Source organism: Cololabis saira, chromosome 4, assembly GCF_033807715.1.
Source record: "Cololabis saira isolate AMF1-May2022 chromosome 4, fColSai1.1, whole genome shotgun sequence".
NCBI lineage: Eukaryota > Metazoa > Chordata > Actinopteri > Beloniformes > Belonidae > Cololabis > Cololabis saira.
Window position 1 is genome coordinate 2,256,299 of NC_084590.1, and position 72,089 is coordinate 2,328,387.

Sequence of the window (72,089 nt, forward strand, 5' to 3'; positions counted from 1 at the left end):
CAGCACAAAACTTTGAAGAGTTCAGTGGTCAAAACACTTGACATCATCAATTGGCACCCCCTTCTCTCCAAGGTGCTTGATGCACATCAATCCAATCAGGTGGCTCACCCAGATCCATCCACATAAATGTTGAGAACTCGTCATCCACTTCTCTAGATACTCCAAACATGCACTGTACAGGCCCTGCACATCAGCACAGAACTGGTCACAGCCCTTACCAAGTCCGTCTCTGCGCTTTCCTGCCAGTTGTCCCTTAACTTTAAGGGACCTGAAGTTGTTGCTCTTGCGTTCAAGAAGAATGGTGTGGATGCTGTTCAATATTTTCTTCACCTCCATAATGGAGTTGTTCTCCTTTTCCATGGCTTGAATGTGGGTGTGGAACACAGACATGAATGTGCCAGAGCTCACTGAAGTCGTTTTCAAAAAACTTCTTAATCACTATGGGAGGCTTTTCCTGAGACACAAATAATGCTTTTAAAGCTGGAAACATCTGTATCATCCTCTCAATGCCTGGGAACAATGACAGCCACCTTGTCTTGCTGTGAGAAAGCATCCTTCTGTACTCAATGTCAACAAAATCACAGCACTCCTTGAGATTCTCAGTGCACACAGTGTAAATGTGGAAGTACTGGTAGATTTTGAACATGATATTCTCAAGGTCAACATCTATTGTGTCTGCCTCATGATGAGCACAATTATTCAATATGTGTGCTGGGCAACCCACACCGATCACAGTCTTGTTCTGCAGCAACCTCTTCAAATTTGCAAACACATTATTTCCCTCTTCATTACGTCGGATTCCTCCAAAATTTGTGTTCCAATTGTCGCCAGTAAATGCAATGCATTTTTCAGACAAATAGTTTTTTTGCCAGTGTTTCAGTGAGGTATTTTGCAATGGTTTCTGCTGTCTCATTGGGTGTGTCTTTAACCTCAATTAATTTTGTTTGCACACCACCCTTCTTCTAGTCAAATACTGGATTATGATTGGGAATATCTTCACTGCTCCGTGGTTACTCCCATCTGTAGAAACACCACAGTACTGGATTTCTTTGAGTGCTTCATGAGCAACTTCAACAGAGTGGGGCACTATAACCAGTACTGGAGTTGAGGGGGGATGAGGGGGATGGCAACCCCCCCTGAAATAAAAACGGTCCAAATCATCCCCCCCTGAAATAAAAACGGTCCAAATCATCCCCCCCCCCCTGAAATAAAAACGGTCCAAATCATCCCCCCTGTAAAACTTCCATCCCTCCTTTCCATCCCTTATGTCATTTCATCAATGAATGTGGTTTTACTGCTATTTCAACATTTAGAGTCATCACCAGAAAAATAACACCAGAAAAATAACTTATTTGACAATTTTCACCTGTTTCAAGTAAATTTTCACTTGAAATAAGTAGGAAAATCTGCCAGTGGGACAAGATTTATCTTCTCATTACAAGCAAAAAAATCTTGTTCCACTGGCAGATTTTTCTACTTATTTCAAGTGAAAATCTACTTGAAACAGGTGAAAATTGTTGTTTTTTCCAGTGATGAGTCTTGTTTTAAATGTAATGAGATTTTTTTTTACCAAAATGAGACATTTTAACTAGAAATAAGACAAATATTCTTGTTAAGATTGTGAGTTTTTGCAGTGATCCATTTTACTTATCCTGTGAAGGACAGAGTCATATTGATAAGTTCAGAAAAGTGTTTTTTATTGTTGTGTTTTGATGTATTTGATGTAAGCCCAGTGGATATTTAAAGCTTACAGAAGGCTGCATTTAACTGCTGCTATGTCATTCCTGCAGTATTTCTGCAGGTGTTTTGGTCACTGCTATTATTTGTAATATATTACATTATTTGTAATCAGCACAAATTATCTGTCCCCATATGATCAAATCCACCATCCCCCCTGATTTCTTTTTACAACTCGGGTACTGGCTATAACGTTGAAGAGCTACTCTCACCTGGCACTGCCTTCTTATGTTTTTCTGTGTGGAACTGAGCTGCAAGGTCCCCGGCACCTTTACTGGACACAGAAACATAAGTGCCAGCTTTGCACACGGTGCACTCAGCCTCCCATATGTCCCGACCGGGTTTGTACATTGGAAATTCTTTTTTACAGTGCATCTGTGAAGCTGCATTTTGGCTTCGGCATCTTGGGAGCGTGTGCCCGGTAAGCGACACCGCCAGTGTCTGCTGCTTTCTTGTTGAGTGTTGGAGATCCACCCACAAGGGGATTACGTCACACACGCTGACCCAAACAAGGATAACTGGGGGGCGCACACACATATACACACACACGCACAAAAGGAAAACCGGACATTATCATCAATTTATAAAACCCCCCCGGACGCCCCGGACAGGACGTAAAAAGTGGACATGTCCGGGGAAAAGAGGACGTTTGGTCAACCTACACAAGATCATAACTCAACTGGTCCCCTTGAGGATTTGTCCCTCTTTATTGCATTCCCAACACTGACATTTACCTTCATACCTTCATGATTGCAAGTCTACACATTCTGGATAGGTGATGTTCAGTGCTTTAGGTCTGACATTTGCTGTGAGAAGGACATTCAGTGAGGTAGTTTGATATAGAACAAATTGATACTTGAATCCATTATAAACAGGCCCTCACTGGACCAAACGCAGCAATAAAAAGGAAATTTGCCGTGCTATTTTAAGCAAATTGATCTCATTCATTCCTCTGTTAACAACTGGACCAAGCAATTAGTAGAAGACGTGCAGCTGTGAATTCCACAGGTGTGCAGGAGGGTCGAGTTAATGACAGAGGGAGGAGTCATTCTGCATCAGGGTTTAAAACAGCTGTGTTTCACAATGCTGTATGCAACAATGATGTCTGTGGAGCTTCTTGTGTTCAGTGTCGTGCTTGCAGTCAGCGGGCTGAGCAACGCTCGCCTCCATGGTAGGAGATTTCCTCCTTACTGGCCGGCCAAGATGAAGACTTCTGACATGTCTGCAGGAAAGCCAGCAGCAGAAACTGAGAAAGCACTGTCCGGTCTGTCAGCACAGCAAGTTCGTGGGTTCCACTCAAGCCTGCACCAGCCTGCAGGTGAGCAGCTCAGGTGGAAGTTTCCAGAAGATCCTGTGGATCCAGTGAAAAGGTCTCCCATCCAGTTTAAAGTGCAGGAGCCAGCGGTGGTTAACAGCGTGGCTGTGAGGTGTGGTGAGAGTAAGATCCAGGTGGCAGTGAGCCAGGACAGGCTGGGTCTTGGAACACTGATAAATCCAGATGAAATCACGCTTGGTGGCTGTCCAGCAACTGACGTGGATGACGGTGCTCGTGTGCTGCTCTTTGAATCGGAGCTGCATGACTGTGGTAGCACGCTGGAGGTATGTGCAGTCATTGTAATGCTTTTCCTGAAGTTAACTTAGTACTGATTCATTTGTGCTTTAATCAGAACTGTGGTCTATAGACCAGCTTATCCAACTTAAGCCTAACTCATTGTAATTTTGTCTCTTAGGTGACGGACGATGGGTTCAGCTATGCATTTGTCCTGATCTACAAGCCTCGCATGTTGGGCAAGAGTCCTATCATAAGGAGCCAGAGTGCAGTCGTCAGTGTTGAATGCCACTACAGGAACTAAAGTGTGTAATGGCCCATGACACCTCTAGGCTGTATTGTAAAAATAAAGTCTGAAACGCCTTAATGTGGTCCCCTTGCTGTATGGAAGTTTTGTGTGCAGTTTTTGGAGCTCACAGGCAGGGCCTACATGTGCAAGATGAGTAACTGGGGAGACAAAGAGGTCTGCAAGTTACTCCTTCTCAGACGCTATGAAGCGGTGTATGTCCGGAAGCAGAAAGTGGTCCCTATTGTGTTCTTTCGCTAAATGAATTGCCTTAACATGCTCAAACTCACCAAATGTTGCACACACTTCAGGTGTTGTGAAAAATTGTGTATTTTATGGGCGATGGGCATCAGTGTACAAAATGGGCTCGATAGCGCCACCTATTTTGTTTTTTTGACAAGCCCCACAATATGCCAAAGGAGGAATTGGAAGAACATCTGGAAAAGCATAATAGCACAGAGGCTGTCCACTTACTTGGAAAGGAACAAGTACAATGATAGATCCGTACAAAAAGCAGGCATTCCTGGTTTCTCTGGTTGCCTGGAGCATACCAGTATGATTTGGCACCAGATCCAAGCCGCTAAGGACAAACGAGACCTCCATGTCATCTTCCTCGACCTGGCTAATGCCTTTGGCTCAGTTCCCCATGAACTCCTCTGGGAATCTTTCAACTTTTTCCATGTACCAGAACCCATCACTACGCTGGTAAAGACCTACTTCCAAGACCTTCAATTGTGTTTCACAACACCTGACTTCACTACAACATGGCAGCGCCTGGAAGTTGGCATAATGGCAGGCTGTACAATCTCACCTCTAGCTTTCACTATGGCCATGGAAGTCATCAGGGCCTCAAAATGGGTGGTGGGTGGCGAGCGAACTAAGAACGGCATCCGTCTGCCACCCATCCGAGCATACATGGATCACATGACTACAACTGCAGCATGCACCAGGCGACTACTTGCTAAGCTGCAGGAGAACATCACGTGGGCCCAGATGAGAATCAAGCCAATTTTATTTATATAGCGTCTAATACAACAAAAGTTGTCTCTAGACGCTTTCCAGAGACCCATACCCAGAACATGACCCCCGAGCAGTTATTACATAAACAGTGGCAGGTAAAACTCCCCTAGTGGGAGAAAAACCTTAAGCCAAACAGTGGCAACGAAAAACTCCCCTTTAGGAGGGAAGAAACCTTGAGCAGGACCAGGCTCATAAGGGGGGACCCTCCTGCCGAAGGCCAGACTGGTGGGTCAGGGACGGCAACAGCACAGCAGGCAGGTGGAAGCAGCAACGGGATGACCAGGGGTGGGGACCGCAGGCCAGCACGCAGCTCCCGAAGCTCCGGCCCAATCAAGTCCCAGGTTGGGGTGCAGGGTCGGGGAAAGGCTGAGAAGGGGCACGGCCAGGGAGAGGAGTCTTGAAGGACGAACCTTCTCCCCCGCCCAAAAGGGGCCGTTACCCTGCCCCTCTCACTCCCACGCTGCAGGTTCCGGTGTCCGGCAGAGGATGCTGCAACATGGACAAAAGAGAAGGAGAAGGGGGGGGGGGGGCAGCACAAGAAACTACAAGAGCGACTCTAACACACTAGAGTTTACACTACCTAGAGATTTACCAACACCAGCTAGAGGTCTACTAAACACTAACTATAGGCTTTACTAAACAGAAATGTTTTAAGTTTAGTTTTAAAGGTGGAGGTGGTGTCAGCCTCCTTAACCCAGATTGGAAGTTGGTTCCATAGTAGTGGTTCCTGATAGCAGAACGCCCGCCCTCCAAATCTACATTTGGATACTCTAGGAACTACGAGTAAACCTGCACTCTGAGAACGGAGAGCTCTGACAGGAACATAAGGCACTATCAGGTCTTGCAAATAATGCGGAGCTAAGCCGTTTTGGGCTTTATATGCAAGTAATAACATTTTTAATTGGATTCTGAACGCCAAATCTCAAAGCGTCTCCATAGTCAAGGGACAGCTTAAGGATGTGATGTTCTGCATTGGAGATGACCCAATACCAACGGTGATTGAGCAACCTGTGAAAAGCCTGGGTCGATGGTACACTGCCAGCCTCAAGGATAGAGATCAAGTGCAGGAGGTACGGCAGGACATCGCCGACGGTCTGGAGAAGATCAACAAGACCCTACTGCCTGGGAAGCTCAAACTTTGGTGCCTACAGTTTGGACTTCTCCCCCGGGTAATGTGGCCACACACCATGTATGAGATCCCAATAACAACTGTGGAAAAGATGGAGCGAACTATAACATCATACGTGAAGAAATGGCTTGGTGTCCCACGTTGTCTAAGTAACATCGGCCTCTACGGCAAAGGGGTCCTTGAACTACCACTCTCAAGTCTAACGGAGGAGTACAAGTGCTCAAAAGTAAGACTGCAGATGACATTGAAGGACTCCAAAGACCCGACAATCAGCAATGCTGCACCTCCAGTGCTAACTGGACGAAAATGGACTCCATCCAATGCTGTGCAGCAAGCTACATTTGCACTGAGACACCAAGACATCGTGGGGCATACCCAGCATGGAAGAGGAGGCTTTGGCCTGGCAACTATAAAACCAACCTGGCAAAAGGCCTCAACATCTGAGAGGAGGAAACTGGTGGTCGAGGAGGTACGCAGGCAGGATGAGACTGCAAGAAGTGCAAAGGCTGTCTCCCTTTCTAAACAGGGGCAATGGATGCGATGGGAAGGCCTGGAGAGGCGAAAGCTCAGCTGGAGCGAACTATGGCAAATGGAAGCAAGTAACATCAGCTTTATTATAAGAGCGGTATATGATGTGCTTCCATCACCAAAAAACCTACATCAGTGGTATGGTGAAGGCCCAACCTGCCCCCTCTGCCCAGCCCCAGCGACTCTCAGACACATCCTGACGGGGTGCAAGACCAGCCTCACACAAGGCCGCTACACCTGGAGGCACAATCAAGTCCTCAAGAGCCTGGCTGCAGCACTTGAGACCAAAAGGAATGCAACCAACGCCTTACCCCCAAGACAAAGCAATCCCATGAAATCCCATGAAATCAGAAGCCAGAAACTGGACACCTAGCCATGGCCCAGGACTGGAAGATGCTTGTTGACATTGGGCAGCAACTAATTTTTCCACCTGAGATTGCACCACTTTTTTTTTTAAAGTTTGATCCCAGCTGAACTCCCACGATTACTAAGTAACACAAGCTTTAATCCTGTGGACTCTTGACTACTGCCCAGTGGTCTGGTCAAACGCCACAGCAGACATGATGAACAAACTTAAGAGTGCAAAATAGATCAGCTCGCTTGGTCCTGGGTTGTGATTTCAGAACAAATGTATTTAAAATGCATAGAAATCTCAGCTGGTTAATGGTAAGAGAAAGATTACTTTATTAATATTTGTAAGAAATGTATCCATATCACAAATCCTACACCAAGTTCTATACAAAAAAGTATGTTACAGTTCAGAAAATTATAGCTACAGCACAAGAAATGCACAAGAGGGAACTTTTCACTGCCAAAGACAAACTATGGTAAAAGAACTGATGTGCAGAGCTGTGTCTTCATGGAACCCACTTCCCAAACTCTTTAAGCAAACTATTAACATAAGAATTCAAATTGTTAGTAAAGTAACATCTCCAATAGATACATATAAAACTTTAATTATTAAATAATGTAGATAGTATATGCACATAGACATGTGTGTGTATATATATATATATATATAGAGAGAGAGAGAGAGAGAGAGAGAGAGAGAGAGAGAGAGAGAGAGAGAGAGAGAGAGAGAGAGAGAGAGAAGAGAGAGAGAGAGAGAGATTGATAGATATATAATATAAATAAATGAAATAATGTAGACAATATATGGGTATGTATGTATATATATATATATATATGTGTATAATATAAATAAATGAATATTTATTAAATATGGTTATTGGTGCAAACAATGATAACTATACATGGTTTCAATTTGTTGTTATAAAATGTAGGAATATGTATTGTTTTTATTTATATCTAAATGTTAAACGGTATGACTTTTAAAAAAAATATATTTTCTGTTGTTTTTTTTATATGCTACTTCTTTAGGTTGGCTTTAAATTTTTTGTTGTAATGTACTGTGTATTATGTGTAGGACCCCAGGAAGAATAGCTGTAGTTTTGCTGTCGCTAATGGGGATCCAAATAAAACTATAAACTATAAACTAAACTCCTCTCTAGGTCTCAGGAGGAGAAGAAAACTGACCTACCAAATCAGAGCTGATGTAGGATTACTTGAAGTTTTGCAGTGTGCATACAATAACAAACTCAAGATATCTGATATGTGTGAAAGAATATGACATGAGTACATGAAATGGTATTGTAAAGAATTATACCATTGAAGAAGCAGCAGATTTGTCAGACGTCTGTCCAAAAACCGTTTACTAAACACTAGACTAATGTTCATAAAGAAAGTTAACATAAAGTTAAAGGTGTCTTGGATGAGGACCAACATTTATGTTGTCTTGTCTTGTATCTTTAATTGAACCTTTATTGAAAAGACACATAATGGAGGAATCTTTAGAAGCTGATAGAAAATATGAACAAGAGGAACACAGCTATTTTCCTCCTCACATCGTCCCCATCTACACTTACCTGGCTCCCTGCTGGCATCTGGTGGCCACAGAAATTATTTTATTGCACCAAAATGTGAACGAACCTGCAACTTTGAACAAACATCTGCACCAAGCAATGATGAACAGACAAATTACAAAAGTGCAAATGACGAGACTGGTTGATGCCCGTTGGCTCAAAAATATATATACCGTCACCAGTATAAGTGGGAATACTGAAAACCAAGTTTTAAACACTCTATGAAGGGAATTTTAAAAGTGTTATAAAAATTACATCTGATAATATATGAAGCATTTTTTAATTCTTGAACAAAATAAGCATACATGCCTTTTCTTCATCAATATTAACCCTAAAGCAAAGAAGCATCAAACTTTATGTATCATTTTTATATTTTTGGCTACTTGTTGAACAAAAACAGCTGATAGAAATAAAGAAAAAGCAACCAGGAAAAAGTTATATCAAAATGTTATTCCCCCTTTTTATATATAAAAACATCTAAATATAAAAGAAGACTCAAATGCGGTGTCATCCTACTATTGCAGCAGGCGCTCTTTTCCATTTTTTGACAGATCTTGATGGTGACTTGAAGTGGTACCGTCACCAGTAGTTATAAAAGCCTCTCCAGTACCAGCAGGTGCAGTTGAGCCCTGCAGCGATGAGCAGGATTGTCACCAGAGTGATCAGCAGGCCGAGACCGATTACAGTAGCAGCAATAGCCCAGATCAGCGTCCTCTTGGACGTGTCGATCAGAGGTGACTTGAGGGCCAACCGGGCCCTGCGGGCCCGCTGGCGGTTCTGAGGGGGATAGCGAGCCAGGTTGACACTCTCCATGTTGAGTGAGCGGACAAGGCAGGCCCTGTGGTGGCTCAGCTGGTCGAAGGTGTGTTTGCCGTGGTAGCAGCCCATCCCACTCTGACCTGCAGGGGGACACACAAGCTCTCATTCAGCTCTGGTCAAACGGGAACATAATAATAATTAAAGCTGCAAGCAGCGATGAACGGGCCCTCGCGTGTGCAATTTTCACCCATAAAGATCAAAGACTCAAAACTAAGTCCTATGACACCCATGACTCTTTATGTCAAACCATTAAAAAAATATGGCAGAAAATAGGATCTATGAAATATGGACCAATCAGAAGAAGGGGGGGCGCGCTTTTTGGCGTCTAGCGTCGCCATGGTAACACTTTTGAAAGAGAAAAGTAATGCACATCGTCGCAGGATGGAGACGCACATTTTGATGTATAACACACCTGGGTGCACGTTACGGTTCGGGCCGTATTAACGGCAGAAGAAATGGCATAAATTGCGCCAAAATCACACGATCAAACTGGACAGGCACAGACTGCAACGGACAATTAGGTCTGCATTGGGACTAATTGGGACTAAGCTCCATCTATCGATGACCTGTACCGGTCCAGGACCAGGAAACGGGCAGGTAACATCTCTGCAGATCCCTCACATCCAGGACCAGGACCTGTAGCGGTCCAGGACCAGGACCAGGACCAGGACCAGGACCAGGACCAGGACCAGGACCAGGACCAGGAGCAGGACCAGACCCCTCACACCCAGACCAGGACCTGTAGCGGTCCAGGACCAGGACCAGGACCAGGACCAGACCCCTCACACCCAGGACTCAGTCGATGTTCCAACTCCTCCCTCTGGACGGCGCTATAGAGCTCTGTACGCTAGAACCTCCAGACACAGAGACAGTTTCTTCCCCCAAGCTGTTTCTCTGATGAACTCCCACAAATAACAGTCTCAGATACCCCTTTTCTACCAAGCTGGTTCCAGGGCTGGTTCTGGGCTAGAGCCAGACTTAGCACCAGTTCTTTGGTTTTACACAGCCTAAGCACCGGCTCCTGCGTCTCAAAACTGGTGCTATACCAGCCCCAGGTCTTTGCTGGGCCAGGTGTAAGAACCGCTTTTCGTTGGGGGCTACGTGCTTACGTCAAGGGCTGGGGGCGGGGCTGGGGGCGGGGCTGGGGGCGGGGTTACTGAACAACCAAAGCAGGAGTAAACACGGAAGAGCGCCGTTTTTAAACAACGGAGCGTTGAAGACGGCGGTTAACTTAACAGACTGTTAAAATCTAACGTTAAAATGGATGTAAAGCAGAAGCAGCAATGGTGAACTTGCTGGATCGCAAACTTTTGCTGTCCAAGAAAGGCTTGAGAAGCCAGCAGCAACACTTGGGGTGTGTCCCAATACTCCCCCTCGCCCTAGGCTCTGCGTTGATGTACGCGGCGACGCGCGCCGTACGCCGTAATTTCTTAACAGGCGTAGCTACAACTGATAGATTTCATCTATTAAACCAACATCTTCCTAAATGATTTATTTCATCCAGCATAATTCTCAACAGAGCTGCAGGTTTCTCCCCCGGGAAGACGGTGCAGGTTGAGCCGGCTGAGGAGCTGCTGTTACCATGGTAACAGCTGCTGCTGTGCCCCGGGGCTGCCAGCTCTCAAGTCAAATTTCTTAACAGGGTTATTTGGATAAACTGAGCCCAGGTTGGGGATCTTAAAGGTTACTTTACCTGAAAAAATATTAAAACTTAATAAAGTGCCATATTAACAGCGCTACAGCTGAAATTAAAACAGCTTTTGGCTCTCAGCTTCCTGATCAGGGTAGGGATGAAAACGAGGGGGAGTGGTGGTGACGTATACAGTAACGTGATGACGTGGCTCTCTGGCCAGCTGCTGGCCAGCACCAGCTTGTGTAAAAGGAAACGGTTCTTACTTAGAACCAACCACGAACCGGCTCTAGCACCAGCACTAGCACCAGCCCTGGAACCAGCTTGGTGTAAAAGTGGTAAGAGTAACCAAACACGTGCAATAATACTATACTAATTTGTTTGGTATAATTGTATATATGTTATTTTATTCAGAGCTGTCATTTTTTTCTCTACCTCAAACTGCTGCACCTTAGATGTTTATTTGTATATATGTCAACAAGTACCACATTTGTTTATTTGTTTATTTACTGCCTAAAGAGCGAAATAACCGGAGTCAAATTCCTTGTTGGACAATGTTCGAACCTGGCCAATAAAGATGATTCTGATTCTGATTCCGATTCTGATTCTGATTCTGATTCTGATTCCGATTCTGATTCTGATTCTGATCTCTTCCTCCAGCTCTTCCTTCAACTCTTCCTCCAGCTCTTCCTCCAGCTCTTCCTCCATCTCTTCCTCCAGCTCTTCCTTCAACTCTTCCTCCAGCTCTTCCTCCATCTCTTCCTTCATCTCTTCCTCCATCTCTTCCTCCATCTCTTCCTCCAGCTCTTCCTCCATCTCTTCCTCCAGCTCTTCCTCCAGCTCTTCCTCCAGCTCTTCCTCCAGCTCTTCCAGGGGAGTCCGAGACGTTCCCAGGCCAGCCGAGAGACATAGTCTCTCCAGCGTGTCCTGGGTCTTCCCCGGGGTCTCCTCCCGGTGGGACATGCCTGGAACACCTCCCTAGGGAGGAGGGACATGCCTGGAACACCTCCCTAGGGAGGAGGGACATGCCTGGAACACCTCCCTAGGGAGGAGGGACATGCCTGGAACTCCTCCCTAGGGAGGCATCCAGGAGGATCCGGTACAGATTCATGGACAATGTCTCCCACCCCCTTCATGAGACTGTCAGAGCCCTGGAGAGCTCCATCAGAGACCGGCTTCGTCACAATTTTTAGAATACCGACAACTTAAGTCCATAATAAGTAAAAAATATAAACTCAACCAACTGGATCTGCAACTTCCCATTAAGGTAACAGAGTTACTTAATCTAAACACCCCAAAAACCTTAACACTAATCACATTTCTTGGTCACAAATATGTTTAAATACTTTCACTATGACCAAGAATCCAATCCAAGAATCCGGTCCCCTCATCCTGGGTGGGGTTGGTGAAAGGATCTTTCTGTGTGGAGTTTGCATGTTCTCCCGTGTTCCCTTGGGTAGCTAATGTGAGCTACCCTCACAAAAACATGCACACAGTCCTGGGCTATACATGCCCCCTCTGGCCAACCGGGGCGCCAGATGGGGTGGGGAGGATCTGGCCGTAATAACGTGATCCTTCCACGCGCTACGTCCGGCCAGAGAAACCCCACCCTGTCTGGTGAAAAGACGCGGCCTGCTCACTCCTCAGGTTAAGGAGGAGACCTGAGCTCAGTGCAGGGCCCTCCCGGGGTTGGTAGAGGATAGTAATGACCAGGGGCCTCATTTAAAATGGACTGCGTAGGAGTCATACTAAAAGTGCACGTACGCTCAAAAGCCAAAAATGCCGGGCGCAAAAAAAAATCCGGATCAATAAAACCATGTGCACGCAGATTTGCACGCAACGTTCCTTTATGAATCACAGACCTGCGCAGCTGAATCCGCCTCTAATCCCGCCCTCTACACGCCCATAAATGCATATGGATGAGCCTACTGAGCATGTGCAGTGGCTTCCTCCAGCCTGTTTGGCGTCAGAATGAATTATAGCAGCCACCGTGACACTGACTTTCACGGAGACAGAGATGTTGTAGATGATGTGGAGGACAGGAAAACCACATTATTTGGTGGTCACAGTAAAAGTTAGAATAACTATATAAATAGTATACAATAAAATAAAGCGAGTGAGTGGCAGCACGCCGTTGCTGCGATAAACGCTGTGAGTTCCCCGGCGCAACAGGGGACACACACACACACACGTCCCCCCGTCTTTTCAAAATCATGTTTTTTTCCCCCTTACAGTTTAAAAACTAACGGTAGGCTCAGCCTTAAATTGAAAATTATCAAGACACTGTATGAAAGCGATACGAAAACGGCCCCGCAGCCCCGCATTCCAGGTGGGCTGGGGTGTGAGCCTGAAACTCCCACTCGCGGGGCTGGGCTTTTCCTGGGTGGGGGGTGGCTGCCTGCGCTGGGGGGGCATTGCTGCCTTGGGCGGTCGTCGTTAGGGCAGGGGGCGCGTGCCCCGGCGTCTGCAGGGACTCTGGCCTGTGGGGAACATGGGTGCATATCAGGGCCAGTACCACTGGCCCTGCCTCCTGGCTTCGTCCTCCTCTCCTCCTCCTGCCCCACTGCATGACTCACACACACATTCACTTAGGTCCGAGGGGTCGGGGGGTCCTGGGACGCGCGGCAGTGGCAGGACGCCACCGGGGAGCGGATAGAGAGCTCCGCGCTGCTGGTGCAGCCTCGCCTTGGGCCTCACTGCTTCAGCTGCCTGACCGGATCACAGTATGGGCGACGGACCGATGCACGGACTGCACAGCATGGAGGATGTTGAGGTGAGTCAAAGGTCTCAGCTGAGATTTACAATCGTATACGGCATCGAATATTATTTTCTAGCTCCATTTATTGTGATTTTTAAGTTATTTTACTTGTACTAGAAAAAGCTAAAACTACCAACCCATTGCCAGAATAAAATGTTCGTATTAAGTTTCGTTTTCGCGTATCATTTAACGCCACATTAAACGGCTGTTATCAATGAAATTATTGAAATTAAGTTTGACGTTAAGTGGCTTGTTACAGTGTGGATCATCTTGTATAAAGCAATCTGTAGCCTTTCTTCTTTGAAGGAGAGTGGTGCTGCTGCTATTGCTAATGAGGCAATTAATGGCAGTGTGAGTGAGGGGGTCGCAGAGAGGCATGGACGCAGATGCACAGAGTGGGATGGGGAGGAACATCTTGTGGATTTTTTGTTGTCACAGCCATTCCACAGTTTGGATGACGCAGCAAAGGGGAAGATCAAGACTGCTGGACGACCAACTCCACAGATCACCATGATCAACAGTCAACAGAAAGATTCCAAGCTGAATAAGGTCTGGTATGAGCGATATTCTTGGCTAACAGGCAGTCCCACGACTAACCGATTGTATTGTTGGCCATGCCTTCTGATGGGGAACCCTAAAGCTCACTTTAACACTGGGTCTGCTCAAGGATTCTGTGAGATTAAGAATTTGGATAGGGCTACAAAAAGGCATGACAAGTGTTTTGATCACATTGGCGCAAATAGTAGGCTGAAGCTTTTTGGTCAGGTGCACATCAACGAGCTGATTGACGAGGGAGCACGTTTGCAGAGAGCAAACTACAATGTAAAAGTCAGAAGAAACAGAGATGCGCTAATCCGTCTCATTGATGCAACATTGTATCTTGGAATGCAAGAGCAATCCTTCAGAGGGCACGACGAGAGGCAGGAGTCGGCTAACAAGGGCAACTACAGGGAGTTGGTGGACTTGATAGCATGCTATGACACCATATTAGCGGAGCATATTGAGAATTCTAGTGTGTTTTCTGGCCTGTCTAAAACAATTCAAAATTATTTGATATCAGCAATTGCATCGACAATTAAGAGTGAGATCAACAGAGAGGTGGATGCAGCTCCCTTTTTTGCATGGCAGATTGATGAGACAACTGATGTGAGCTGTCACTCTCAGTTGTCTGTTATTGTCCGTTACATAGAAGATAATGGCAAAATTCAGGAGCGCTTTTTGGGCTTTTTTGACGTATCCAGTGGACGGGAGGCCCAGTCCATTTTTGAGTTACTGCAGTCAGAGATGTCTGATCTGAACTTTGTGGAGAAGCTCATTGCACAAACTTATGATGGCGCTGCCGTTATGGCATCAGATCTTAACGGCTTACAAGCTAGGGTGCGAGCGGTTGCCCCCAGTGCAGTCTTTGTGCATTGCTATGCACATCGCCTTAATCTCGTCCTCAGCCAAGGATTGAAAAGCATCCCCAAGGCCAAGATTTTATTTGCTACTCTTGGTGGGTTCAGCTCTTATTTTTGCAAATTAACCAAAAGAGTAATGATGCTGGAAGAATCTGGATGTTCCAAAGTGCCAAGAAGTGCACCCACACGTTGAAACTTCACCTCTCGTATTGTCAACACAGTGGCTCTAAACAGAGACAGCCTAATAGACACATTCACTTGCATAATCAATCACCCCTCAATGGATGATGAGTCTATAAGAACAGCAGATGGGCTGAAGACAAAATTAGAAGATTTTGGGGTAAATCCACAAAGAACAGATTGCGCCCGCAAATAGCGCTGTGAATTGCGCTGCATTAGCGCCCGCAATTTGCCCCGCTTTAAGGTCCTATTCACAAGAGATTTTGCTCTAATGATATACCGGAGCAAACACGCCCATAACGTTTTGCGGCTGAGTGCAATTTGCACTTGTCTGAGTGAGCGGAGCTGTTTCCAGTGTTCTCCATATTTCAGCACACACATTGGTCCCTAATGAAAACTGCAGAGAGCACAATAGACTCAACTTTCACGTATTTGTATTTCTAGTATTTCGCATATAGATAGATAGATAGATAGATAGATAGATAGATAGATAGATAGATAGATAGATAGATAGATAGATAGATAGATAGATAGATAGATAGATAGATAGATAGATAGATAGATAGATAGATAGATAGATAGATAGATAGATAGATAGATAGATAGATAGATAGATAGATAGGTAGATAACATAAACATAAAAATCAACCACACTTCCATTCAGACAATAAAAGCACATTCATAATATTAAAATAAACATAGTTTATAGTGTAGTTGCCTTATTAAAATAAACATATAAGGTTTTTAAACAAATATCGTGTAAAGTGCAAACTAAAATATAGTCCAGTTGTGGCAGAGGTGAGTGTGTGAAACTGAGTTCAGGACGAGATAAACAGTCTTATTGCTGCGGGGACGCAAGGATCTCCTGAACCGCTCCGTTCTGCAGCGCAGTGAGCGGAGGCTGCGGACCCGACCGCTGCAGCTGCTGCCCCTCTGTTGCTCCTGGAGGCTGTGGAAAGGGTGTCTCTCCATTATAGCACTCAGTTTGTTCAGTGTGCCCCTCTCCACCACAGATCTTAGCGGGTCCAGACTCCTGCCCAACACTGAGCCCGCTTTTTTGACCAGTTTGTTCAGTCGCCTGGTGTTTTTGATTGCAAGGCTGCCCCCCCAACACAAAGCAGCAAAAACGAGTGCACTGGCCACCATCGTGTGGTAGAACATAGCCATCATCTCCACACACACATCAAAAGACCTCAGTGTCTGTATGACATAAGCTAATGAAATGTCAAATGTTAAGAGGCTGTGCGCATTTACGCACAAGGCACAGCACCAGTAACTTCATTAACACCGGATCGGGATCAGATCAGGATCTAATGGTAATTCATGTTCTTTGTTTTGCTACACACACCTACAGGTCAGCTGTTAAACACACACATTCTAGATTTATATGTTTATATGGTGGAATTGTTTGTAATAAAGCAGCCCCTTATGTATGGATGAATCCTGAACTCCGTCCTGTTACTTTTATTTTTAAATCCGAGATAAGTCCACAACCCCACTTGATCTGACTGTCTACAGTCATGTCTGACTGTAGATTTCACCCTCAATATCATTCAGTATCACACAGGCTTGAATGACATTGAAGAGAGAGAGAAACAGAGAGAGACGGGGAGTGAGGAGTTTGCGCGCAGTTTAATATACACGCTTCTGAAACACGGTATTTGCTCCACTATTTTTGCGTGTGGCAAATAGCCCTGGCCTTTGTGAATTAGGCGCTTTTTGCAATGAGGCTTATTTGCATAGAAAAGGGGCAATTTTGCGCCGAATGTATGAATATTACCTAATTTACATGCATGCAAATGGAACCGGCGCAGACTGCCACTATTTGCTTGGCAGCGCAGTTTGTGGAGCAATTCGCCCTTTGCGGGTGCTTTGTGAATTAGACGCTCTATTTTTGTCTCATTTGCACCGGTTTAGCGGCCGCAAAAGCCGTGCAATCCTTTTGTGGATTTGGCCCTTTGAATTCATGTTTTTGCTTTTTACATGTGAGCAGATTTTCTCCCACACAGATGTTGTGTTTGACGTGCTGCAGACAAAAGCAATGGCTGTTTCATTTTGTAAAAGGAGCGTTGAGAGGCTCATGGACACTATGGAGGAGCTGAAGTCAGAGGAGGCATTTGAGAGGATTTTCAGTAGAGCAGCAGATGTTACAGAGGATCCGGAGCTCATGCACAGAAGAAAACGAAGACAAGGTAATGAGGATCCCAGACAATTTTATAGGAAACTGTTTGACTCCATCCATGCAAGTGTTAAAAGTCAGATTGGTCAGCGGTATCAAAACCTTGAATGTTTAAGATTCATGGAGCTTCTGGATTTTGACAAATTACCGTTATTCAAAATGGACTTTCCCTTTGCTGCATTCACAAGTCTGACAGATAACTATGGCCATTTCTTTGACCTGGCAAAACTGAAGTCAGAGTTGCAGGTGTTTTACAGTGACAAGGAGATCCAAGGTGGCAGCATTAAGCTTTGTGATTTGCAGCCCCGCTCCTTCCCATACGCAGAGTACGCACATTGCGTAAGGCCCCCGACGGCCAGGGGCCCCCAATTGCCTGAGCGAATTTGCGGAGTTTAGGCAAAGAACGTACTATAGGATCCTCCCACTCTCTGAGTACTACAGACAGACCCCTCGCCACAGCTGCTGCTACGGTATTTGCGCAGTGGTGCGTTGTGAATCCAAAAACGTAACTTGACGTTCAATCTCATGCGTGCACGGCGCAGCAGCCAGCAGCTGTTTGTTTACGTTTACGAGCCGGCGACCGAGCCGGCGCTAAAAAGAAAACCTAGTTCAGAGTTACAGTAGTAACAGTAACACCAACACTGCAGACTGCAAAATGAAAAGGATATATCCTTCAGGGTGTGAAAAAAAGAAAAAGAAGCAACGGAATGATGAGCTGCGTCAACAACAGTCAGGTAACCAGCCAACGTGACTTCCATGCAACTTGCAGTGTTGCAGACTAGTAACGTCAATGTCGTGTTTTTGTTTTTAAAGAGGAATTCCACCATTTTTTTATATTTTACTATGTCATCATGTAATTAAGATACGGTAGATATTGGCTTAGAGAATGATGTTGTGTGGTGGTGTGGAACTTTGGAAGTTGAATTGTGGAAATAATAATAAAACAACAGTGACATACCTCCAATCTGTGGGGGGGCACCATGGAGGTGTGAATGAAAATGGGTGGAATTCCCCATTGTTGTGGTGAACTTGCCACAGTGTTGTACATAAGAAAATCATGCACAATCTACAGCATGATTTTTTGTCGTTTTGCTGTAGCTTTGTTAGTTGTATCTGTATGACTATGACCAGAGCCTTGGGGTACCTATCCCAGTGGGCCATATACAGTTTTTATCTTAGCCGGATATTTTTATACTTGGATTAACCTAGCTAATATATAATAATATAATATATATATATATATATATATATATATATATATATATATATATATATATATATATATATATATATATATATATATATATATATATTATATATTATATTATACATTTCAAATTTGCATAAAATTAGCTTGCATTCTGTTACTATGCCAAGTGTGTGTGTGTGTGTGTGTGTGTGTGTGTGTGTGTGTGTGTGTGTGTGTGTGTGTGTGTGTGTGTGTGTGTGTGTGTGTGGGGTGGGCCCGGGGCAGAGGGGGTGGGGGTAGTGGATTTATAACAGTTCAGTTATCTTATTGTTTGTTTGTCGCTCTCTTTTTGTATCTATAATTTCCAGGAGCTATGCTTAAGTTTGTGACTAAAGCCACAAAACAGCCACAGTCTACCTACTCTGAATATGGATTTTAACTGTTTTTAAGGTGAGAGAAACCCTGCAAAAACACTGGCCAAAATCAGTCCAAATCGGCCCAAATCGTGCCCAAATTGGCCCAAATCGCCGATTCCTGCTTAGGGCCCCCTGGGAGCCAGGATCGGCACTGGTGATTCGTTACAGTTAATGAAAGCCAGTGGACTGAGCGATGCAATGCCTGAATTGTACAGACTTATGTCTCTGATTGCCACAATCGGGGTTACATCTGCTGGGGTTGAGAGGAGTTTCTCTTGTCTGAAAAGACTGAAAAGTTACACAAGGAACACAATGGGACAAGAGCGATTGAGGAACTTGGCAATCCTTGCAATTGAGAGGAAAATTCTAAAATCTCTCAGAAAGAATCCTCACTGGTATGAGAAGACCATAGACATCTTTGTCGCACAGACTTCTAGAAGAATGGACTTCACTTTTAAGTAAATTTGTCACCCTGCCTCTCTGTCATGGTCCTGGTGGCAACAGCCACTCTGCCTTGTGACTTTACAAGATCTAAAGAAAAGGTGAGTATTCATAGTTCAATTTAGTTTCAACTAGTTTTAGTTTTTCCAATCACTGCCAAAGCTTGATTTCTGTTGATATTTTACTTACTACACTTTGTCTGACCTTGCAAGATCCAAAGAAGACGAGGCCTCACCGCAGCTATGAAGATAGTCTCCCAAGATGTAAATTGAGTGGAACACATTGCTTTGTTATTAATAATTCTAGATTTTCATGGTTTTTCTTTTTTCTTTTCAAATCAGAGGGTGTTCTGTAAAATTCCCACTGTGACGTACTGGGTGCCTTCACAGGTGTTGAACACTGGCCTGCTTCTTGTTACACCTCACATCCTTGATAAATACTGTAGTAGGCCTGTATGGTTCATCTGGAAACAACAGGATTGAATAAAATGATGTTGTTGTTAAGAAATCTTGTATGCCATTCTTTTACTGCTTAATTTTCGTTGAATATAAGAAAATAGGGTAGTCAACTAATATAAAATAACATGACGCCGTGGGTTGGTTTTCCTCCCGTCCTCCCCAATTTTTTCAGTCACCGGCCGCCACTGGTAGACGCACATTAAAACACTAAGTTATTATTCTCACCAACACCACCAAACGGTAGAGAGCTGAGGGTGTAGTGCATCATGACATCATTGACTGTCACTCCTCCACTCGTGGTTTCCTCAATCATTTTTTTGATTGCCTTACAGAGACAAGAGCAAAAGAAAAGAGTGAGACGGTATACTGGTATGTGCCAACTTTAAAAGCTGCCAAACAGTTTCTACGGCTCACCGTCTTATCCGAGCAGAAGATGTAGAGAGCCAGGGGTTTCTCTCTTTCATTGATGAAGTTAATGGCATCATCCATGTCACTGACAGTCACTATGGGCAGCAACGGGCCGAATATCTCCTCCTGCATCAGCCTTGAGTGGGGGGGCACGTCTTTCAGGACTGTTGGGGCTTTCAAACCAACATCAACATCCATTAAACTGAAATAAAAACCAGGTAAACTCCTTTGATCCGTGTGAACCAGAAACTGAAAACATTCCCTCCTACCAATGTAGCATTGTGAGGCGTCACTTTGCCCTCCAACGACTGGTGTGTAACCCTCCATCAGGCTCATGATTCTGTTGTAGTGCCGCTGGTTGATGATTCTGCCGTAGTCAGGGGAACATTTGGGATCGGCACCATAAAACTCCTGGGATGGATAAAAGAGGTCTTAATAGAGCCTCATACAGTGCAGCTACATCCAAAATGAGCAATCTACCGTCCAGTGTTACCAGCAGGGTTTGTCGGATGCATTCCACCACCCGGCCCTGGATGCAGGGTTCACACAGGATGTAGTCTGGAGCGATGCATGTCTGGCCGCAGTTGACGTACTTTCCCCATGTGACGCGGCTGCACAAAAACAAAGGTCAATGATTGTTTGGCTCACAGCTAGGGCTGTAACAATATATCGTGTCACGAAATTTCACGATACAAAAACGTCACGATACGTGTCGTGGAGGTGACAAACTGCAGCGCGATATTGGGTTATTAATATTAATATATTGTGTTTACTAGTAAATGACCGCACCTCGACCCGCGGACCAAAATCTGACTCCGCTCAGAAGAAACTAGTACCGTTTTGCGGTCCCCATCACGGAACTCTTGGGGGGTTTTGAGCTCCAAACTTTTGAGCAGGTGAAGCTCTGAGCTCTGTCATAAACTAAATAACAGTCATGTTGCATTTTGAGTTTGGGACTTTTCATAGTTTATTTATTTACTTTTATTTATGTATTTAATTTTAGTTGTTAAATTTCTGGAAAAGAAAAAAGTAAAATCATACATGAGAGAAACTATTCAGTTTGTGGCAAAATATGTGTACTTGTATGAAACTGAAGATGCATAATGCAAACCTGACATTTACTTTTAGTTCAGTTCGTGGAAAATGGTTGGCCTGGCTTTCTCTTTAAAACTTAAACAGTTATAAAGCATTACAAACTGTAACAATAGGGCAAACGCACAGCATTGTTTTGTATTTTGTGTCTTTCAAATAAAAGATAATTTTTTCCAAACATATGTTCCTCATTCAAGGTTGTTAAAAAAATACTGCTATAATATCGTATCGTTATCGTGACCTCAATATGGTGTATGGTACCGTATCGGGAGATTAATGTATCATTACACCCTTAGTATTTATCGTCTCTTAATCCGCTGTTCAGGTCTAAAATCTTGTTGGTACTGTTTGTAATTTCCCATCACTACTGGGATTCAGGTGGTGGTGTGCTGGTGTGATTACCGGCAGGCGACTCTGACGTCACAGTCCTTGTCGATGTAGCAGGGGCTCTTCCCCCCCAGCTCCAGGGTGACCGGGGTGAGGTGGCGAGCTGCCGCTCCCATCACCAGTTTACCCACGCTGGGACTTCCCGTGTAGAACACGTGATCAAACCTAAACTTCAGCAGCTCCTGGGTCTCGGAGGCTCCGCCGGTCACCACCGGATACAGATCCTGCAAATACACACAGATATGTTTTTTTTTGTTTTTTTTCTCAGAAACAGCTGGCACGATATTTCAAATGCAAATTAAAAAAAAGAATGATTGGTACTCTAACTTTGATTCATAGTTCTTCGCAGACACTATGAACCAAGCTATTTGTTTTATCCGTGCCCTTCTTCATTTCATTTGTTAATTCAGTAATTACATTTGTTGCAATTATGATTCACTTGGATGACCCATTTTAGTTGCAGGTGATGAAAGGAAGCAAGGGAGGAAGGAATCAGAGAAGGAAGGAGTCGAGACAGGGAATTAAGAAAGGATGCAAATTGTGAAGGAAGGAAGAAAGCGAGGAATAAGGGGATCCAGGAAAGAAAGAATCAAAGAAGGGTGTAAAAAGGAAATAAGGAAGGAAGAAAAAACGCAAAGGAAGGAAATGGTTGTTGATGCCTGTGTTAACAGAGGACTACTTCTTGATAGAGTAAAGTTTTTAATGTAATTTATGAGTGTATTAACATATAAAGGGATGTTGTTGAGAAAAACACAAAATATGGCTTTATACTTTCTCCAAATCAGTAAAAGTCAAAGCAGATTTACAGGACTGTCTCAGAAAATTAGAATATTGTGATTTTCTGTATTGGAGCTTAACCAGCGAGTTTCAGGAGCAGGACCACGCCTCAACCACGCCCCAACCACGCCTCTTCCGGCACCACGCCTCTCCGGCATACCTTCAAATACTAACCTAAACCTCAGTTCCTCTTCGCTCTCGTTCTTTTGCACCAGAGCCGAAAAAACGTCAAACACTAACACTTGTATATCTAAAATTTCTTACCTTTCAGACATGGATCTCGTCTCGCTGTCGCCATCAGACGACGACCTGTTTTCAGGTGATCTCCAGCAAGTTTCGGAGGAGGAAAACTCCTCAGCCGCCGCCGTGCCCGAAACACCGCTCTCCCGAGCTCGACAGCCGCCCAGGAAGCCGGCAAGCCGGCCAAGTTCTGTCTCTTCAGCCGTCCACATTCCACCCGGTTCATCCCTTCTGAACATCCGGCATTACTGCAGCTCACCGTCTTCCAGCCTTTCCAGCCCACCTCCGCCATCGGAGGGAAGAGGACGCGGATCAGGATCCGGATCAGCCCATAGCCGTCGTCGCAGGTCCCCAACTCCTTCTCCCACGAGGTTAACTCAAGCGCCCCGCCATCGACCCGACGACACAGGCTGCTCAACACGCCGGAGGTCCCAGCGTCATCACTCTCCAGCGAGAAACCCCGACGGCCGGCCTTCAGCAAACATCTCGGACTGGACCGTCGCCACCCTCCAGAAAACACTCCGGGATAAAAGAATCCCTTTTCACCGCACGGATAATAAGGCTAAACTTTTCAACCATCTCATGTCAGCCTGCCATGCCAACAGCCCCGCGGACACCAGTTCACTTCCGGATGACGTCATCACACCAACTCCGACGGCGCGCCGTGACGTCAACGCCCCCATTAAAGGGCCTGTCCAACTAAACCCTCCGGTTCAAAAGCAAAAAACTAATAAACGGAAGCAAGGTAAAAAAATAGCCATCGGAACAAGAAATACAGGTCAATCACCTACTTCAGCAGGAGCACACAGCCTCATCATTCCTGGACCTTCCACCTCCCATCCGGATTTCCATCCACACCAGCAGTCTCCTCCCTCCTTCTTCAAGGTCGCTGGCACCGGGATGCCAGCGCCCCCTGCTGCCCACCTCCAGCAACTACAGCAGCTAGATTCGGCCGGGGTTTCTGGCACCGGGATGCCAGCGCCCACCTCAGCCCACCTCCAGCACCTAGCCCACCTCCAGCACCTACAACAGCTAACTTCAGCCGGGGTTACTGGTACCGGGATGCCTGCGCCCCCCGCTGCCTACCTCCAGCACCTAGCCTACCTCCAGCACCTACAACAGCTAACTTCAGCCGGGGATTACTAGCACCGGGATGCCAACGCCCCCCGCTGTCCACCTCCAGCAATTACAGCGGCTAGATCCGGCCGGGGTTTCTGGCACCGGGATGCCAGCGCCCCCCTCAGCCCACCTCCAGCACCTAGCCCACATCCAGAACATACAACAGCTAACTTCGGCCAGGGTTACTAGCACCATGCTAGCACCCCCCGCCATGCCCTTCCAGCAGCCTCAACTGCCAGCGGCAGAAGGGGCTCTCGGCACCGGATTGCCAGGATCTTCTGCCTCCCAGCTCCATCAGTTCCAGCAGGTTCCCTCGGTTGGAGCCACCGGCATCGGGATGTTGGTACCCGGCCTCCCTCCCACTGCATTTCAACCCAGTTTCCTTCCTCAACCCGTTCCGGCCCCACAGGCAGCTACTCATTTCACCCTGTCCACAGCTAATCCCGCCGTCCGTCATCCCAATGCTTTCGCTTCCCGCCCCTCTCCAGTTCCGGCCAACCTGCGCAAACAAATAATAGAGGGTAACTACATTAATCTCGCACTCCTCCTCATGCCCTCCCTCCACCAACCACCCGCAGACAGACATCTTCAAGACCATGAAGGGTGCCTCCACCCGAGAGGAAAGTCATCCACCCGTTCCAAAGAGCTCACACCGACCAAGTTTGCATATGTGTTCTCTCTTTACAGAGACGTCATGTGCTCCACCTTTCCTTCACGTCGCCAGGAACTGGACGACTATTTATCCAGTATCCTCAATCTAGCCCTCCGCTTCGGAGGCAACGGCTTTTACCTTTACCACATCCATTTCGTTTCCGAAGCTCCAGCTCGCCTTCATCAGTTCAACGAAGCCACATACTGGCACTTCGCAACCACCCTAATCCGTGCTTCGTTAAGTTCCTCATCAAAGGGTTCAGTGAAGGTTTCCACCCCGGTATTATCTCACTTCCGTCCTCATCTTTCGAATGCAAAAATCTACTGTCCGCCTTAAACGAGCCGGAGTCAGTCGATCGCTTGCTCGCCAAGGAAGTTAAAGAAGGCTTCATGATCGGCCCGTTCACTCATCTCCCCTTTCCGAACTTTCGAATCAGCCCCCTCGGCATTGTAACCAGGAAATACTCAGGAAAGAAACGTATCATTGTCGATCTCTCAGCGCCTCATGGCAGTTCCATCCCAAGCATCAATAGCCTGATTCCTAGCGAAGACTTCTCCCTTCACTACGCCACCATCAATCATGCCATCGCCCTCATTAAACTCGCCGGGAAAGGGTCGTCGCTCTCAAAAGCGGATATCACCAGCGCTTTCAAGGTTCTCCCTATTCACCCAGACTCCTGGCGATACTTCGGCGTCCGCTGGCGAGGTGCATACTACTTCGCAGTCAGGCTCACCTTCGGCTGCAAGAGCAGCCCCAAACTTTTCGATACCTTATCAGAGGCCCTCTGCTGGATCCTCTCCAACAACCACGGCATTCCTTTCCTCGTCCTTACCCCTCATCATTACCCCTCCCTCATCGCCACCTGCTTCTGGCCTGATCACCCTAACTTCCGTTTTCTCCGAACTCGGGGTTCCATTGTCCGCAGAGAAAATGGATGGCCATCCACTTCCCTCGAATTCCTCGGAATCACTCTCGATACAGTTCTCTTTCAGGCTTCTCTTCCGACCGAGAAGCTCAACCGAATCAGTCTTCTCATTTCCAATTTCCTCTTAGCCCCAGGCTGCACCAAACGCCAACTCCTCTCCCTCCTGGGCCACCTCAATTTTGCCATGCGCATTATTCCCCAAGGGCGGGCCTTCATCTCCCACTTGCTGTCCATTGCTTCTGCTGTTCCATCTCTCTTGTCTCCCATCTCCCTAGACAACTCGAGCCGTGCCGAGCTTCGTTTGTGGCTCAACCTCCTTGCCACCTGGAATGGGATCACTTTCTTTTATGATGACCAACTGGCTCACCCCCACAATATCAATCTTTACACCGATGCTGCCCCTTCAATCGGTTTTGGGGGTTTCTACGATGGCAGATGGTTTGCAGCAGGATGGCCCTTGCAAACGAATACTACACTGCTTCTTCCACTCTCTACGAGATCTATCCCATCACAGTGGCTGCCATTCTCTGGGGCCACGAATGATCCCGCAAGTCCATTCTCATCTACTCAGACAACCTTACAGTAGTCGAAATAATCAATAAAGGACGCTCCAACTCCACATCCATCATGCCGTTCATGCACCGCCTAGTCTCGCACTCAGTCATACATCAATACATCCCCCGTGCAGCACATGTCCCCGGTCACTCCAACACCATTGCTGACTCTCTTTCTTGTTTCTCATTTCAGAAATTCAGAAGCTTAGCCCCCCTTGTAGATCCTTCTCCAACACCGGTTCCTCCTTATTCTGCATTGACTTTCAACGTATAAACCCAGCCCTAAGACCTCTGATCGTCGTATCCCAGAAAGCCATCATCAACAGCTTATAACCCACTACCTTATCATCGTACTGGACCGCCTGGAGAAGTTTCCGTCATTTTCACATTATATACAACATAACCTTCCCATCGTTTGACCTCATCACCCTGTCTAGCTACATCACCTACGCCCATTCCGTGATGGCTATTAAGACACAGACCATCAAAGTCTATCTTAGCGGTATCAATTTTTTCTCCAAGCTCTTAACCGGCAGTCCAAGCCCAGCGTCTAATCATCCTCAGGTTACCGCTCTCCTTAAAGGACTTATACGTCAAGAACCAGCCCAGAATCCACGCCGCCTTCCCCTTACTGCTAATTTGTTAGCAACATGCATCCACACCATCCGCTCCGGATACAGCACCCCCCATGTCGCTCGAACCCTTGAAGCCATGTTCTTACTTGCCTTTTGTGGCTTCCTTAGATGCTCCGAATTCACTGCGCCCACCATCCACTTCAACCAGCGCTGCTACACATGCATCTCCGAGTCTTTTTACTCTGACGACATCATAGTCTTCTACCTGAAGCAAACCAAGACCAATCAATCAGGTTCACCAACACCAGTCTTCTACTTCAAAGACCAATCACCACTGAATACTTTCGAGACCCTGGCCAACTACTTGTCATTCCGGAAATCACAGAGCACGTCTTCGACAGATCCTCTTTTCGTGTCCGAGTCAGGACACATCGTCACCAGATTCTGGTTTCACAATCACTTCCGTCAGATACTCTCCTTATCTGGCATCTCTCCCACGCACTACTCCGGTCACCAGCCGCCACTTCAGCCTCCCGCAACGGTATCCCAGAGCACCTCATACAGCTCATGGGCCGTTGGTCCTCCCGAACCTACCATCGCTACATTCGCTCAGATCTTAGCGACCTCAGATCCGCTCAGTCTCATCTCCTTAAGTAATCGGTTTTGGGGGTCCGTCGTTGCCCGGGCGCTGCGGCGGATTCCCTACCAGCTTCCCCACAACTCATCGACCGAACGATCGGATCATCATTACCATCATCATCGTCATCGCCATCATCATCGCCATCGTCATCGCCATCATCATCGCCATCATCATCGCCATCATCTCTCAATAAATCAATTAAACGTATCTCGTTGATGGCGTGGTCCTTGCTAGTGAATTGGAGCTTAACCAGCGAGTTTCAGGAGCAGGACCACGCCTCAACCACGCCCCAACCACGCCTCAACCACGCCTCTTCCGGCACCACGCCTCTCCGGCATACCTTCAAATACTAACCTAAACCTCAGTTCCTCTTCGCTCTCGTTCTTTGCACCCCTCCCCCCACCCCTTTCTCTCCTCCTTCTTCCCTCTCTTTCTCTACCTCATAGAGTCCTAGGGGTCCGTCGTTGCACGGGCGCTGCGGCGGATTCCCTACCAGCTTCCCCACAACGCATCGACCGAACGATCGGATCATCATTGCCATCGTCATCGCCATCATCATCGCCATCGTCATCGCCAGCATCATCGCCATCATCATCGCCATCATCATCGCCATCATCATCGCCATAATCCGTGTATCATTCGTTCTTTCCATTTTCCATTAATCAAAAACCAAAACATGAAAAAGTGACTGGTTATTTTGTTATTTGTTTTTTATTATAACACACCGTAGGCTCTGCGTTAGTGTAACGCGGAACCATAAATCAGCCTTTAGTGTGCGCTCTGTGTGCTGTTCTGAACACGTCTCTTCTCTTCTTTCGGCCATATGATGGTCCCGTCTGTCACGGGATTACACATTTACTGTCAGTGTTTGCTATATAATATATAATATTTGCAATATACTGTGGACATCTGAATAAAAACTTAACTCCTAAATAGATTGAATCAAAGCGCTCTCCAGCTCTGCGTCTGCTGTATGTCTTTTTCTCCTCAGATCATGCCGAGCACAGAATCTTCTGACGATCATTTCTGAGCATTGCAGGAGACACATCTGCTGCAACGTGCAGGAAATATCTTTGTACGTCAAACCGCTGTGGAACAAGTCCTTAATCAATCTTTAAAAAATAATCCTTAATCTGTTGTTCCAGCGCCGCCATGGTAGCCATGGTTACCCGAACTGCCACGTACCATGGATGTAGGACATTTCCGGGTCACGTAAACCCGACCAATTAAATATTAAAATCAAATTCAGCCCCGTGGCCCGTTTTTCGATTTTCGTATTTTTGATCTGTGCCTAAAATTGAAATATGAAAAACCAGACGTTTTTCCGTTTTTTGTGTTATAATAAAAAACAAATAACAAAATAACCAGTCACTTTTTCATGTTTTGGTTTTTGATTGCCAATGGAAAATGGAAAGAACGAATGATACACGGATTCGCCATCATCTCTCAATAAATCAATTAAACGTATCTCGTTGATGGCGTGGTCCTTGCTAGTGAAATGCAATTACAAAAACTAAAATGTCATACATTCTGGATTCATTACAAATCAACTGAAATATTGCAAGCCTTTTATTATTTTAATATTGCTGATCATGGCTTACAGCTTAAGAAAACTCAAATATCCTATCTCAAAAAATTATAATATTCTGGGAATCTTAATCTTAAACTGTAAGACATAATCAGTAATAGTAAAATAATAAAAGGCTTGCAATATTTCAGTTGATTTGTAATGAATCCAGAATGTATGACATTTTTGTTTTTTTAATTGCATTACAGAAAATAAAGAACTTTATCACAATATTGTAATATTCTGAGACAGTCCTGTAAGAATCTGATTCAGAGATCCAAGGCAACTGAGAAAATGTGAGTCATGTCTAAGAGTGTGGATGATGTTAACCTTTGGGTCAAATGAACACACAGAGAACACTTCATATCTGTACTGGTATAAGGACTTAATGTTAGAGTGGTAATGTCCAACATTAGTTCATAAACTAGAGCAGCTGGAGTGCAGACCTTGTCCAGATAGCGAGGTAGCAGCGCCCGGAGCAGCAGGGACGAGTACTCGCTGAGCTCCGACGGCTTCACCACAGCTGCGTTGCCTGTAGAGAGAACACAGCTTTCCTTGAATGAGATGAGATCATGAGTGATGCAGAGCAGAGGAGTAGGACGATGAGAATGCAGAGGAGAGGCCGGGCCATGTGGGACTGCGGGACGTTTTTCTCACAATGCCAGAGAACAATAACTACAGAGCAGAGTTGTGTCACAGATAGAAAGGTCACGATAGCACAACTCCTCGACAATGGCAGTAAGAAACGTAACTGACAAAAGAGGCCTGGAAATCATCAACATTTACTTTTAAGATCAGGCACCTACAATCATTTTTCCCGGACTACCATAGTGACTTGAAGTTGCTGAAAAGCCACACAACAAAGTGAAACCTGTCATTGGCCACGGTTACATGATGTTTTTTAATTCAGAATGAATTATTCAGAATGAAATAATTCAGAATTAAACTATTCCTTCGAGTTTACATGGAAATAGTAATTCTGAATTTAGGTTTACATGGAAAACACGTTTGATGGTCTTTCTCCAATTCCTCTCCAGGTCTGGGGGTTGGGAAGGTTCTGATTGGATAGGGGGGGGACCGGAAGTTAAACTACCGGAAGAAAAACTAACTTAGCCGCTACAACTTTGAAAAGCCCACAATTTTGATGTTTCCTGTTTCCATCTGTTCTTTTAATGATTTCTATTTATTAAATGAATGGTCTCTGCTCTTGACCAGCGTTTACTGCTGCTGCATCTTGAAACTTTGTTTGGAAAACCAGCCCAGCAGGAATATAAGCATCATGGACACAGACGGGCGAGGGAACGAGCAGAAAGAAAGACCGGAATTAAAGCTTAGTCGACTGCATTTATGACTTGACCCCAAAAAAATTCTGACAAAAGGTTTTTCAGTGGATTATTGTAGTACTAGGTGTACTTAATGACATCCTAAAAGTCTACCAAAATCTGACCACCAGAAAGGTGTATTTTTCAAGATGGCGACCAAGGTGGCCCAGAAATCCCAGGTGAATAGGGTAACATTTTTAACAAACAGATATCATCATGAAACTTCCCCAGTTAATTACTTACATGAAGACAAAAAAAAATTGCATTGGAAGTTTTTTGAAATTGTATGTGTAACTATGCAAATTAGGCGTATCTCATTGAATATGCGCCAATTCGCATAAAATAACCATTGCTCCTTATTCTTTAACAGAGGCAAGCATTTTTGGTGCCAAACCCCATGTTTTTTGATAAAAGCATCTAATTAGAATATTTAAATTATAGTGACATTATTAGCCATGCACATTTAACATTTAATAAAACGGTTATGAAATCGGTTATGAACATATTAAACATATTAAATGTACGATTTCCAGTTTCACTTCTATTTCTAATCCTGTATTCAGGAGCTTTCTTTATACCTGTAGTCTAAAAAATCCATTGACTACTACAGTGTGGTACTGTGAAATTAGTCAAAACAGGGCCGCCACGTGAAGGCTCAGTACCGCTAACCCCTATAGTTGTTTTTTCTTTTTTTTTTTCTTTTTTTTTTGTTGTATTTTAATGTTTTTTTGCATAGTTTTTTTTGTATTTTTATCTTTTTTTTCTCATTGTTTTTATGTTATTAAGTTCGCTGCAGTTGTTTCTTGTTTATCTTGTATGTTTTTTTATTTTTTTAAATTTTTTTCCTTTCACAGTTCGTCGTCACACCCCTCCTCCCATAAAGGTTGATTCTGTAGATTCTCACAGTTTTCAACTTGACATGGTCCACAAGCAGGCATGCATGGTAGTCCATATGCTCTGCAACTGCACCGTTGTGTTCGGCAGGCGGTTTTGCAATTACAGTGGACCATTTGCAGGAGGCTTTCTGGGGCAGCAGTCTTATTGGTCATAACTGGCAGGAAGATATTGCCCTCCAGTTTCCACCCCCAATCCACTGGGTTCATGTCACTCTCCTTTTCCATCCACACCATGATCTGGAAATAAACTCTTTGACAATGGTATTTAGTCGAGGACTCTGTAGGAGGGAGACGTTCTGGAGTAACAAATGACTTAGCAGAAACAATTTTCTTGCTAAAAAGGTTGTAGCGCAAAGAAGCAAGTGAATCAGTACTCTTGCCGCCAAAAAACACTGCCATTGCCTTGCTCCCATGGTCCTCGATGACATTCCTTGCCTGATTTGGGAGCAGAAACACATTTGCACAGGACTGGATGGTTGATTCACGTTTCACAAGTTTCTGGAATGCTGACTGTTTCCCGACACTAAAGATGCGGGAAGTTGTATCACATCCTGTGAAAGCATGAATAAAGAGCCCAGGACTTGTTTCATCTCTCTGATGTTGTACACTTTACTAGCTTTGGACTTATCTGAATGAAAATAGAGGTCTCTATTGTTTGTCTCAGCATAGTAGAGCAGAAGAATGAACCAGGGAACCACCGTCAAGGAAATAATGCTCAGTTGGTGGGACAGTATCGAGGACAGTTTTGTTTGATCCCTTGCTTGAGAACTCAGTGACTGCCTGTACTAGTTGGGGCATGTTGGCTTTACAGAAGATGTCTTTGTCTTCAAACAGGGCGGCAGGGAATGAGCAGAGCTCATAGTTCATTACATCTTCCAGTGAAAATTGCCCAGTTTTCGACATCATCAAAAATCGTTGGAACAACAGAGCAGGATCAATGCTTCGGCCTTGGGCATTTTTGATGGTGGAATCATCTGCAAGGGTTTTTACGCGATCCTTCCGTTTGAACGAGATTCCGAAAACATGTTTTCCAACCATTTATTTAAGGATCTCGTTCCCAACATTCTCAAAGTCATGCACATTCACATCCTCTTTGGCAACAACACCAGTAACGATGTTCCTCAGAGATGGGTCAGGAGAGAATGGCGTGCAAGAGGAAAGTTTCTCCTTGATCTTTTCCAAATCTACGTAATCTCGTTTCATCCTTGCTTCTGTTTTTTTTTTTAAATTTTTTTTTTTTATTTATTTATTTTTTTTTTTTATATATATTAATGAACACACAGCCAGGCTGGTGGAATTTGGTCTCTGCATTTAACCCATCTCTAGAGACTAGAGAGCAGTGGGCTGCCATATGAACGGCACCCGGGGGTTGATTCTCGGTGTTGCTCGCTGGTTGTGTAGGTGAGGTCATTGAACTGCTGCATGGAGTTGTTATACTCAGATGTGATGGGAATGGACATAGTCCACAGTGCTCGCATTTCCTCAGTCATTCCACTTCCGTGGGTCAAGCCTCGAGTACCCTTCAGGGACCGCATCAAGGTCTGCTCAATGACAAGGTCTGAGCTAAGGCCTGTCCAGAACTGGTTGCTGCGGCGGATCACATGAAAGCCCCTGGAAAATTTGGCATATACATCAGGGTGTCTGGTCTCGAGTTGGCACATTTCTTGGATGTAGAAATATGAAGATTTTAGATAGTTGTAGTGCCCAGCAGCGGCAAATATTGGAAGACAGTCCAATACAGCACGCAAGTGCATCTTCCAAGATCCAGTGCGGTCTGCTTTGATTAGGTCTCGGGCTGTCTGCAGCATTCTCTGATAGTTTACCCACAGACAACTGGTTTTGGACCTGGACCTAACTTCAGATTCTTTTAATTTAATAATTTTGTTTAAAGAATCATGAAAAATCGTAATCGTGGGCTAAAAATCGTGAATCGAATCGAATCATGACCCGAGTGAATCGTTACATATATACTTGCGTCTGTATATTTTTGTATATTACTAATATAAGAATTCACAATCGTTATCTTTATTGGCCATTTTCTCAAAATGAGTTTTTACCTGTAACAGCGTAAACCCACCGGACGCCGAAGCAGAGCAGAAGCACTGCACGTGGAGGCAGTCTCCTTGGTTAAACAGGGCGTGAACCTCCGCAGGCACTCTGCTCCGCTCCGCCTGCAGAGTGATAAGAGTTTTCCAAAATCTTCTGTGTAAATTTGTATCTGATAGGTGAATAAGGTCAAACAATCATTTTTAACCTAGCTTTATCCAATGTTAAGATATATGTTCCTTTATGCGAATTGGCGCATATTCAATGAGATACGCCTAATTTGCATAGTTACACATACAATTTCAAAAAACTTCCAATGCAATTTTTTTTTGTCTTCATGTAAGTAATTAACTGGGGAAGTTTCATGATGATATCTGTTTGTTAAAAATTTTACCCTATTCACCTGGGATTTCTTGGCCACCTTGGTCGCCATCTTGAAAAATACACCTTTCTGGTGGTCAGATTTTGGTAGACTTTTAGGATGTCATTAAGTACACCTAGTACTACAATAATCCACTGAAAAACCTTTTGTTAGAATTTTTTTGGGGTATGATGTTTTTTTTTCATATATGCAGCCGACTAGCTAGGGTCTACGATTTTACATATTGTACATTTTTATCAAAATCATTTATAAGGTTGTTATGGCCCAATAGTGTTACCTATGAAATATGATTAGCAAAAAGAACCAAAAGAAAATATTTCTTCTATCTGCTGTAATCCTGCAAAGAAGTCAACCAATAGGCGCCATTCGGCCCCAACGCCGCCTATTGGTCAATCTGCTTGAATATCAGTGATTGAATGGTCAGTCCTCACCTACTCCCCGCCTCCCAAAGAACGGTAAGGTGGGGAGGGAGTTTGTGTGGGGAGTAGGGATGGGTACCGAAACCCGGTTCCAATTTTGGAACCGGAAGCGAAATCCAAAAATTCGATATTCGTTTAAAAATGCGCATTTCGAATCTTCATTTCGAATCCTGGGAGTTTTTTTTTTTTTTCCTCTCTCTCTCTCTCCCCCCGCCCCCCGCGCGCGCTCTGAGTACTACGTCACATCCGCGGCTGCGCTGTAAGTGGCGGGGCCTTCGTCCTGCGGCGTCCCCGCGTCGTCGGGCGGGGTTTTCGCGGGGCGGTGTCCGGCACCGCGCCGGAAGGCGGACCGGTGGGGGGGGGGGTCGGATACGGCGGCCGGCGACGGCAACTCTGGACGCGCGCCGGGCCCTTCTCGCGGATCTCCCCAGCTGCGACGCCCGTCAGGGACCCGTTAACGCGGGCCCCCGGCAGGTCGCCTCTAGGGACCCTAGACTAGGGTTACATATTTATAGAAATATAAATAATGAACGCCTGATTTCAGCAGTGCAGGCGCCAAAAAGGGACATCCCCAAAACTTCTAAACTGCATAGAAATGTATTTATTTTATATAAAAAAAACTAAATGCTTTGATTTAAAGTGCTTTAATAGCATTGAACTTGCACGACTGTACAGACAGACAGCCATATAGCAACTGAAATATCCTCTGCTGCTATCTGTACGTCCACATCAGCCCAGATGTAGAATATAGCTACAGGCAGTACTCGAGTAGAGGGGGGATGAGGGGGGATGGCATCCCCCCTGAAATAAAAACGGTCCAAATCCTCCCTCCTGAAATAAAAACGGTCCAAATCATCCCCCCTGTAAAACTTCCATCCCCCCTTTCCATCCATTAGTAATTTCATCAATGAATGTGGTTTTACTGCTATTTCAACATTTAGAGTCATCAACAGAAAAATAACTTGACAATTTTCACTTGTTTCAAGTAAATTTTCACTTGAAATAAGTAGGAAAATCTGCCGGTGGGACAAGATTTATCTTCTTATTACAAGCAAAAAAATCTTGTTTTTTCTACTTATTTCAAGTGAAAATCTACTTGAAACAGGTGAAAATTGTTGTTTTTTCCAGTGATGAGTCTTGTTTTAAGTGTAATGAGATTGTTTTTACTAAAATGAGACATTTTAACTAGAAATAGGACAAATATTCTTGTTAAGATTTTGAGTTTTTGCAGTGATCCATTTTACTTATCCTGTGAAGGACAGAGTCATATTGATAAGTTCAGAAAAGTGTTTTTTATTGTTGTGTTTTGATGTATTTGATGTAAGCCCAGTGGATATTTAAAGCTTACAGAAGGCTGCATTTAACTGCTGCTATGTCATTCCTGCAGTATTTCTGCAGGTGTTTTGGTCACTGCTATTATTTGTAATATATTATATTATTTGTAATCAGCACAGGCAGGCTGAGGGGAGACCACTTTATATATGTTAAAGCAAGAAAAAACCTGGTTTTCACAATAGGTGCAGTGCATAGATGACGGGGGAATACTGGCCTGAAAAATTTTTTTCAGTCAAAAATATTTTTTTTGCTTTAATCCCTGGTATCGGAATCGGTATTCGAAAAGAATCGGAATCGAAATGAGGATTCAAAATAGGAATCGGATTCGATGAAAATGCAAACGATACCCATCCCTAGTGGGGAGTAGGTGTCTTTTAAAAAAAAAAACTCAAGATCGTAGACCCTAGCTTTAATTTAAAGAGGAATGAGTGTATACATGATCGCAGAATTATTCTATTCGGATTTAAAATCAGAGTAAACCAGCCACTTACTTAAGAATTAAGTTTAATTCGGAATGGACATTTATTCATTATTCATTGGGAATTAGGTGTTTACATGGTAATTTTTACTCATTTTAAATAAGGTTTAATTTTAATTCTGAATTAAAGAGGAATTAAACTTCCCATGTAAACGCACTGACTCTAGTGTTTAAGCTGCTCCAGCCCTGTCAAGACTCAGGCACAGAAGGTCCAGCTGTCTTCTCTCTGCTTGTGCATGTGCATGTATCTGAATATCCATGACTGCTTTGTAATATTCTCACTGGAATGAAAAGTAATTTCGTAGTATAACTCAAGGTCGTGATAATATTTCAGTTGTGTTTGAACTGACGTTTGTTCAGGCTGGTTCTGCCATCACAAGTGGCCCCCCCTCATCAGGATTTCATTGGATAACATCATGAGTTATTAGCAGTTACTGAGGAGCTCCAGACAGGAAGTGTCCTCACCTGCTGCGATGGCTCCAATCAGGGGTCCCAGGGTGAGGGACCAGGGGTAGTTCCAGGGCCCGATGATAAGAACCACCCCTAAGGGCTCCGGACGGATATAAACCTCATCTCTTAAGGTGAGCAGGTTCTTCTCTACGTGTCGAGCAGCTGCCCACTCTGCAAGCTTCTCTGTCGCCAGCTTGATCTCATGTTCGATCCCGATCAGCTCCAGGAGCGGTGTGTCGTACTGGCTCTGGGAGAAATACAGTTTTTATTTATTTTATTTTTTTATTCATATGCACAATGATAAAACAGTAATTATATTAACAATACAAGGACAAATAATTGTGCAGGAGAGGAAAAGAAGCCCGAAGGGCTTATAAAAAATCCTCCCCCTCAATACAAAATCACAAAAACAAATCAATCAATAAAAAAAGAAAAGAAAGGAAAAATAAAAGGTAAAAGAAACAACAAAAAAAACACAATAAACACACAAACAAAAAATATCTATAAAATGGCAATTTCATTTCCATTAGAATAGCCTATTAATTTTGCCTAGATAAGAGATTCCCCACCAAGCTGGTCCTAAACATTTTTAAGGATGATGCAAATTTAAGAGACCGATCTAAAGAGTTCCAGAGTTGAGGGCCATGGAATTTGATGAAGGATTTGTGACTGGAGGTTAGACAAAGAGGTAAATGAAAGTTCTTCCGACCTCGCATACACTGTGCGATTGTCGGCTCGTTTTGAACCGGTTTTCCAGTCGTGCAACTATTTTTTCGTTCGGGCCGGATTTTGACCCATTCGTTGATCGTGTCTCGTGCAGTAAACGTGGGGTAACGTTGAGAGAGTAACACCTCACGACGAGAGATTAACATCTCGCGACGAGAGATTAACACCTCACGAAGAGAGAGTAACACCTCACGACGAGAGATTAACACCTCACGATTAGAGATTAACACCTCACGACGAGAGATTAACACCTCACGACGAGAGAGTAACACCTCACGACGAGAGAGTAACACCTCACGACGAGAGATTAACACCTCACGACGAGAGATTAACACCTCACGACGAGAGATTAACACCTCACGACGAGCTCCCGATCACAAATCGTGAGCTCGCAAGAAAATCAAACGTGTTTGAAATCCTGGTCGCTCGTCGTGAAGGCATCTCACAGTTGAAGCAGCTACGACCCGATTGGACTCATCCTTTCACAGAGAGCATGCACAATCTCTGATGTCACGTCAAAAACTATTATTTGTAGTTTAAAATGTTGCAAATTCACATTACAAATCATGTTTTAATAGCAGAAAAAAGACCGCATTTCCCACATCTGCCCAGACAATTCCTTGTCCAATCACGACGTTGTCTAATCTTTTTTCATTTATCGCCACACAGAATGGCACAAATTGCCAAAGGCTAATTTATGGTTCCGTGTTACACAACGGGGCGCGTCGCCGCGTACCCTACGCCGTAGGCTCTACATTGGTGTAACGCGGGACCATAAATCAGCCTTTAGTGTGTGCTGTGTGCTGTTCTGAACACAAAGAAGTGTTAATTTTGCTGGGACGTTGAGTCCCTCCACCGAGACAACTTTTGCGGTATGCATTCATTGTTGTGTCTAAAAATGATGCGCAGTGCCCACCCAATCAGAAGCGGTACAGATATTTTGTGATTTATTTTTATATATATATAAAAAATTAAGGATCCCCATAACCTTTGATCAGGTGGGCAGGACGCACGTTTGGGTGGACACAGCCCACCCCTGCCCCAAAACCAGCCACGACTTCCAGTAACAGAGAGGTCCGACAGGAGGATTATGATCGTATAGTGTGAGCAGACGTGAGTATTATGATCGTATAGTGTGAGCAGACGGAGCATCAGAGCATCGGGTCGTTCAGTGTGAGACCATAAATCGTGGGCTGTGAACTTTTGAACTCAGCGATCTAGTCGTGCAGTTTGAGATGGGGCTGAATCAAACCATTTAAAATATCGCACAGTGTCTGCCCAGCTTAACTGAATAAGAGTGAATATCTGATGATAACAGAAAAAAATGATGAAAAGTGCCTGGAATATCTTGTTTGGAATGAATGAACTTAAACATAAACAGGCATGTTTGAAACATATTAATAGAAAAAATACCAGTAATTTAAATTTGCTAAATAAGGGTGCAGAAGGTGCTTGATGTGTAGAATATGAAATCATTCTCAAGAATTTTTTCTAAATTAAAAATAATTGATTAAGGTACGAAGAATAAGAAGCGCCCCAGTTAAATCAATTTTGATTATGTGAAGGAGGCTTTTAGGAGTCACCACTCACCCTGTTGATGTCCTGTTTGAGAGCCGTGGAGATCTCCGTCTCCTTCTCTGTGATCATCCTCTGCAAGGCGTGGAGCTGCTGCAGCCTGAACTCCAGGGGTCGAGTCCGGCCGCTGAAGAACGCCTCTCTGGCCCTCTGCACCGCCTGTCTCTCCATAGTCAATCTGTCCCAACAAAGAAGAACACCCATGGACACTTAGGGTCAATCCTAATACACCTACTTTCTACCACTAGCCCTAAAAATAGGTAGGGCCCTTGTAATCTTCCCTAGGGATTGGGACACCACTTGCTACGTCACTTGCGTGGTTTACGTTCGGGTACGTAAGCGTAAGTTTGCACATACGTCACACCATATCAGGAAGCCCAGAGCTAAAAGCTGTTTTAATTTCTGCTGTAGCGCTGTTAATATGCCACTTTATCAAGTTTTAATATTTTTTCAGGCGTAAAAGTAACCGTTACGATCCCCAACCTGGGCTCAGTTTATCCAAATAACGCCTGTTAAGAAATTTGATCCGATGTTTTCGGGGGATATCTAGAGCCGCCGGCTCGGGAGCTGATTTATGGTTCCGCGTAACATCGACGCAGAGCCTACGGCGTAGGGTACGCGTCGATTTAACGCGGAACCATAAATCAGCCTTTATTATGGCGAGATCTGAAAAAACGAGCAAGCGAGTGATTATATACATTCATACATATTTCTCGCTAGAAATGTAATCAAAATGCATTTTTATGCAGAAACAAACTCAAAATATTGATTTTATTCACTAAAAAATAAGAAATGTCCGCCATGTTTTTTCGTTTGATTCAGTCCGCAAATGACAACGAAAAGCATTCTGGGAATTTTTTCTAACCCTCGGTCAGCTAGTGTGCATCTGAAAACCCTCGTTTTTAAGGGGTAGATTCATACACACTAGCCCCCGCTATGTCCACTAGCCTTACATGCACCGCTACCCTCACGGGAACGCGCACAATTTAGGGTTAGGGCTGAAAAGTAGGACTAGGGGGGGATTGGGACTGGCCCTTACTGAATTCCAAGCCTAAAATTTGACAATTATCTTTTTATTCACGTATTCTTGGAGAGGCACCCCAGTTCTATGTCCTGCACCCGTCTTCCTCTCCAACTCCTGAATCTACACAGCGTTGTGTCGGTTAGCAGGGCAGAAACGGACTTAGACCAACTTAGTTCAGAAGATGTCTTGTTTTTATTTTCAGACCTCACAAAGCCATACCTGGACCTGATCCCTATCTACTGGTGAGAAGGTGCAGGAGCAACACAGTCATGAAGAAATATGCATTTGTTTTTATTTTTTTTTAAACAAAATTTGAATTTGAATCTGAATGCACAACACCGGAACCTGCAGTGTGGGAGTGAGAGGGGCAGGGTAACGGCCCGGTCAGGCGGGGGAGAGATTTGTCCGTCAAGACTCCTCTCCCTGGCCCTGCCCCTTCTCAACCTTTCCCTGACCCTGAACCAACCTGGGGCTTGTTGATTGGGCCGGAGCTTCGGGAGCTGCGTGCTGGCCTGCGGTCCCCACCCCTGGTCATCCCGCTGCTGCTTCCACCTGCCTGCGGTCCCCACCCCGGTCATCCCGTTGCTGCTTCCACCTGCCTGCGGTCCCCACCCCCGGTCATCCGTTGCTGCTTCCACCTGACTGCTGTCCCCACCCCCGGTCATCCCGCTGCTGCTTCCACCTGCCTGCTGTGTGCTGTTGACGTCCCCGACCCCCCCAGTCTGGCCCGCGGCAGGAGGGTCCCCCCTGATGATCAAGGTCCTGGTCCAGGTTTCTTCTAAAGGGGAGTTTTTCCTTGCCACTGTTTGGCTTAAGGCTTTTCTCCCACTATGGGAGTTTTTACCTGCCACTGTTTATGTAATAATTGCTCGGGGGTTTATGTTTATGTTTATGTTTATGTTCATGTTCTAGATCTCTGGAAAGTGTCTAGAGACAACATCTGTTGTATTAGACGCTATATAAATAAAATTGAATTGAATTGAATTGAATTGAACTTTATTGAAAATATACAAACTCTCAAAGAGGATAATGGACAAATATAAATTTAAATGCAATATGAAAAGAAAGGAAAATCAATATCAAAATAAAAAATGGGGATTCTTGTAAGGAATACAAAAAACTTTAAGTGAATTTAAATTCACATAATGGAGCATAGAAAAGGAGAGGAATTATTAAATTAAAATAACGATCAATGTCTAGACTTATTTTACTTGCATTTTTGTTTTCTACTCTTTTGACACATGTGAAAAAAATCTTAAAATCGTTAATAAAACCCCGGAAGGAGGGTTTACAATTTCTCCATTTGGCACAATGAATATGGTACTTACCCAGTAACAAAATTATATTAATAATATCAGAAAGAATAAAATAATGTGGCTTAATTCAAAAGGTGGAACATTATTAATTTTAAGAGATATCCAATTGTGTATGTCTGTCCAGAAACAATGGGAAAAAGGACATTGATAAAACAATTGTTCCAGTGTTTCTTCATCCTTTTTGCAGAAGAAACTACCTCAAATTTAAATCTTTTTTTAAGAAATTCTGCCACAGAATAGACGAAAATATGCATTATATGGTGTTGTGCAACTCATAGGTAGCTTGGCTGTCCAGTTATCAAGGCTAATGATAATTCTATTAAAGAATTATTAATAATTAATAAAGTTGACTATTTATCAAATTGTATTATCAAAAAATGATAGTTCTCGTAGGGGCACCACCGCCGGGGCCTTACTCCGGTGGAATTCGATAACTAAAACAGCAGAAAATCAGTCTCATATGATTTTTGAATTATCCTGCAGAACAGCAAATCTTACAGAATAACAGTGAAGGCGTGATGTCCGAACACTAGGCTCTGCTTAAACAAATCAATCTGTGACCAAATCTTGCATGAAATAACAACCACTCATAAAAAAATCAATCAGGATTTATTCACATACGGGTATCAAAAGATGGTAAATAAATACCCAATAAATCTGATGGCAGAAATGGCTTAAGTATCATAAAACAATTAATTAACTAGAAAAACATCAATAGAAAAATAGGACATGAAAGTTAAATGCATGGAATGAAAAGAAAAGAATCAAATGTAATAATAATAAAGATGATAAAGAACACAATAATGATAACGTACAGTAATACGCATACAGTAATCTCATTAAACATAAGTTCAGCTTTACACCGTTCTAACTGACTGATCGCCCAAACACAGCCTCACGTCTCCTCTGGATTCTGCATCTGGGCTGCGGGTTCTGTCGGGGGTTCCAGTCCAATGCGGCCTCGTTCCTCTCGGCTCTCAGTCCAAGCAGTCTCTCGTCTCTCTCTCTTCTCCTTCGACTCTGAAGAAATAAAAAGACAGGGGTGCAGCAGCCGGGCGATCCTGCCCTGGTCAACGGAGCCTATCACGGCGTCTCGGTGCGCGCGGGGATCCGGTCCACTCGTCGGACGTGCGGGCTCCCGTCCGGGCTCCTGAGCGCGTGGGCCTCACGGACACAGGTGGCTGGGTGCTCCTCGGGCTGAGCTGGCAGGCTGACCGGAGGATCAGGCCCTCCTCGGGAGAGAACTTAGAGCGGAGAGAGAAATTAGAAAAGAGAGAAACTTGGGAGCGCAGTGCGCTCCGTGGTAACGGGTCTTACGCTCCGCCGGACACTCCAGGCTCGAAGCGGCTCCCCCCCCCGTCTCGTTGCAGCGCTCAGGAATAAATGGGTAGATGCGGCCGTGGCTGCCTCGGTCGGCAGGCACGTCTTGTCCGGTCCGCTGGCTGAGGGAGAGAGAGCACTGGGCAGGAAGGGAGCTTTTGAGTTCCGCGGGCTGCGTGATGTCACCAGCCCCTGGCAAGTGATTGGGTGCTTCCCGCTTTTGGGCTTGGGGCGGTTTTACTGAGAGGGACAGTCCCCCCCTTCAGGGCTCGCTTCCTGGGCTCCATTTAGTCTGAACCCCCCCTGGTGTCGTCACCCCAGGGAGTCTGTTCCTGGTCCCTTTGCGTTGTCTTTTCCTTTGTTCCTCCAGGTCTGGCAGGAACCCTGCTGGGTTTGTGGGGGCTATACTGCGCCTGGCCCCCCTCCTAGGTGTCGTAAACTTACTATCTCGAGCTAGGCCGTGGGGGTCGTAAACGGACTATCTCGGCCGAGATCACCAGGAGGCACATTGCAGCCGGTTTTCAGCTGAGCAGTTTCAAAGTTTCAAATATACACATTCACAAAATGTTCATACACATTTATAAGTCCAGAGTTCACGTGGGCGACGCCCAACAATGGTCATATGCAACAGTTAGTAACCGCTCTTTTAGTCCTGTGTTTTTTCTTTTGTGTAAAACATAATCGAAATCACGTGATCTTAGTCTGACATAGCCCACAATGAATTAGGATATAAACAGAGTTTGAGGCAGGATTGAGGCAGGATTTATGAAAAAAATCCATATACGTTTTAAGTTTTCTAGTAATAATGTCAGATGAAGCGTTCCAAACCAAAAAGAATGAGCCCTCTAGTGTATCTCTCCATTGCCTTGAACAGGCGGTGTGCTGCAAAATGTGCTGCAATTCGGAGGCCAAATTTCCCGCGCTGTCCTGCGGATGTGACGTCACATGACGCTGCATGCGCGTTCTCCCCGTTCTTCCCGTTCTCCCGTGCCGGCTTCACTGTTGGGTGCAGTACCCCCGACGGCCGTCGTGGCGAAGGGTGGCGCTAGAGAGTCTCATTTCTTAAAAGGAGCCTCATGCTCCTTTAATTTAATGAATAAAAAAAGGATTAAAAGTATACCTATAGAAAAGTCATGTGGCTGCCCCCTGAGGGACTACATTGAGCACCGGAGTGGCACTGCGGAAGTATAGAATGTACGAAGTATTTGGTCACGTGACCCATCGGCTTCTGAATCTTTTAAAGCTGGTTTTCTTCGTGCAGTGCACAGCCATGTTCCTCAGCAAGCCAACGGGTACATGACCACCGCATCTCAATCAAAGTTAGCTTTGTTCCCAGCTCATTCAGCAAAACCCCGCCGAAATATCTGTAGAGCTGCCGTGAGACGTTTCCAGCAGGATATACCGTTCAACATGGATGGCAAAATAAAAAATGATCATCATATTTAGCCAAAGCTATGTCAATACAATTGGGGAGTTAAATCGCAAAGGGTGGAAGCATGACGATTACAGGTGAGGAAAATACAACAGTTAGCGATTGAATTGATATAGATCAAAAGATTATCTCTGCTCTACAGTTGGACATTTTAACATGTGAGTCAATTGAGAGTGACTGTCCTTTGCAGTCGGCCTATATCAGTCATTTGTGGAACTGCAACGAAACTTAGTTCTGCATCGTGCATCGGTGCAGGAATGAGTTGGCCGGCGCTAATACGGGAGCAGAGATGTGAGGCAGGAGAAGAGGAGGAAGCACAAACAGCTAGCCAGTGGAATAGTGTTTCAACTGTAAACTTACCTGGTCTGGAATTATATAACATAAGTTACACCAGTTTTGGTGAGTTTATGTTGATTTTATTGTATTTTTCCATGTTTCCATGTGTCATTGCTGGCAGAGAGCTAACGCTAACAACGTTGCCGTCTCAAGTCTCACGCATTGAATGTGAGATTCGCGCATTTCAACGAATCCACAGTGTTGACTTGTTGAAATGGCCTTCTTTTGACAATGTTGATCATGGCATTTTACTGCACAGGTTAGAGCATGTTGTTGGGATTAAAGGGACAGCTCTACGTTGGTTTAAATCATATCTATCTGACAGTTTGTTCATGTACATGAGGTTTCTTCAGAACAGTCAAGGGTCTGTTATGGTGTTCCGCAGGCTTCAGTGCTAGGGCCAATCTTGTTCAGTTTATACATGCAGCCGTTGGGAAGTATAATCCAGAATCACAGCACACACTTTCATTGCTATGCTGATGATACGCAGCTCTATTTGTCTATGAAGCCGGATAAGACAGAACCGTTGGTTAAACTTCAGGCATGTCTTAGGGACATCAAGGAATGGATGTCCAGAAATTTCTTGCTTCTAAATTCAGATAAAACAGAGGTTATCATTCTTGGTCCAGAGCATCTTAGGAAGGGACTAGATGGTGTTGCGATGGCTTCTAGTGCAACTGTGAGAAACCTTGGTGTTGTTTTCGATCAGGATTTGTCGTTTAAACCATATGTTAATCAGGTTGGTAAAATAGCGTTTTTCCATCTCCGTAATATTGCAAAAATTAGGAAAATCCTCTCGCAGAGTGATGCAGAAAAACTAGTTCATGCGTTTGTATCTTCTAGACTGGATTACTGTAATGTGTTGTTAGCAGGATGTCCAAGTAATTTGCTGAATAGGCTCCAGCTGATCCAGAATGCAGCAGCACGAGTGCTGACAGGGATCAGCAGGAGAGACCACGTCTCTCCAGTGTTAGCGTCGCTCCATTGGCTACCTGTAAAATTCAGAATTCAATTTAAAATTGTATTACTTGCATATAAAGCCCAAAACGGCTTAGCTCCGCAGTATTTACAAGATTTGATAGTGCTCTCCGCTCCCAGGGTGCAGGTTTACTCGTAGTTCCTAGAGTATCTAAATGTAGATTTGGAGGGCGGGCGTTCTGCTATCAGGCACCATTACTTTGGAACCAACTTCCAATCTGGGTTAAGGAGGCTGACACCACCTCCACCTTTAAAACTAAACTTAAAACCTTTCTGTTTAGTAAAGCCTATAGTTAGTGTTTAGTAAACCTCTAGCTGGTGTTGGTAAATCTCTAGGTAGTGTAAACTGTAGTGTGTTAGAGTCAGTAGTCATAGTTGCAGCTATAGAACAAGACTATAATAGTTAGTCTCAAATATAGCTTCGCGGTATATATGCTGATATAGGCTTATGCTGCAGGGGGGCACCGACATGATCCGCTGGGCGGTGCCTCTCACCCTTCTTCTCCTCTCCTTTTCCCTGCCTCTCTTCTCCATTACCATTTTTATTTATTATAAATATGTTATAGCTATCATTTTTGTCCATCGTTCCTGTAGTTTCTTGTGCCGGCCCCCCCCCTCTGGTCATCCCGCTGCTGCTTCCATCTGCCTGCTGTGTGCTGCTGACGTCCCTGACTCCCCCAGTCTGGCCTTCGGCAGGAGGGTCCCCCCTTATGAGCCTGGTCCTGCTCAAGGTTTCTTCCCTCCTAAAGGGGAGTTTTTCCTTGCCACTGTTTGGGTTAAGGCTTTTCTCCCACTATGGGAGTTTTTACCTGCCATTGTTTATATAATAATTGCTCGGGGGTTTATGTTTATGTTTATGTTCATGTTCTGGATCTCTGGAAAGCGTCTAGAGATAACATCTGTTGTATTAGACGCTATATAAATAAAATTGAATTGAATTGAATTGAAATGTGAGACTCTATCCGTCTATCTGTCTATCCAGGTGGCTGCGGCTCTTTACGTGTCATTTACATTTTTCTGACGGATGTTTTAGGTCTCTTACTCCTGGAGTTGTGCATAAAGTATCAGTGTCAGCACTTTGAAACAACAGGCAGGGAAAACAATAAAAGGCATTGCTAACGCCACATCCAGTTAGCCATCTCATTTTCTCGTAACTGGAGCGGGAGAAGCTCTGGTTGGAGAGTCGCTCGCAGTCGCTTGCCTGCTGCTGAATGTTTAAATCGGGTTGGTCAGACCCAAGCTCCTTTACCTTCCGTTTTTTCCTCCACTGAATGCCTCAAGGTGTTTTTGTAAAGAAACCACCGCATTTAGTTTAGTTCCCTAAGTTTTGCTTGTGTCTGCCATTTTGCTCAGCTAAAAAAGACAGGAAATTAATTGTCCCATCACATTAGATTAAAAATGTCCCGCCCCCCTCCCTGCTGGGCTTGCTGGGGGGGGTTTCCTCCTATCCCTCTTCTGGTCCTCCGTGGGGCTGCTGGTGGCTTGGGTTCGGGTTTCTTCCTTGTCGGCTTCTGATCTCTCGGGTGGCGTGGTTGTGCCCTCCTCCTCTGTGTATCTACTGATGCCTATCTACACACATCCTCAGTGATTTTCCTGATGTCATCAGGCATTTTGGGTCTTTCGAAATCATACGCCCTCAATCAGGTGACCCAGCTGGCGTGGATCAGGCCCCAGCTTGCGTCCAGATGGCTAGCTAGCTACCATGACTCCATGGTTCCCCTCTCTTAAGCCACAGCCATCTTGAGGCTCTCTCTGCCGCATCTGTGATACTGATCTCTCTCCATCGATGCCTAAACTACTGAAGGCTCTGATCAAGGACCGGGCTGCAAATCCTCTGCATCCAACTTCCACAGGGAAACACCTTACTCTCCAACCCGCCTGCTGACAGTCACTGACAAGTCCTGCATACTTGGAGAGCTTCCTCTCAAAGGCCTCTTCCTCTTCCAGGTGATCTTCCCACGGGACTGTCAGCTCCATTAGCACAGCTTGCTTGGTGGACTCAGACACAGGGACGATGTCTGGTCGCAGAGTGGTGACTGCAATATGGCTGGGGAACTTCAGCTGATGTTCAAGGTCCACCAGCAACTGCAAGTCTCTTGCAGATATCAGAATGCCTGCAGATGATATTCTTCTGGCAGGCGCTGGCGATGGTTTTCTTGGTAGATCGGAACTGACCACACCAGTCCTGTGCTGATGGCTTCAGCAATGGTCTTAAGGACCTGGGGCCTCATTTATAAAGCTTACTTGCGTACACAACAGGGCTTGAAAGATGCGCAAGCCACCTTCTACGCAAAGGTTGGGATTTAAAAAGAAAAAACTAACCGAAAAATACACCAACCCTGACCCTCGCACACGAACATTTTGAAGATATGGGGAACTGGCGACGCAGGCGGTGAGGTGGTGAAATGAAGCCAGATTCATGTCATACTTTTAATGTCATCACATATCAGACTTATAATATAATAGCGCTGATCATGTCCCTCTGTGTTTGAAGCACAGCGTCAGTCAGGACTCTGGTGCTGCTGGTACTGGTACTGGTACTGGTACTTGTGCTGCTGCTGCAGCCGCGGTGCAGGACACGCCGGGCCGGGAACCTCCTCGTCACCCACCGCCACAACTGGAGAGTGACTGAGGACAGAACAAATGAGTGCCGGGCCACTCTACGGAGCCCCTGAAGCAGGGGTGTCGGACTCCAGTCCTCGAGGGCCGGTGTCCTGCATGTTTTAGATGTTTCCCTGCATCAACACACCTGATTCAAATTAATGGTCGTCACCAGCTGGTCATCAAGGTCTGGACAGCTCTGTTGGTGTCACAGCTCCTTTTATCACGGTGTGCTGAAGCAGGGAAACATCTGAAACATTCAGGAATGCGGCCCTCGAGGACTGGATCCCGACACCCCTGCCCTAAAGGGACTCAGACTTGTTTTATATATGAGATTTACGCGCGCTTGAAACCTTTATGCGCGCGCGTAAGCCTAAATTATGGTTCCGCGTTAAAACGACGGCGTAGCCTACGGCGTAGCCTACGGCGTACGGTACGCGGCGACGCGCACCGTACGCCGTAGGCTCTGTGTTGGTGTGACGCAGAACCATAAATCAGCCTTAAAGGTTTCACGCGCGCACGTAAAACTCATTATATATATAAAGAAAATCTGTGTCCCTTTAGGGGCTCCGTACCTCTTGGCCTCCACCTTCAAATCACACCACTTCTTTTTTCCTGCAACAGATCTGTCCGTGGCACTCACAGCGTTTAGCGCAGCAACGACGTGCTGCCACTCACTCGCTTTATTTTTGTTGATTTGTGATTAGTGCCACTACAGTGACCACCAAATAATGTGGTTTTCCTGCCTCCACCTCATCCACAACATCTCCATCTCAGTCTCCGTGAAATTTAGTGGCACGGTGGCTCGACACGTCTCATTCATCCTGACGTGCAGCAGAGACAGGCTGCAGGAAGCCGCTGCGCATGCTCAGCAGGCTCATTCATATGCAAATACAATCATCAAGTACTTTGCATTGACCATTTATGGTAGAAAGTGGGCGTGCAGAGGGTGGGATATGAGGCGAATTCACCTGTGCAACCTTCCAGCTGGACTGTGATTTATAAAGAGAACATTGCACAAAGAGCAAGTGTGCGTGCACACGGTTTTATAAATCAGGATTTTTTTTGTGTGCACGCCATTTTCGGCTTTTGGGGGCACGTGCACTTTTAGTATGAATCCTACGCACTCTTTTATAAATGAGGCCCCTGGTCATGTCTCCACCTGAAGCGTCCATCTCCAAATGCCCTTGTGCAGCAACTGAGGATGTGTTCCAAGGTTCCTCGCTTGGAACATAGTGGACATGCTGGTGTATCTGCTATTTCCCATATGTGCAGGTTTGACAGGCTCGCTAGCGCATCATACACTGCCTGGATGAGGAATTTGAAACAGTGAGGCGCGGCTTTCCAGAGCTCAGCCCAGGTCACTCTCCTCTCAGCCGCATTCTCCCATCTCTTCCAAGCTCCCTGTTGCTTCATTCCCACTGCCTTGAAAGTTCTTGTTTCCTCCACTGCCACTCTCACCTCTTCCTGAACAAGACGTCGCCCCTCCTTCCCCTTGGTGTTCATTTGGGGAGTTGGAAAGAAACCTTGTTTTCACTTTGCACAAACACACTTACACAGACATACACACCTGCTAGCTCACCTACATACTCACCCCACGGTTTTGGGGGACAGATAATTGCAGTAGCCTAGTCCTGATTCAGTTTTAGAGACCTGGAATGGTTGCTGTTTGTGTCTCTGCCTGTTCCCGTCTCTTGCAGATTCCAAAGGCCGGTGTGCCTGTTGTGTGTTTTCCTGTGTTTCTCTCATTTCCGACTTGCAGCGGATGCCAGCCCTCACCCCTTATTTTCCATCTCTTGATTTGATGGGGGCGGCGCCCTAGCGCCCTCTACTGACTAGCCGCCGCTGGTCCACATAGGTCTCCCATGCCACACATGGCATTTTCACTCTGAGACATTAATTTCACCACACAGTAACTCCAACAGTCCATCTTACAAATGAGTCACGGTAGACTACTGTGCTGAGCTCTCTACTCAGAGAGCCAATCAGAAAACAAGATTTTTCAGCCAATCAGAAAACAGAATTTCATTTGTTGGGTAAGGTCTGAGTTTCAGCCAAGCTTCAGCAGTCAAGCCCCTTTCACACAGAATGCGCAAAGCGGCGACCGCCGTCGGCTTTCCCATTCATTGTGTATGTGCTTCCGCGGCACAAGAGCGGACCGCTCTGCCGCCGAGCTCGACGGCGCGCAAGAGGGCGCATGCCACGGCGTGAATTTGAAACGTTTTCTGTACTTGAAGCCGTTTTCCTTAACTGAGACGCATTAGGCCGTTGCAGTGCGTTTGGCCCTTGTCGGCCACCGTACTGCGCCGACTCTGCGCCGACTCTGCACCCACCCGGCGGTGGGCCCGGCGCAAACCACGCTCTATGTCTAGGAGTTAGGATCCTCACCATGACCGCAGCCGTCAGGTCCTCTCACTCCAACACAAGCCCAAATCATCACCCGTCACCCCCATGCGTGACAGCAGGTGTGGAGCGTTTCTCTTGAAATTAGAAAATCGGAAGAAACACAAGGTTTGGGAGGACTTTCTAAGCAATTCGTGATTTAATTTGCCGACGTGTTTGGCTGTTCAGAAGTAAAACACGCCCTGTGTCAGTTCAAAAGTTTTATATATTGCAACCCAAAATAAAAACAATAAAAATACAATCACCTGATCCTCACCTGCTCTTAAAATGAGGTAAACCCAAACTGAGGTAAAGCACGACACATTAACTGTATCATAATTCAGTGAAAGAACTACAAGACAAAGTGAGGAAAGGAAGTGAAAAGCTATACACCTAAATTGTTAGTATTTACTGTATATCATAATCTGTAGAAACACAGGGTGCTACTGTAACCAACCTGATGTCACAAAAATCTGTGAAATGCCCATGACCTCTCACCACTATTTTCCGTGGCACCAACACGGAAATGGTACATGTGAGCACCACGGATATTGTACTATGCGAAGTCAGTGGGATCCATTGTCGTGATATATACACAGATTATTACATTATTATTATGTATATATCATTCTTTATTATCAGTGTTGGGGGTAACGCGTTACAAAAGTAACGCAATTACAGTAATGTATTACTATTACTATTACTATTATTACTATGTTACTATTCAGTAACAAGTTTGCATCTAAATAAGATTAGATTTGTGCCAGTATGTGTAAATGTTCATCTGGTCTCCAGAAGTAAAGCAAATGAACAGCCGTCTCACTGCAGAGGTCTGCTTATAAAAATGTATGAGCTTACATTTCTGGACTACTCCTCACGCAAATGACTCCAGTTAGTCCAAACATTAAGCACACGAGCAATAAACAGCAATATGCCGTGAACTCACCGCAGTCCTGAGATGCTCCAGTCAAACAGCAGCAGGACAAGTATCAGTGGGATATTCCAACAAAGAGCTGGTCTGAGGCAGGAGACCACTGACCTTATCGGCCGCACGGATCTGGGATCAGTTTACAACTCTTTCACCGGGACCAGCAGCCTCCTCCTCTTCCCTGACACCAACACACGCGTCTCTTACAGCCTTCATCAAAGGGAATGTCTTTATTACACCAGCAGAGAAAGCAGCCATATCACCAATTACAACCTTGGAATCTTTACTTTAGACTACACACAAATAAAATGTTATTAACTGCAACCATTAAATGACGCCCCGGTCCGACCTCAACCCTCATTGCAATATATAAATTACCAATTCTAACTCTAATAATTTTTCCTGGCATTATCATGATATATTGTTTCATAGTGTATTATTATATTAAGTTATGAAATCTCATGGGATGTTAAACTATAGTATTATTATATTGTTATATATTATGGTGATCATTTTGTTATATGTTATAATATTATAAAAATTATATTAAAATTAAAATTATAGTATCTACTTTCATCATCTTATTTACACGCGTGCACGCGCGCACACACACACACACACACACACACACACACACACACACACACACACACACACACCCAGATACATATCATTGTAACTGATGTCGTCTTTTGGCGCTGTTTGCACTGTATGTAAATAAATAAATAAATAAAAAAGATAAAAAACTGCTACCATTGATCACACAATGATGGATTGATTTTTTTTATTTATTCTGAGAAAAAAAAAGAAAAAATCTCTCATACCTATTCTTACAAGTATTTAGCTTTGATTGTACACATTATACATTTTAATATTTTTTTTTTCAGATGAGATACAGGAACATGTCATCAAAGCAAAAATCATAGAATAATAAATCCACATAAGTCATTTCTCTTTTAGGACTGTGTTGTTCAGGCTGTCTCAGGGACACAAGCAGGAGGACGGTGTCCAGCTTCACCAGCATCAGCTGCTCGGCCTCAGCTCAGAAACCTCTGCCATCACGGACACCAGCGGACACAGCAGTTAGTTTAGCTGTCCCAGGAGCACAACAAGGGTGCATGTCAACAAAACCGGTGGCGTTGACCGAAACAAAAGAAGCCATTTAGCTGTGGCGAGCAGAGCATGCTGGGTAATTAAAGGGAGGGTAGATGAGGGGGCGTTATGTGCTTCTATTTCCTGGACAACATCACACATTGTCTTTGAGAGACAAAGCCATTGTTGTGTGAGGGCTCAGGTCTGTAGGACGGTGGCTATGTGGGGGGAGGAGCGCTGGTAACGTTCACTCAGAAACATGGATTTGATAACGTTATAAACAACGTCATAAACAACCTCCACGCCTAAAAACCCACAGATACACAAAAACACTTAACTAGCAGTGCACATCATCTTTTCAAGTGTTAAACCAGAGGTGTCAAAAGTATTCACATCCATTACTCAGGTAGAAGTATAAATACTAGAGTTTAAAAATACTCCTGTAAGAAGTGTCAACTCAAGTTTTTTACTCAAGTAAAAGTATAAAAGTACTGGTTTCAAAACTACTTAAAGTATAAAAGTAAAAGTAATGTAAGGGGGAAAAAAGCCATTAAGGACAAAAGCCATTGAAAATGAATGCATCTTAGTATAATGCAAATATATTAAAGAAGCATATATGTGTACTATTGAGCATAAACATGTGTTTCAGAGAGCAGGAGATATGATGACTAGTTGCCTATAAGTATTGTAATGGTGCAAAAAGTCAAACTTCAGAGGCTTGTTATCATTTATCCTAACCTTTATTGGAATGTACATCCAAGTTTAGTTGCAGGAATCTGAGGGAACGGATGTAAGAACAAAACTGGACAAGAACATCTGAAACAACCACAACCAAATTCACTCTATCCGGATGGAGCAATTTAACTGGATAGTTTTTGTTTAAAGGCCGAAATGAAATAGAGTAACAAGGCTGTTTTTAAAATGTAAGGAGTAAAAAGTACAGATAATTGCGTGAAAATGTAAGGAGTAAAAGTAAAAAGTCGTCTGAAAAATAATTACTCCAGTGAAGTATAGATAACCAAAATTCCTACTTAAAGCGACACTACATAACTTTTCCACCTTAATCTAATATTTCATCATCATCATCATTGTGATGGTACATCAACTTCCAACAGGTTTAATGAACCTCTGTCATGGTCTGAGGGGTCTGTATCTCCTTCACTGGCACTATGTAACTTTGAGGAGCATGGTAGGAACCCTGCCACACTAAAAAACTACAAATCTTTACGGCTTTGACTGCTTTACGGCATACGTCACTTCCCCCTCCTTCCCGATTCGCAGTCGAGACGAAAATGGGCAGGGCGTGGAGCGCAGCTCCGCAGAAGCTGGTAACCCGTTGCTGTGTTGTGGCTGCAGCAGCTCCACACAACAGACGTGGGGAAAAGATCGCTAATGGTTTAACTTTTCACCGGTTTCCTGCTCGGAGGCAGAACCACGGAGGCCAAGTATCTGATATAACAGAGTAAAAGAGTGAAAGAGTCGTCGGCTCGCTTGGATCGCGGCTGTAACGACCAAACCTTCCACACAGTAAAGCCTGAATTATGGTTCTGCGTTAAATCGACGCAGACCTACGGCGTAGGGTACGTGGCGACGCGAAACGTACGGTGCGTGTCGCCGCGTACCCTACGCCGTAGGCTCTGCGTCGATTTAACGCAGAACCATAAATCAGCCTTAAACCACAAACACTCACACAGACCGGGTCGGATCAAAACACGGGTTTTATTCCCCACTTCGCCAGCTAAATGCAGTTGCTGGCCAGCTCTCTGCGGTGCAATTAACCCCAATCTTCAGATAAAACTAGTTTGTTGAGGAAAAAATATTAACTCTTATTTGTAGCTGCAGAGGAAAAAAATTATCTCACGAAGAAAACAAAAATATTGCTCACGCCTCGGAGCCTCTTCACCATAATATAGCAGTCAAAAAAAAGAAAAGAGAAGTAAGAGGGATACAAAACATGTACTGTATGTTGTACTATTATACAAATTTATTGAAACACATGGCGAGTCAAACATTTACCAAAGCAGCTGCCAAACACTCCTAAACAAGGTAGCCGGAGATGGTGGTTCTGCAAAACTGCGGCAGTAAATCCTTTCTAAAGAGTGCAGCTCCGACGAGGAGCTCCATTCTTCAGTAGGGATTTCATATGGATCCAGACCGTTAATAATCATTATTTTCTCCATATACCGCTCTCTGGCTTCCTTGTTTAAGGTATCCCGGTAAATTCCAGTTCCTTTCCAGCAGTTTAACATCTTTTTTTTTGCGTTCCGTCTGTTCACTTGGTGAAACAGAAAAGCGTCCCGTCCTTTCTCAAAACAAATGCACGCGACGGGACAGGAGTTTTCCGGCAGTACGCGCTGGTGCTCATGGGAAACGTAGTGTTCTTTCTGGTAAAGCTCTACCGCTTTTGTCCAAAAGATGCCGCCAAACTCAGAAAAGCTGAAAGTTACGTTGTGCTGCTTTAAGTAAGGTAACAAAGTATTTGTACTTCGTTACTTGACAGCTCTGTGTAAAACCACTGATCAGAAATGTTGGTAAAGCTGCCAGCCTTCCTTCCACCTCTCCATGCACCATCTTCTTCCACCCTGGCCTCATGTCTGTCATGTGGATAGCTGTACTTTTCTGATGATCTAGGTACCCAACTCTTCTTTTGGGGGTAGAAACTACGGTTCATTGCACGTCCCAACAAATCTGCAGGATGTGATAAAAATGATAAAGACTATCTGAGACAGATTGAAATGGGCGTCCAGTGTGGGATAAGTGCTTGATGAGTTTGTGTACAAGCAACTGCTTATATGTTGAACACACTACAGGACTGTCTCAGAAAATTTGAATATTGTGATAAAGTTCTTTATTTTCTGTAATGCAATTAAAAAAAAAAAAAATGTCATACATTCTGGATTCATTACAAATCAACTGAAATATTGCAAGCCTTTTATTATTTTAATATTGCTGATTATGGTTTACAGTTTAAGATTAAGATTCCCAGAATATTCTAATTTTTTGAGATAGGATATTTGAGTTTTCTTAAACTGTAAGCCATGATCAGCAATATTAGAATAATAAAAGGCTTGCAATATTTCAGTTGATTTGTAATGAATCCAGAATGTATGGTGAACACCTGGGTGTTCACCTCAACAATAAACTGGACTGGACTACTAATTCCTCTGCACTCCACAAAAAAGGCCAGAGCAGACTCTATCTGCTCAGGAGACTGAGGGCCTTTGGTGTGCAGGAGAAACTCCTGAAAACTTTTTATAACACTGTGGTGGCATCAGCCATTTTTTACGGAGTGGTCTGCTGGGGCAGCAACATCACAGCTGCAGACAGAAGGAGGCTGGACAAGACCATCAAGAGGGCCGGCTCTGTCGTGGGCTGCTCTCTGGACACAGTGCAGGTGGTGGGAGAGAGGAGGATGATGGCTAAGCTATCATCCATGATGGAGAAGGACTCCCACCCCATGAAGGACACCTTCAGAGCGCTGGAGAGCTCCTTCAGCGACAGGCTCCTTCACCCTAGGTGTGTGAAGGAGCGTTACAGAAGGTCCTTCCTCCCTGCAGCTGTGAGACTACACAACCAGCACTGCTCACAGTAGACCACATACAAACCTGACAATAAATGTACATAAGGGAAATAATGTGCAATCTTTCAGTCACTAACGTGCAATTATGTATATATATATCCATCTGTAAATATCCGTCTGTTATCTTTTTCATATACTAATATCTTATTATTTATCTTTATTCTTCTTCTTCTTATTAGTGCCACGGCCCCCGGCCAGAGGCACGACTCCTCCAAAGCTATGCAATAGCAAGGAGGAGTAGGCCTCTGGCCGGAGGCCAGAGGCACTATTGTTATTCTGCGGGTTTATTATTATTCTTCATTTTCCGGACAACTTTCGGTTCGCTACTCCTCCTAGAGCTTTGAGAAAACGCGAAAAGTAAAAACGTAGAAACATGCGCCTTAATCGGGAATCGTGTGCTATGACTTTTATAAGCAATTGGCGTGCACGTTTTTGCGCAACGTGCACAAACGTGCGCGCTAAAACCCATCCGGAATGCATTGGGAGAACTTTGGGGCCTCACCACTCGCACACGGTTACTCGAAAAATTCTGAACCAAATTAGAAAGTTGTAGGCCCTGAATTTAACTACAGTCCTGTGGATTTTCAGAGCGATGGCACAAATAGTTTTTGCACGAAGTGCAAAAACATTTCCAAATTTCCCAAACTAATGGGGAGATCACGTCCCATGTATTCCTATGGCGCCATTCAAAGCGGATGGGAGAAAAAAGACGAAATTCACCTTTTTTCTCAGTCACGTATCTTTCTCATACTTGCACGTAGAAATGTCATTCAAACTTCAAAACGGAGGAAAACTTCGGTTCTCTCTCTGAACCTGGAACTGTTTTTTCCTAAAATGTACACTTTTCAAGATATGAGCGCTCAAGCGAGGACTGGAAATCACTTTTTTGTCAAATCTTCAGTGCGGTTCGAATTCATTAGAGTGGAGAGACTTTCGAAAAATGATCATAATTAGGGCCCGAGCACTGAAAGTGCGAGGACCCTATTGTATCTGTGATGTTTATTATTATTATTATTATTATTATTATTATTATTATTATTATTCTCGCCGTAAATAAATTGCCTTTTTGGAGGCCTTAAAATGCTCGAAAACTCACCAAATTTTGCACACGCTTCCAGAGTCGCGTAAAATTACGTATTTTATGGGCGACAGGCATGGGTCCACAAGAATGGGCTCTATAGCGCCACCTATTTTATGTTTTTTGACGAGCCCCACAATATGGTTTGACTTACAGCAATGACCTTTATGTGTGTATTATATTAGACAAAGAGCTACAAAAAAGTCTTTTGGACCCATGGTCTAAGTTACACAGGAAGTCCGGCATTTTGAACAGAAAATGTCATTTTTCATGAATTCTGATCATTTCTAGGCCTCGTACTTTAACGAACTCCTCCTAGAGATTTTATCGAATTGGCTCACAACTTGGTTTGTACAATCTAGACACATGGCCGACGCTAAATTGCGAAGCTTTTAAGTTTCTGCCAGAGGGCGTGACCGTAGTGATCCGGCGAAGTTTGAGGTAATTTTTAAGCTTCGCCATCAAACATCAATTGGCTGTAATTCAGCAATACATGATTTGATGTTGTTGAAAACGTATGTGCATGATTGTAGACTGAGCCTGAACCCATCTATGGTGGAATATTCAGGATCGGTTGTAGCGCCACCTGTTGGCACCAGGAATTGTCATGTCTTCTAGTTTGCATCTGTGCTCCAAACGAGATCAGTTCCTTGATCTCAAAGTTGGTGAGATAATAGGTAAGGCATTGACGATGAGTGACAGAGAAAACTGTAAGTTTGTGTCAAAGGGCGTCGCTGTCAGAGGTTGTCAAATTTCGGGGTCTCGCCATGAACATAAAAGTTGTTGTAACTTAAACATAATTGGTCAGAATGAACCCAAATTCAATACATTTAATCGGGCTTGCATTCTGAACAAGTGGATATGACAATCTTGGATGAACTCCATAGCGCCACCTTTTGGTCAGGTATACATTTTTCATCAAATTATGTGCTTTAGTTGCTGTTTGGTTTATCCAATCTTAATGTAATCGACACATTTGATTGGCAGTAGGTCCCTTGTTGACCGTGTCGCGTATCGTGGCCGTAATTTGAAAGGAATTGGCATTTTTATGTCACTCTGTATTTCTGGTAAAATATTAATTAAAAATCAGAGATTTTGTGTAAGGAAAATTAAATGGCAGTTTCAGATAGCTTACAACAGGACTAAAAAATCATACACTGGAACATATTATTTTCTGAGAACTCCGTCACTCTAAAAATTAAAAAAATGAACTAATAACATAAAAAGCTATGTCTTTGTCACAAAATGTCAAAATTGACATCCGACTTCATAGATATGTGGTTTACTATAATGAGAAAATATCTTGTGAATTTCATAAGCCTGAGTGGGACCGTTGATTTTAGATTAATATTTATGTTAAATTCACTGGATTCTTAACTCTGACTGACTGCCTGCAGCGGCTGACAGCCAAAGGAGGAGAGGAGAGAAAGGAGGGGTGCTCCCGCGGGGGACGGAGGGAGGGGTGGGGGGTGGGGGGGGGGGGGGGGGGGGGGTTTGTTATGCGTGCGCATCTCCCGCGGGGGGGCGGGGCATTGGAGCTGACGTTCAGCGCGGCCGCCATCTTGGATAAGGTACCGACGGCCATCTTGGAGAGGCTGGCAGAGATTTAGTTATGAAACAGGACGCTGTCACACATTAAAAATACATACTTTTATGCTGAAAGACTTTGTATTATGCTCTTTTACAAAGACATGGTATGGAATATTGATAAATGTATAAATTAATTAATTGTATAAAGAAACAAGTTTGATTGTTCATTTGAATTTATTTGAAGGGGAGAGGGGTGTGTTGTTGTATTTATTTATATATATTTATTTATTTATTTGAGAGTGAGAGTGAACTTTGTAATATTATAAGTCCTCTTGGCTTACTATTCCTATCCATTTTTCATTGACTGTTTTTTGTTTTTTTTTATAGCAAAAGGTGCAAATAAAAATATACACCGTCGGAATTCGGAAACTGATGATTATTTCTTCATCCACTGCATCTTTCATCCACTGGTGCGTTCAGGGACAATTGGAATTTACTCAATTTGGCGAGAATTGACCATTGTGGTTTCTCCTGTTTACTGGTGTGATGAGTGATATCTAAATATTGTAATCTTTAAAGGAGCTTGAGGCTCCTTTTAAGAAATGAGACTCTCTAGCGCCACCCTTCACCACGACGGCCGTTGGGGGTACTGCAGCCAACAGCGAAGCCGGCACGGGAGAACGGGGAGAACGTGCATGCAGCGTCATGTGACGTCACATCCGCAGGACAGCGCGGGAAATTCCGGGCACAATTGCAGCACATTTTGCAGCACACAGCCTGTTCAAGGCAAAGGACAGATACGCTAGAGGGCTCATTCTTTTTGGTTTGGAACGCTTCATCTGACATTATTACTAGAAAACTTAAAACGTATACACATTTTTTTCATAAATCCTGCCTCAATCCTGCCTCATGTTCCTTTAATTACCAACTTCATCTAATTAATGTTTTTCATCTAACCTCAGTAGTGTGAGATATTGTTTCAATGGGAAACTGCACACAAACTCAGCGGCGGTTGGTGTTGTTTTTCCTATGGGCAAGCCAGACTTGGCGATAAATTTGATATTTCATGGTTTGCATTAATGGGCGTGGCCTAACGGCTCAACAGCGCCCACTAGAATACTTTTCTCTGCCATAACTTTTGAAAGGTTTGACATAAAGAGTCGTGGGTGGTATCATGGGACTCGGTATTGAGTCCTTGACCATAATTGGCGAAAATTAGCCCCGCCCCTTCTTCTGATTGGTTGTCCCGATTTTCTGCTATAACTTTTGAATGGTTTGACATAGAGAGTCGTGGGTGGTGTCATCACATTCTGTATGGAGTACTTGACCTCCATTGGCCTGAATTAGCCCCGCCCCTTCTTCTGATTGGTTGTCCCTTTTTTCTGCTATAACTTTTGAATGGTTTGACATAGGAAGTCGTGGGTGGTATCATTTTTGATATGCTTATGGGGGGCGGTGGCCGTGAGTGCGAGGGCCCGTTCATCGCTGCTTGCAGCTTTAATTTTTATTTGTAACTCGAGCTCACGGGCAAACCGTAAAAGCTAGAAAGATAATTTTTGGTCAGAATGTAGACATAGATGTTGAGATTCATAACATGTGACTTTGACAGGCGTGGTGTGCACACAATTTTAACGGGGGGCCCAACAGACACGCCAAATCCTATATCGCTCTCCATTCACTCCCATGTTAAATGAAGTTTTCTTAAAAAAAATCTCACTTTTGTTTTCGAATTGCCGTTACTAACACATTTTAAGGAATATCTGTATGAAAATAACATTTAGATAATCTGGTAGGTTCTCTGTTTCTCAAAATGTTTTCGTTTTTCTGCTAAGAGCTACGGTTTGATTACAAGGTGAAGTTATTTGAGGCTTGTCAAATCCGAAGAACTAGCTGAGTCATTCCAATACAATATACACTACCATACTTCCGGGTCATGTGACCCAGAACTAGTCACATGACCCACTCAATGCAGACTTCATAATACTTTACCTTGGATAATGGAGGAATCTGAACCCTGACCTTTTGACCTTACATGATCCCCAGTCCTGCTGGGGACAGGTTCATGGGATATATATGTATATTATTATTATTATACATATAAATATTTACATTTGTATATTATATATACATATTAGCCCCGCCCCTTCTTCTGATTGGCCGATACGTTATAGTCCAATATCTTTTGAATGGTTTGACATAGAGACTCACGGGTGGTATCAAATGACTAAGTATCGAGCCCCTGACCCTCATTGGTGCAAATTAGCCCCGCCCCTTCTTCTGATTGGCTGATACGTTAAAGTCCAATATCTTTTGAATGGTTTGACATACAGAGACATGGGTGGTGTCAAATGACTAAGTATCGAGTCCCTGACCCTCATTGGTGCAAATTAGCCACGCCCCTTCTTCTGATTGGCCGATACGTTATAGTCCAATATCTTTTGAATGGTTTGACATACAGAGACATGGGTGGTGTCAAATGACTAAGTATCGAGTCCCTGACCCTCATTGGTGCAAATTAGCCACGCCCCTTCTTCTGATTGGCTGATACGTTAAAGTCCAATATCTTTTGAATGGTTTGACATACAGAGACATGGGTGGTGTCAAATGACTAAGTATCGAGTCCCTGACCCTCATTGGTGCAAATTAGCCCCGCCCCTTCTTCTGATTGGCTGATACGTTAAAGTCCAATATCTTTTGAATGGTTTGACATACAGAGACATGGGTGGTGTCAAATGACTAAGTATGGAGTCCCTGACCCTCATTGGTGCAAATTAGCCACGCCCCTTCTTCTGATTGGCCGATACGTTATAGTCCAATATCTTTTGAATGGTTTGACATACAGAGACATGGGTGGTGTCAAATGACCAAGTATCGAGTCCCTGACCCTCATTGGTGCAAATTAGCCACGCCCCTTCTTCTGATTGGCTGATACGTTAAAGTCCAATATCTTTTGAATGGTTTGACATACAGAGACATGGGTGGTGTCAAATGAACAAGTATCGAGTCCCTGACCCTCATTGGTGCAAATTAGCCACGCCCCTTCTTCTGATTGGCCGATACGTTATAGTCCAATATCTTTTGAATGGTTTGACATCGAGAGTCATGGGTGGTGTCAAATGACTAAGTATCGAGTCCTTGACCTTCATGGGTGCATCCCGCGATCATCCGGCAGTAGTCCGTGGCACTTCAAAATTTCCCGGGAATTTTGGTCTAGTTATTATTATTGTATACCAGTTTACTGTTTATAGTGTTTATAGTGTGTTATTATTATTACTGTGTTACTACTTTTTCTATTGTTGCCTCTTGTTTTTGCACTATCCCCTTTGCTGCTGTAAACTGCAAATTTCCCCTCTGTGGGACTATTAAAGGTTTATCTTATCTTATCTTATCTTATCTTATCGTATGACATTTTTGCATTACAGAAAATAAAGGACTTTATCACAATATTCTAATTTTCTGAGACAGTCCTGTAATTGTACAACCCCAAATCAGAAGAACTTCAAATGATATGGATGATAGTGACTACGTTTACATGCAGTCAAAATTGGGGTTAAGGTCAATATTCCGGTTACTGAAACATTCAGAGTATTCAGTTTCCATGCGTGAGCAAACAGGGTTATCCCTGTTTACATGGTAATTAATCATTTGGGATATTTGGATCAAACCAGCGACGCACGGAGAACATCATGACGCAATTACCGTCATTTGCGCTGCTTCTTCCTGTATCCAAATACAATCCAAATACAACAACAACAGCAGCAGCAGCACGGAGGATAATCAACAGCCCAGTAGAAGTGGTTTTGTTTCTCGGCCTGTAGTTTTTCAGCGTCTTCCAGCGGAGCTTGATCTGGTCTGGCGTTCCTACAAATGCTGCTTCGCGCAACTTTTCTCTCACCTTCTTTTAAATCCGGCTATCCCGGTACCGTCTACAAATGCAGAAATGTTCATATCCTTCATTACATTTATGAAGTGATTAGTCTCCTCCTGGTCTTGTGTTTCTCTGTGTTTATAAGAACTTCCTGGACTCAAAAGACCAAACATGCGTTTCCATGCATCAATAACCATTTTAAAACCCGAATATTGGCAATAACCCGAATTTGCACGGCCATGTAAACACCAATAATCCCTTTGAATAACCCGAATTTGCTCATATTGGGGTTTTTAAAAACCCCAATATGAGCCCTGGGTTACTCCTTTTAAAACCTGAATATTGGGTCATGTAAACGCCAAACGGAATATCCCCATCAAACGGAACAGGAATTTGTTTTCTGCGCATGCTCTGTTCACAAGGAATCCTGGGGTCCGTTTCACAAAGCAGGTTTAGTGAAAACTCTGAGTCGGATGAGACTCTAGGAGTTCTCGGGGAGTCTGAGTTCTCGCGAGATGTGGTAGGAGCACGAGGAGCACGAGACAGCAGCAGCATTCAATGTCGAGCTGAAAAATATACTTTCGGTTATTAAACAAATAGTAAGTTATTCAACAGAGAGGTTATATAGGTATAAATAATCTGGATCAGAAAGAAACCATAGAGTCCCTGCTGGAGTATATGGAAGAAAATTACAATAGGATTGTCATGGGTAAAAAAGACGCAGCTACCCCGAACGCCTCATCGTCAAAAAGATCCCGGGACGAAAAATCACCTGGAGCCATATCACCCCCAGGTAACACCACTACAGACGCCCTGCTGTCCATCGACGCCCGGCTAAATGGCTTTGAGAACCGTCTGTCCCTCCTGGAGGTCTTGCACAGGGAGATACAAGCGCTTCAGCCAATAGCAGGTGGAATCGCTCGCGGCTAAAAACCGGGATTTAAAGGAGTCGGTAAAAACTCTGACAGAGGGGATGAGTCAGCTAAAAAGGGAGAATAAGTCCATGAAAGAGGCAAATTTAGACCTTCAATCAAGAAGCATGCGAGACAATTTAGTATTCTCTGGGATCCCCGAAAAAGCTGACGAGGATCCTGAGGAAACTGTTCAGGATTTCATCCGGAACCACCTGAAGCTTCCGGAAGACATGGCGAATTCCATCACGTTTCACCGCGTCCATCGCCTTGGAGGAAGAAGATCGGAAGCCCAGAGACCCAGGCCCATTGTTGCCAAGTTTGAACATTTTAAGCAGAAAGAGCAGGTGAGAAGACGGGGGCCACAGCTACGCGGATTGCCGTTCTCCGTGAACGACCAGTTCCCCCGGGAGATCCTGGACCGTCGCCGAGTCCTCTTCCCGGTCCGGAGGAGGCTCATTACGGAGGGAGCTCGGGCTGTCATCACCGTCGACCGGCTGTACGTGAACGGAGAACTGTACCGCAACCCCAACATCACGCCCTGGCTCTTCTGAGAGATGAGTACAAATTTGCCTTTTTTTTTCTTTTCTCTTTCTCTCTCACTAAATGGTGATTAGATTAGATATAGCTTTATAAACATTTGGTAATTAGATTAGAGATAGCTTCATCAACACTTGGTGATTAGATCAGATAAAGTTTCATAAACATTTTCGGCACATATTAAGGTATTAATAATCTTTGATCTGCTAGTTTCAATGAGTTACAGTCACACATTGGTGATCGTTTCTTTTTTTTCTTTTCTCTTCCCCTTCTTCTCTATCTTTTTTACTGTTTTCTTTTTTCTTTTAATTATGATTAGAATTATTTCCCTCCCCCTCACCCCACCTCAATTGTCACACTCCTTTTTTCCTCTTTCCCTCCATGTCTCACTCTGCTGCACTTTCCGGTTGGTTAATTGGTACAAACACACATTTAGATGGCATTTAGAGGCACACACATATCCAACTCCTGCAACATTACCATTTACATATAATGTTATTTTCAGTGATTGGATTATGGATAAATTAAAGTTTGTCACCTGGAATGTAAATGGAGCCGGGAACACATTAAAGAGATTAAAACTTCTTAATCAGATACAAACCCTGCAGGCAGACATTGTTTTGCTACAAGAAACACACTTAGCTAAAGCTTCAGCAGATACATTGGCCACGGCACAATATCCGCATGTTTTCTCAGCCTGTTTCAACTCCAGACAAAGAGGGGTAGCCATTCTTATTCATAAAAGAATAAATTTCACTGTAAAGGACACACACATTGACTCAGAGGGTAGATATTTAATTTTAGTCTTGCAAATTCAAAGCTTGAATTTATGCATTTCTAATGTATATGGTCCAAATGTTGACGACTCTTCGTTTTTTCACTCTTTTTTCACCTCACTTTCTGCTCACCTAGACAACACAGTCATCATCGGAGGAGACCTCAACATGGTTCTGGACCCTGGAGTGGACAGGCTCAGTAATGCAGGCGGACACAGGAGTTGGCAGTCAGCAAGTATTGTTAAGCAAAACATGAATGATCTGGGTCTTTGCGATACATGGCGCTCTTTACACCCAACCCTTAGGAACTACACTTTTTTCTCAGCCGTTCATCACTCATACTCTAGGTTAGATTATTTTCTAGTCAGTAGCTCTCTGATGAGAGATATCTCAGAATCACAAATCCACCCAATCAATATTAGCGATCACGCACCTGTTATTTCACCCTGGGGAAGAGGGGGAGCGTATCATCCTCCAAAGTTTGGAGATTTAATACATCATTGCTCAAAGACCCCGACTTTACTAACTTTTTTAAGAAAGAATGGGATATATTTTTGCAAAACAACGACCAGCTGGAAATATCAGCGAGCGTCCTATGGGAAGCAGGGAAAGCAGTAATGCGAGGCAAAATAATTTCCTTTTCCTCAAATAAGAAAAGAAAAGACAACTTAAAAACAAAAGAATTAGAAGGTGAAATAAAGACGCTAGAGGAGGCCTTCCAGACCTCTGCAGATGAACGTATCCTTAACAGAATAAGGAAAACTAAAATAGAATTAAATAAAATAATTGACGCAAAAACACAGTTTCTAGTACAAAGGCTTCGCCTGGAAAACTTTGCACATGCTAACAGATCGGGAAAATATTTAGCCAATCAATTAAAAATAAACAAAGAAAAAACAACCATAACATCTATTAAGGACCAGTCAGGGGAAGTTACACATGATCCCTGCTTAATAAATTCAGTCTTTAGAGACTTTTACTATAAATTATACTCGTCACAAATTGAACCATCTGATCAATCCATTAATGAGTTTCTTGGAGAAATTAATCTGCCGAAGTTACATCAGGAACAGGTTACGAATTTAGACTCACCGCTCTCAATAGGAGAACTCCATGAAGCTCTTCAACATATGCCCAATAATAAAGCTCCGGGCCCAGATGGTTTCCCAGCTGAATTTTATAAGGAATTCTGGAGCATATTAGCAACAACATTTTATAAAATGATTCTAAATATTAGGGAGAATAAAAGCTCACCCTTAAATATGAACTCTGCTAATATTAGTATTTTATTAAAACCGGACAAAGATCCCTTGCTCCCATCGAGCTACCGCCCAATTTCCTTGATAAATGTAGACCTTAAAATAATTAGCAAGGCCCTTACTGAACGTCTGAAAAGAGTCACCCCTTCTATTATACATCCAGATAAAACAGGCTTCATTAAAGGTAGACATTCGTCTACTAATATTCGCAGATTATTAAATATTATAGATTATTCGAGTATCAATAAACAGGAAACTACTATTATATCCTTAGACGCGGAAAAAGCATTTGATAAGGTAAATTGGAAGTTTCTATTGGCAACTTTACATAAATTTGGCGAATCTTTCATTGACTGGATAAAAATATTATACAGCTCTCCCAAGGCACGTGTAAGGACAAATGATCAAATCTCTACAAGTTTTACCTTGCAAAGAGGCACTAGACAGGGTTGCCCTCTCTCTCCCTCATTATTTGCAATATTTATTGAACCTTTAGCAGCAGCTATTAGACAAAATCAAAATATTAAAGGTATACAATGCAAAATAGTAGAGCACAAAATAAGTCTTTATGCGGATGACGTACTCCTCTTCCTCCGGAACTCACGATCTTCACTATCACAGACAATTGCACTTATAGAGGGATTTTCATCTCTGTCTGACTATTCTATTAATTGGTCTAAATCCACTGTTTTGTGTGTTAACTGCAATTTTAGGAATATAACCAATACTCAATTACAATCAGGGAACATCAGATATTTAGGCATAAACATCTCTGTCTGTAGGCTGTCAGAGTTAATAAAATTAAATTATGTTCAGCTTCTAAAGAAAATAGAAGATGATCTTTCCAGATGGAGCTCTCTCCCCATTTCACTCATGGGTAGAATTGCCACCATTAAAATGATGGTTTTACCAAAAGTTAATTATTTTTTCTCAATGATACCATTCAAACCCCCTCTTTCTTGGTTTAAATCACTGGACTCATATGTATCAAACTTTCTGTGGAAAAATAAAACACCACGTATTAGTTTAAAGACATTGCAAAAATCCAAAGAATATGGAGGTTTAGAGTTACCTAATTTTCAGTATTACTTCATAGCCAATAAATTACAGTATATTGTAAAATGGTCAAAAGATCATCCTTTAGATCAGTGGTTCTCAACTGGTGGGTCGCGACCCAAAAGTGGGTCGCGGACCCGTTCTGGGTGGGTCGCGGACAGCTGGTCAAAAAAAAAAAAAAATTGAAAAAAAAAATGTTTTAATTTTTATTTTTTTTTTAATTTGACATGTCTTTTATTTTGAAAAATGATTTATTTTGAAAGGCACTCGTCAGACACGTGCAGCCGCCTAGGTGCCATGGCGGTAGCCATGGTAACTGCCACTTGACGCTCACTGTCTGTGTTGCAATGGCGAAGCGTAAATATGACCCGGTGTATTTAAAATGCGGATTTTCGTACATTGAGGATATTAAGGGACAGAAACCCCAGTGTGTTGTATGTAGTGAAGTGCTTGCAAATGAGAGCATGAAACCATCGAAACTGAAGCACCATTTGGATACTAAACATCCTGCATGGAAAGACAAGCCAGTGGAGTTTTTTCAAAGACAACTCCAGAAGCTGAGGACTTCACAGAAGTGTCTGACAGCGTCTTGCTCCAAACAAGAGGAAGCTCTCCGTGCCTCTTACCAGGTAGCTCACTGTATTGCCAAGGCAAAGAAACCCCACACAATAGCCGAAGAGCTTATTTTACCTGCAGCAATGGATATGGTGAGAGAGGTGATGGGTCAATCAGCGGCCGACAAGCTGAAAACCATACCGCTGTCCAATGATACTATAGCTCGACGTATTCATGACATATCTGGTAATATTAAAGAACAGACCACAGCCTGCGTCCAAGCAAGCCCCTACTATGCCCTGCAGATGGACGAATCCACCGATGTATCTAGCCATGCTATTTTGTTGGTTTATGTGAGACACATCTTGGATGGTGATTTGCAGGAACAGTTTCTCTGCAGCAGAGATCTCCCTACCACTACAAAGGCAGAGGACATTTTCAACAGTGTGGACTTGTATTTGAGCTCAGTGGGCCTGAGCTGGGAATACTGCGTGGGAATCACAACTGATGGCGCGGCTGCCATGACCGGGAAACATTCCGGTGTGGTGAAGCAAATTCTGGACAGAGCACCGAATGCGACGTGGAACCACTGCTTTTTGCACCGTGAAGCGCTGGCGGCCAAGGATATGGTGCCGGAGCTCGACGAGGCTTTGAAAGATGTCATCAAAGTTTTGAACCACATAAAACGGAGTGCAAAAAATAGCTGCTGCTTCTCAAAGCTGTGTAAAGACTTGGGCTCCGAGCAGTGCTTAATTTGTCAATGAAGAGGTCCCGGAACATCGCGGCGGTCCCCCTCCCGGGAAATTTTTTGAGCATAATGCATTTAAATGCATCAATCTGGTGCACTTTGGAAAGCTAGAATAACAATAATAGGGTGTCTGCTGCCTTAACATAACTTGGAAACATAGCTCCGGAGCTTCTCTACCCGGCTAAACTTATATTATATATATTCTCCGCTCGTCAGAGCATGCACAGCCTTCACCGCTGATTGGCTGTTTCCCGTGCCTGTCTCTGTGTCTAACCATTCAGATGGTGCTGTGGGCGGGACATTGCTGCACAGTGCAGTGACTGCAGGCAGAGAGATGCGGCTGCATCGGGCTGCATCAACCCCAAAATAACGCCGTTTTAAATTGTACAAACACAATATTGGTATCGTTGGAAAGGGAAAAATGTCCTCTTAATTTTGGGGGGTCTGAGATCAAATTTGGGGGGGCTTCAGCCCGTTTTTTTATTTGTAGTGAGAACATAATCCACAGCAACCGACACAAATCCATTCATGTGTATGTGCTCCGCGGCGCAAGGACCACATTGATGCCCTCATCGATTCGCCGCTTGTTGCTTTTCTGATTCGTTTTGAAGAATCATGCAACTCTTCCTTCTTTTGGAAAAAAGACAGTAAATTCAGCTGTCTTTTTGACATGTTTGCGTTGCTCGCTGCTTGCTCCCCAGATCCAGCTAATTTCCAAAGTTTTTTTGGTCAGGGGCGTGGTTTGCTCGTCCATCTTTTCATTGCATCAACAAATCTCCGACTCTTTCAAATGACGTTAAATCTTTATAAACAACATGAAATGCTTGGGATTTGTTCTGTAAATGAATTTATGCATATTATTATTTTTTATACATTAAAAAAAAACTTTTTTATATTATTATTGTTTTATATATACGAGAGGTGCCGGATCTGCCCAAATAAGTCCCGGAACGCAGGGAGGCCAAAATCGAGAGGTGCCGGATCTTGTTCCGGCAGGATCCGGCACAAATTAACCCCTGGCTCCGAGCACATGCAAGTGTTGTATCACTCAGAAGTCCGCTGGCTATCGCGGGGTAAGGTGTTGTCACGTTTTTATGAACTTAAAACAGAAATCGCCACCTTCCTCTCAGAGAATAACTCCCCATATGCTGAACTGTTTGACAACGAAATCTGGCTGGCATGAGTTGCATATCTTGCTGATGTGTTTGAGCACCTGAACGCATTAAATGTGTCTATGCAAGGAAGAGGACACAATATTTTTGAACAGTCCGACAAAATCGCTGCGTTCCAGATAAAGATCAAACTGTGGGTAAATCATTTATCCAAAGACAGACTGGACATGTTTCCCAGTGCTTGCCATGAAGTACAGCAGCTGGACACTTCGGCCAAAAATGACTTGAAAAAAACCCTCAGTGCGCATCTTACTAAACTTCAAGCTCGGTTTGATAACTACTTCCCTGAGAAATACAGAGATAATGATGCTTGGATACGCGACCCCTTCTGCATCGACATGGAAAGCATCACGTTGCCGAGCAACGAAGAGCATCAGCTGGTGGAGCTGTCATGTGACTAGACGATGAAAAAGAGATTTGGCGAGGTAACCCTTCCCCACTTCTGGTGCAACGATGTGATGTGTGAGTATCCATCCCTCGCGACTCTTGCAGTCAAAACGCTCCTACCATTCAGCACAACCCCTCTGTGTGAAAGTGGCTTTTCCACCATGTTGCAGCTCAAATCAAAGCAGAGAAAAAGACTGGACACTGAGCATGATCTGAGGGTAGCTCTGTCTACTGTCCTCCCAGACTTTGAAACTCTCATCAAAAATAAACCACATGCCCAGCTGTCTCACTGACTTCCCCAAATGACTGGTTAGGTGAATAGATCTTGCTTTGTAGATCTTTAATTATTGTTTGATATTTATTTTATTATTTTCTTTTTTCTTTTTGTCCATGCAGTTGTAATGGTCCTCCTAAGTTCCTTATTATTTATGAATAGGCCTACATATAAGTGAAATATATAATTTTGTGGCCATAATTACTTTGTGCACTTTTGATTATTATATTCACTTGTCATGGTATTCCTCATGTGGCCTGAATGCAGGGACCTTGTTTGTTTTGTGGGTCTTGTGCAATTTGATATTCACTTTTGTCTGCATGCAGTTGCATGGTCCTCCTCCTTCTGAATGTGCCTTGAATGCAGAGATAGATGTCAAATATCTCATTTTGCTGATCTCCATTTTGATACTTCATGTTTGATACTCATTTCATTCAATTCTGTATGCAGTTGTCATGGTTCTCTGGTGTTTTTAAACGCACTTTGCTCAATAAAAATGAGTATAAAATGTTAAAGACTTGAGTTTTCAAAGGCTTTTTAAAAAATACATTTGCGTAGTTTGAAGGACTATAAAAGTGGGTCGCGACTTACTGACCATGGGAAAATGTGGGTCCCAGAGTGAGACCAGTTGAGAACCCCTGCTTTAGATAGTCAATGGCTGGACTCAGAGCAAGTGTTTTGCAACGAACTAGAAATCTCAGAGTTACCATTTATTAGTCAAAGTATTAAACATCATCAATGTTTCAAAAGCATTAATATTAGCACAACTTTATCAGCTTGGTGGGAATTTCTTAAAGTAGCTAAAATTTCACTTTTTCCATGTGACCGTACACCCATATGGAACAACCCAGACATCCTGAAAAATGATAAAAAGATGGTAAACTTTGTTCAATGGAGAAATCAAGGAATACAGTATTTACAGCACGTAATTGTAGGAGGACAGTTTGTACCTTTCAATACACTTATTGTTCAATACGGAGTTAGCAGTAATACATTTTTAGAGTACCAACAACTTAAGGCCATAATAAATAAAACATATAAAATTAGCCAATTAGACTTACAACTTCCCGCTAGGATAATAGATTTATTGAATCTAAGCACTTCAAAGTTGTTATCAAAACTCTACAGGTTAGTGTCTGAACTGGACAATTCAGTCTCTCTCCCGATTTCCAAGTGGGAGGCGGATCTCTCTCTTAATACCGACCAGTTTTCTTGGTCAAATATATGCTTAAATACGTTTACTATGACTAAGAACCCAAACTTACAACTTATACAGTACAAAGTTCTTCATAGAATACACTATACTGGACAAAGGATGTTCCAGATGGGCTTTGTCACCACTAATATCTGTTCACAGTGCACAGAGAACACCCCTGATAATTATATGCATGCTTTATGGTATCTGTACACCGGTACAGAGGTTCTGGAAGGAGATTTGTGAGGATTTATCCACATGGATCAACTACAGAATCCCAGTGTGCCCCACGGTATGTATATTAGGTCACCTGGGAGACATTCAAATAGAACCTAATTGGACACACCGGGTTCTCACTGCCTTATGTATCGCAAAGAAAGCCATTCTAGTAAATTGGAAACAAAAATCCAGTTTATGTATCAACCATTTTAGGAATCTTTTATCAGACCATATTAGTAGTGAGATAATGTCCGCCCCCCAGGTGGCCCCTGGGGGGCGGTGGGGGGGGCCGTGGGGCCCTGTCCCTGGCCGGTGGGGGCCTTGGGGGCCTATGGGTGGGGTTGCCTCATGGCGGTGGGGGGGGTGGCTGGGGGGGGCTCGGGCGGGGGGCGGTGGCTAGGGCATTTCCAGTTTTCCCGGGAGGGGCTGGGCCGTGGGAGTGGGGGTCCCGCTCGGAGGGCCCGGCCCTGCCTGGGTGGGGGGTGGCTGTCTGCGCTGGGGGGGCATTGCTGCCTTGGTCCTCCGTCGCTGGGCGGGGGCCGAGTGCCCCTGCGGATGTGGGGACTCCGTGACCCTTGGGGTGTCCGCCGGGGTGGCCCCGGGGGGGGGTGGGGCCGGGTCCGGGGATCGGGCCTCCCCTGACCGGGGGGTGCACGGGCGGGTGCGGCGGCGGGGTGGCACCATTCCCAGGTGTCTATGTCTTATGTTGTCAGTATGAATGGGGGGATGTTGGACCGTTTCCCCCTCCGTCTGGGGGCTCCGGCGGCGCCGGGGGCGCCCGTGGAGGTACGGTGGGGCCCTGGCCCGGCTCGGAGGGCCGGCCCCCGTCTACTGGATGGCCGGTGGGGGAACGCGGGTGTCTTACCAGGGCCGGCTTTGCTGGTCCTGCTTCCTGGCTTCGGCCTCCGCTCCCCCTCCTTCCCCCCCTACACAATTCATACGCACATAGGCGAGGGGCGGGGCGTCCGGGTCGTGGGGGGCATTGTCCCGCGTGGCCCGGCACTCCCCGCCTCACGGTTTTAACAGCAAAGTAGACACTGCACATTCAACACTTAATAAATACATTTGACAAGGACACGTAGTTCGGGAGGGGGGGGGATCGGTGTCAAATCGATACTTGGCCCTCCCCCTCCCTGTTTTTATGGCATTAATCACATGCACTCAACACCAGGGGCGGGAGGGGGTCCCACATCACCCGCGTTCCCTCGCCGGCCTGGGATAGGTGGGTCGGGATACCAGGGCCTGGCGGGGCTCGCCGTGCAACCTGGGGTGCCTTCTGGCGGTGCTGGACCCCCCCGGGGAGGGGGAAACGCGTGATTGTGTGTC

General features: G+C 44.3%; 1 protein-coding gene across 1 annotated transcript; it reads right to left on the reverse strand.

The window, feature by feature from the left end:
• Positions 1-7,447: 7,447 nt before the first annotated feature.
• On the reverse strand, positions 7,448-50,641 carry LOC133442209 (aldehyde dehydrogenase, dimeric NADP-preferring-like). Its single transcript, XM_061720158.1, has 10 exons — positions 50,542-50,641; positions 38,222-38,384; positions 35,921-36,152; positions 29,024-29,109; positions 21,544-21,752; positions 20,543-20,660; positions 20,319-20,460; positions 20,056-20,222; positions 19,867-19,966; positions 7,448-9,070 (listed from the first exon to the last, which is right to left on the reverse strand). The coding sequence occupies exons 2-10, from the start codon at positions 38,375-38,377 to the stop codon at positions 8,751-8,753; spliced, it is 1,530 nt and encodes a 509-aa protein (XP_061576142.1). The 5' UTR covers positions 38,378-38,384; positions 50,542-50,641; the 3' UTR covers positions 7,448-8,750.
• Positions 50,642-72,089: the final 21,448 nt, after the last annotated feature.

What these genes read in the sequence shown, in the direction of transcription:
- LOC133442209 (XM_061720158.1), bottom strand. Translation starts at nt 38,377, where the DNA reads ATGGAGAGACAGGCGGTGCAGAGGGCCAGAGAGGCGTTCTTCAGCGGC. An exon ending in TCTTCTGCTCGGATAAGACG is followed by an intron (nt 19,967 to 20,055) that starts GTGAGCCGTAGA and finishes TGTCTCTGTAAG; the next exon opens with GCAATCAAAAAAATGATTGA. An exon ending in TCTACCGTTTGGTGGTGTTG is followed by an intron (nt 9,071 to 19,866) that starts GTGAGAATAATA and finishes GTCCCCCTGCAG; the next exon opens with GTCAGAGTGGGATGGGCTGC.